We start from the raw sequence: 72,089 nt of genomic DNA on the forward strand, positions 1-72,089 counted from the left end.
TACAGCCTTCCAACCTGCTGAGCCACCCACCACCCCTTCTGACCTTCTCTAAACCAACCAGACTGATGGGCTAACACCACCCACACCGTCTCAGCCCACAGCAGGTGGGCTGCACCTTCCACACCGCCCAGAATCATCAGCTTGTCAGGCTGGTTGGTGGTTGCAGGCCACGGAGAGCCTTAACAGTGGAGGGAGGGGCCTTGGCCCCCAGGCAGATACCTCACTGACAAGCTTCCGGGACAACGCACAAACATGCTGGCTTTGGCTGCATTCAGAGGAGTGTTTTGAAATTGTTTTGAGGTACTTTTGAGAGTGGGGCCACGGGAAAGGGGGGCTCTTTCCACCGTGCTGACGTTCTGCGGTGTGGTTTTTGGCGAGGTCTGCACATGCCACGTTCCAGAGTGTGATTCACGGTGCTGTTGCTATGCTGCCCTTGTTTCTGGTTCAGCTTGTTTTCTTGTAGATCCTTGGCCAGCAATTCACATCTTGATAAAAAGTCCTTCGTTTACTATTTGAAACTGCCATTTCTATCACCTCTTGAAGTTAAAGGCATCTGTGGGAGGGTGAAGGTACGATCCTTATCCTCTGTTTCTCAAGGGCACATCCTATGAGATGGGACTGGCTTCTTAAACTCCAAGGAGCATCATCTCCTTGCATGAGAATAACAAGATATCTTGGGATGAAAACCACCTTTCAAGCAGCCAAGACGTAATAATAAAAAGCAGATTATGGTGCAGTGGCTTTTTGGTACAGGGTGCCAGTGTTAGCGATAGACTGTGGTTAAGAAATGCTACTTACGTTCGCTTATGTTGCCTCTGGCTTTTCAGCTCCTAAGGGTCATTCATATTTACAGGGCATAGTACAATGTGCGGATTTCTCTTTCCTGAATGCAAAAAGGAAACAGAGCTTCCTCTTCAGGGCACTTCAGATATTCTCCGCTCTGACACAGCTAGTTAAACATTCACAGACACGGTGCAATTTCAGAAAAATCTGTATTACATTTGTGGCCATAATCTTGGTGAGGCTGACACACACAAACCCACACAGGCACGTAAGTGGGCAAACAGTAACACTGCAGTCAGTGATCTCTAACTCCATCCCAGCAAAATCCAAATAAATTAAAACTCATAACAAAAGTTTCTTAAAATGTTTGGTTTGTTAAATATGTGTTTATTTTGTAGAAGTTCTGAGAAGGGAAATTGTTATACATACTTTTTCTTCAAATGTGTCCTTGGAATGAACCAAAAAAAAGAACAGATATGATATCTTAAAGGCGAGAACACAGTTTTTATTGAGTACTATAAAAGTGAGATGCTTCTTCAAGATAAGGAAAGGTTAGATGTTACACAGCTTTATATAAAGATTTACTTCTCCCTCTTTATGTGAAAATGTTATCTATCTTTTGGATCTGGGCTCACACAAATCAGAGTGGAAGGTGCTTCCAAAGCATGCTATTCAGAGGGAGGGCGTATTCACATGTAGTATGTGGTCCACTTTCATATGAACCTGCAGTTCAAGTTCAATGACAAAGAGAAAAGTGATTCCATGAGACATGGCACTCACCTTACAACAAGGCAAGAGCGACCTGCTTGTGTAAGCCATTACTATGGAATGTTCTGGCAAGTAAAATAAAACACTGTGCTTCTTTAACTAAAAAAATGACCCATCCCTTCATTTGAGTTCTATCCTCCTGAGACCCCACCCATTAATTTATGTCCATTGTAGTGGACATTTTATTTTTACATCTATCTTTTCACTGATGTAAGGAAACATATTTATTCCTGTTGTACACTAAAGAGGACATGCTGTGAAATTAAAAATAAAAATAAATTTGAAAAAATCTAAATTGTAAGATGTCTTATTTCCTTCAAAGGCAAATAACCTAAAATTGAAGGACACTTTTTTCCTTGGGTCTCAGGAGGATATAATAATTAACATACCTCTTTCCGTGTGGTTTAATAGTAACCCAGTTCATTATCACATAAGAAGGTGATCAATGAATGAAAGGTACCTTTAATGGACTATGAGACCCTTGTGTATAAATACTTTTCACTTTCTCAGGCTGTCTCAAACATGACTGTCCTATTTTATCTTGTCTCAGATCATCTTTCTGAATTCTTGCTAGATGGAGAGTTCCAGACACTGAAGGACACACTGACTGCACATGTCAGAATTCCGCTGTGTCCTTGTCCCACCTCTGCATTTGTACCCCACTTCCCCTCTGTGTTTGTGCTGCCCAACTACATTCCCTGTTAATCAGATTATACTCAATGACCACCTGGCTGGTACCGGGAAGGACCCACTTTAGATACATCTACGCAGTACCAGGTAGGACCCACTTTATTAGCTATCCATACTAAATACCAGGTAGAACCCACTTTATTAGCTATCCTTACTAAATACCAGGTAGGATCCACTTTATTAGCTATCCTTACTAAATACCAGGTAGGACCCACTTAATTTGGTATCCCTGTATAGTACCAGATAGGACCTACTTTATTAGATACACATGGATTTACTGGGCAGGAGCCATCTTATTGGGCATCCCTGCTCCAGGTTGGACCCACTGTATTAGGTGTGTTAGGTACAACGTACTCAGTAGCTTCCCCTTTTGCCTCAGAACTGCTTCACTGCTTAAGCTGTATTTCCAAAGGAGACTTTGTGTATGCCCCAGTTGTACTGAACTGTTTTTTTTTTTACTTTTTGTACTTGTGGCCTTTGTTAGCTTTAACAAATCTGAATATTCTCCCTCAGATGTTTTTTTTTTTGCTCATGAACTTCTGCTGCCTGGACACTGTAGTAGGGCTGCCACTAACGACTATTTTTCTATATATTAATCTACCAACTATTTTATCGATCAATCGAGTAATCTAAACAATTAATTTTCCTAAGTTAATTTTAACAACAAATGTATGCCATTGCAAGGCTTTAAATAATGTATGCTGGCACTATATGAACATACGAGGAAAGGTTATTTGAGCTAAATCTGTTCAGCCTCAAGCAAAGGAGACTGAGGGGGGACATGATCCAGGTCTATAAGATTCTAACAGGTTTGGATACTGTTCAACCGAATAGTTACTTCAGCATTAGTTCAAATACAAGAACTCGTGGCCATAGGTGGAAATTAGCGGGAGAACATTTCAAACTGGATTTAAGGAAGCACTTCTTTACACAGCGTGTAGTCAGAGTATGGAATAGTCTTCCTGATAACGTAGTGCAAGCTGAATCCTTGGGTTCCTTTAAATCAGAGCTAGATAAGATTTTAACAACTCTGAGCTATTAATTAAGTTCTCCCCAAGCGAGCTCGATGGGCCGAATGGCCTCCTCTCGTTTGTATAGTTCTTATGTTCTTATTATTTTCGCCCACAATTCGATAAGCAGATTAGTAATATGCCTAAAATATTAATGAGTTGCGTATTGTGATGCCCAAAAGTTAGTAATCTGTATAAATTTGCCGTATCCTCATGCTTAATATATTAAATAAGCGGAATACGCCACTTGCGACACAAGCGAAAAGCAGTTAAGTCGCGATGAAGGAAGGCAGAAATTATCAGCCACAACATCTTTAAAAGTAGGACATTCTGTGTTTAAGCAAGGTAAAAAGATGTTGGTGTGTGGCGGTACTTTTTGCAGTTTAACGTTTTCATTTATATTTCAGTTCACGAATTATTTTCTGTTATTCAGTGTCAGTTTTCGATTCAGTTTTAGTTTACGATAACGACACTGGTCCCTGCAAGTCCAACGCGTACAAACGCACACAATGGCACCGTCAATCAACGTAGAATTAATAAACCCAGATTTTAATCTAAACATTTCAAATTCATGGCTTTAATAATGAGTGTATTTAGCAGCTACAAGTACAAAAAAGCTCTCCGTACTGATGGTAATTTAATAAACATGAATAGACGACACCGTGGTTTTGCCTTTTCTGGCGATCTAGAACAGCGCCTATTGTTTTCTCTTTCGGTGCTCACGCATACAGCTAGTACTGCTGTATATACCATCGCACTTTGTACCGGGTAAAACCACCTTCTTCTGTGATAATTTGAGCTAATCCCATATTTACGTAGTGATATTAAAGGATAGCATCTGTTATAATGAATCAATTGAAGCGTTTAAGAAATCATAAAAGTAATTTTATTAAAATCATTAAAAAACGATGCGTCGATTTAAAATATTGATATCGACGCATTTTCAGCGTTGTCGTCGACTAATCGCGGCAGTCCTATGCTGTAGTGCATTAAAATCCATGGAATGTGGCTGTTTTGAGATGCTGGAACCATCATACTTGGCACCAGTCGACCATCTTTAATATCAGTATACTGTATGTTCAGGTGGAGCCACATGATTCTCTTTGTTAAAGAGTATGTGAACCTGGTGTTACGATCCAGTCTAGGGTTGGACCGCAACAAAGTGAAAGGGAAGGAGGGATTGGGGAGGACAGGACAACTAGGGCTAGGAGAAGGGAACACGGGACACAGAGGGAGTCTTTTTTTATAGTTTTTTTTTTATAGTTTTTCACAAACACAGTACAAACACTAGGTGTAACGAACGTCAGGAGTGACAAAGGCCAAAGAAACAAACAAAAGCACATCTACCGAGTATCCCAAGCTGAGCTACCTAAGTGAACACAAAGAAAATGGTGAAATGAAACAACAATGCCTAAATCTATCTCCCTGACCAAACAAACAATAATCCCCACGTTAACGAATAAACCAAAAAAGGCAGACACTCCCTACACACCTAGTGAAACACGAAACACCAAGCCGAGGCAAAGGTATCAAAAGGGAAAACCGAGAGGCGAAGTCGAAACACAGGCGAAAGTCCAAAACCAATCAAGCAATCAGAAACAAAGGCGAAAGTACAAATAAGGGCGAGGCGAGAATCGGAAGTCAAGGGCAAAACAGTCATACACGATCAATCAAACAAAGCAAAAGCGAACAGAGAGCGAGCTAGCAGGCGAGAAGCAAGTAGCGGGCCTCGAAGGGACGAAGCGGCGAACTCTTCAGCCGGTGAACCGGAAACAGCTCCGAGGGCAAGGGAGGCGGGGGCAGGTCCTGAGGGCGGAGTCGAGGGGGCGGGCGACCAATCGGCGAGTGGGCAGGACGTCCGAAGGACCTGCAGGCATCCTCCTAAACTTACGGCACGTAACACTTACGGCACGTACCCGAAACTTACGGCACAAATTCCTTACGGCACGTAACCCGAACTTACGGCACGTAACACCCCCCCACACAAGAGTGAACCCACACGGGTCACCAAAATACACAGATCCCAAACAAAAAACAACAAAAACCACAAAATAAACATAAGAAAACAAACAGAACGGAACTTCAGGGGAGGTAACAGAGTGATTAGGATCCGGGGTCACAGACTCAATCTTCGAAGGTTTATCCAGCAACGGCACAGACATGAACGTGTCCTCGAGGTCAATGTCGGCAAGCTGGCGCCGCTGTGCACGAGTAAGCACACACGCAGGAAACACCGTCGGGTGTTCCACCGCTACATCATTTTCACACAGCACAGGGTCCAGAACGACTTCGGGTAGAGGAACGATTCTCTTCCCCGCTATGTCATTCCCAAGAATAAACGTAATGCCTGGGACAGGTAACTGGGGCTGGACAGCTACTCGCACGTATCCCGAGAAATCGGGAGTACACAAATAAACGGTGTGCAGGGGAACTCCAGCCACACACAAATCAATTCCCTGCACTAACACATCCGTACCACAGTACGTATTGACAGACAGGGGAATAACCCCTTCCACCAAGAAGGACTGAGCGGCTCCCGTATCCCGCAGGATGGTCACAGGGTGCCGAGCATCCATCTCACTGAGCGAAACCGAACCAGTAAATACAAATGGTTCGAAAGCAGCATCAACGCGAGAGGAGGAGGACGAAGAACTGTCGGGGCAGGCAGCAACATTTACTTTCCTAGCTGCTGATCGAGCTTCCTTGCGCTTTAACACAGGACAAACAGATATAATATGGCCCACTTCGTGGCAATAGAAACACTCGCGTTTCTCCACGGGTGGTGGAGACGCTTGCGAAGGGGAGGTTACAATCGGACGAGTTTTACGAGGCAAAGGAATCGGAGCAAACACAGTTTTGTGGGTCAAAACGAACTCGTCAGCGAGGGTGGCAGCTTCAGTTAGCGAAGTGACCTTTTGCTCATTCAAGTACACTACCACTCGATCAGGAACACAGTTCTTAAATTCTTCTAACAGGACCAGTTCCTTAAGCTGGTCGTGGTTAAACACACCACTAGCGCCGCACCACTTATCAAATAAGACGGCTTTCTCGCGTGCGAACTCCACGTATGTTTGGCTGGCGGATTTGGGAAGATTTCGAAAGTTCTGCCGATAAGCTTCCGGCACTAACTCATAAGCGCGAAGCACAGTAGCCTTCACAATGTCGTAATCCAGGCTCTGCTCTAACGCAAGAGCCGAACAAACTTCCTGTGCCTTACCCACAAGCTTACATTGCAGTAACAGTGACCAAAGGTGTTTGGGCCAGTTCAATGTCATAGCAATGCGCTCAAAAATGGAAAAGTAGGCGTCTACCTCATTTTCCCGAAACACAGGAACAAGACCGATGTGTCGGCTCACATCAAAGCTCGATCTACCAATTTCCGGGGAGACAGGCGAGCTCAAGGGAGACCGGGGACGGGGTCTAGGAGCGTCTTGGGCGTCAGCCTGGTCTCGGGCGGAGCGAGCTGCGGGTGGAGGTGTACCTGGTGTGGGTACCTTACGCGGAAGAGGCATTGGTTTTTGGTCGCCCATGCTCATCCGACGTAACTCCAGCTCCTTCTCAGCCTCCATCTCCATAGCCCGGACACGGAGTAGCTGAGCCTGGTACTCCTGTCTCTTAATCTCAAGCTCGAGCTCCCGTAGCTTAATCGTCAGCAGTAGGTCCTCCCTGGTTGAGCGGGGATCTCCAAGATCCATGCGGTGTCCACTCCCTGGATCGTCGCTGCTGACCACAATATTTTGCATCTCTGAAATGTGTAAAGAATCCTGACTCATGTAATAGTTTTTCTGCATCTTGTATGATGGGCACTTGAACCAAAGGCACCCCATTTTTCCTATTCATTCAAAGCCCCAGATGTACCCCGGCATCTCGCATTTTCCCATTGTCTGGGATGTTCTTCTTTCTAAAATAATTTGTAACTTAAACATAATCATAAAAAGACTATACAAGTAATTGATGGGTGATTACAGTGGGATGGTGCACTCTGGATTTTGTCATTAGTGCAGGTCCAGGACCTAATGGAGGGGGCTCAGACGGAGGTACCTACCATAAAGAGGCCACCCAAGGACAGTCCATGGGGGGGGGCCAAGAAGGCTGCGATGTGGCTGCACAGGCAGGAAATGAAGAGCAAAATGAAACTGAGCAAGGTGGATGATGGCAAATCACCTTGCCTGAAGCCAGTAAGTGATCATTGCTGGTCATAGGTTGTAACCAGCCTGTCTGGGGCTGGCTCCTTTTTCAAAAATAAATTGTTTCTAGCCTCCTGACACACTGGCCTGTTTGTAGCCTAGCTCTTTCCTCACATGGCACAACACTTTCCTCTTGTGGTGTATACTGCATGTATCAGGTTACTACTTGCAAAGTGTGTATGTGTTGGGAGGACAAGCAGAACACAAGGGGGAATCCAGCTGGTCCTAACTCCTTTATCTGGGTTTGTTTGGGCCGGGCAGACCCAGTGTCAGCAGGAATTGGACCAGGCTCTGGAACGGATCTCCAAGATGCCCTTCAGTGAGACCCGAGGGCCTCTGGAGGACCTCTATGCAGTGCACATCCCAAACTGTGACAAAAAGGGGCAGTACAACATGAAGCAGGTGAGCTTATGACATCATGGAAGGCAGAGGGCTGGGATGGTGAGGAAGCACACCATAGAAACAGTTTTTGGTACATTCTCAAATTATATCCCCCGTGCATGTCTGGATCCTCTAAGCTGTCGTGTGGCAAGGGTTTAGCTAATATTGTGTCTCATTATATGTTTAATACTTTTTTGATCAATTTTTGTACTCAGTCTGACAGTTCACTTTATTAACCTACATCAGCAGAGCACCCCCTCCAGGAGTCAGTTTACCACGTTCTCTGTCCTAAGGCCTGTTTTCCCCCCTCCCCATCTGCCTCCAGTGTAAGATGTCAGTAGCTGGACAGAGAGGCGAGTGCTGGTGTGTGAACCCCTACACGGGTCGGCAGATCCCGGATTCCCCTATGGTGAGGGGCAACCCCAACTGCAGCCAGTACCTTGGTGGTCTGGAAATAGAGCCACCGACACCCCTGAGAAAATAGCTCAATACCTTCATCCACTTCCAGGAGCCCAGAAACTGGGGCCTTGGCATGTCCAAATGGATGTGGAAGAAGAATGGATGTATGTGTGTCTATTTCTTTGTGGGTGTAGCTGTGACTGTATGCTGCTCTGTCTTGTCATCCCCATGTTCCTGTGTTCTTCTACGTACGAGTGGTGATGAGTGGAAAGGAGAAGCTGGTATACTTGGAGTCCGCATCCTGATCACACTGAAGACGTGTGCTCGTTACCCTCCGTCTTGCTCCTTTTTATAACTGCATCCTGTTGTCTTGGTAACTCAGGCATCCCAAGGTCTATTTGTTCAGCTGTCCTAGTTCAAGCCTTGGGCCTTTCATGTTTGTTCTGCCGCAGTAAAGCTTGGGGGTAATTATATCCTACATACTGCACAGGCCAGCTTGGTCCTATATATTCGCAAATGTATACCTCCAACCAGCCATACACCAACCAGTCCATCTGTTTTGAATGATTGCCCGTCCAGGTTTTGCAGGCAAAGTGTCTGTCCATCACAGAATAAAAGGGTACGTTCATTTAACAGTTATACTGTAATTAATCATAATTGAAGAAAGTTTAACCACAAAAAGAAAGTTGAATGCAGTTTTAGGTCTGGAGCTCCAGGCAGGATGGGCTGGACATTGCAGCCAAGTGATCTATGTATCCCCACAAGTAAACTCTGTAACAGACGCACAAAATACAAGGCTAACAGAGAAGTATTATTACAGCAGATTGTCTACCATTGACTATCCCCTGTTCTGTCTGTCAGTACCAGTATGTTACCTTTGACTATCCCCAATCATGTCGGTCAATACCGGTAGGTTACCATTAACTATCCCCATTCATGTCTTTCAGTACTGATGTGTTACTATTGACTATCTCCAATTGTTTCAGTCCCTACTAGTATGCTGTTGTTGTCTATCCCCAATCATGTCCATCAGTACCAGTATGTTACTATTGACTATGCCCAGTCGTGTTCATCATTGCTGGTGTCTTACCAATGATTGTCCTCAAACATGTCCATCAGTACTGGTATGTTATCCTTGACTGTCACCAATCATGTCTGTCACTACCGGTATGTTTACTGTCGACATTCTCCAGTAGTGTCTATAAGTATCAGTATGTTATCATTGATTTTCCCTACTACATTGTATATTCCTACTACCAGTATGATTATTGTTGACCATCCCCTTTCATGTATGTCAGTATGAGTATGTGTCCATTGATTATCTCTAGTCATTTCTGTCGGTACCAGTATGTTACACTTGACTGTCTCCAGTCTCGTCTTTCAGTACCAGTATTTTACCATTAACTATTCACAATCATGTCTGTCAGTTCCAGTATTTTACTGTTGACTTCTCTCTGCACCTGTTACTATTGACTTCTCTGTTCCAGTGTAGCTTCAGCTTATGATCAGCAGATATTTCACCTGAGGGTTTTGACTGTTACAATGGTGTGGCCTTATTGACGCGACCTCTTAGTTGGAGAAATCCCACTGCAGGCGTACATTATGAACCATAAGCTAAGACCCACTTGGGCATGGGCAAACTCTCCTATCCGTCTGCGTGACACTAGGAAACTGCAGGATGATGAGAGACTTGTTTGCCCCACATGTGTCCTGCAGGGGCCTCTGTGTTCTCTAGAAAGCTGTTCTGTACATAGTACTAAGGCTGAATGAAAATGGGTAAAATGCTTTTTATGTATGAAAGACCAAGTGATTTATTAATGTATTAGATCACGTTTAGTTATACAGCATTACAGATACCTGTGTTTAATACAGTCTCTCATTAAATACACCCAGTCTTTACTCAGTGTCCTGCGTGTTTTTAATTACGATGACCAGATAATCCATGTCAGAGAAGACACTTTGAGCTAGGACAGGATTTGTAAATTACCATTTCAATTAAAAGGGCCTGGATTTCACTTAATAAGTTCTTGCTGTGTGCTGATTGGTCAGTCTCCTATATTCATGCATGTGCCACTAATATTAATGTGAAACAGCTGGGTGAGTCTTTCAACTAAGGAAACAAACTAGTCATAGCATAAGAAGAACTGAACTATTGAGCCAAGCACAGAAGTGTTTCAGTTTTAAGGTAATTTGTAAAACTTTATGTAGCTCAAAGTGTCCTCCCTGACATGGATTACCTGGTGTGCCTGTTTTAATCCCCAGTGATTAACTGTATTTGATGTGATGCTACACTAGTATGCTGTTTAAAGGTGGGTAATTTAAGGCAGCCAGTGATCTGGACGCCTCACCAGCTGGGCTAATGGATTACTAATGTCTGTTTGGGGTCCTAGTCATCCCATGTTAAACTTTTAGGATTATACAGATGAAGAGTGGTAATTATATTTATTGTATTCTGTTGAACCACCTAATAGGGGAATTTCACCAGATGTCCTTCTTCTGCTTAGTATGGGATCACATCAGTGTCAAAAATACAGAGTGCCCATTATGTCTCCCATTATGTGTGGATTGCAATATTTTATGTATAGCTGTGCTATTACTCTTCTAATTCAGCCTGTACATAAAAACAACATTCTGTTCTGGAGCCAACATACATTTGGTGGATGTCCTCGAACCCAGGTCCTTTCCTTCACTCAATCAAATTTAACCTATTCAAAGTCAATGACAGCCCCCAACAGCCAATCAGATTTCACTCATTGACTTTAATGTTTAAGTTAACCAATTAACACATAAAAATGTACATCCATTCATCCTTCCATAAGTTTTCTGTAACCACCTGTCCTGTTCAGGGTCACGTGGAGTCCAGAGCCTATCCTGGAGGCTACAGCCACAAGTCAGGGATATACAAAATGTGTGATATACAGGGTTGGACAATGAAACTGAAACACTTGGCTAATAGTGTTTGAGGTTTCATACCTATATATGCATGGCCTGGTGGCCAGTCTTCACTTACTGCACATTCCATCAGTAAGAGCAGAATGTGAAGACTGAATTAGAAGACACAGCTGTACATAAAATATTGCAATCCACACAACATAATGGGAGACATCAGAGTGCAAAAGAGGACAAATTGTTGGTGCGTGTCTCACTGGTGCATCTGTGACCAGGACAGCAGGTCTTTGTGGTGTTAAGAAAGGTATGATATCCAGGGTAATGTCGGCATACCACTACAAAGGATGGACCACATCCAACAGAAGTAACTGTGGATACAAGAGGAAGCTGTCTGAAAGGGATGTCAGGGTACTAACCTGGATCGTGTCTGAAAAACATAAAACCACAGCTGCCCAATTCATTCCTGTTTCCATCAAAACTGTTCATTGAGAGCTCCACAGGGTTAATATTCATGGTCAGGCTGCTATAAGCCAAACCCTTGGTCACTCTAATGCCCAATGTCGGTTTTAGTGGTGCCAGCAGCACAAATCTTGGGTTGTGAACAATGTGAAATGTATTGTTCTCTGATGAGTCCACCTTCACTGTCTTTCCTACATCCAGGACAGTTACAGCATGGAGAAGCACCAAGGAGGCTTACCACTCGGACGGTTGGATACACAGAGTACAACAAGGGGGTGGATCAATGATGGTTTGGGCTGCGATATCATTTGGGTCTTAGTAAATCTTCTGGATCCTCATTCTCAGCCATGCTGTATTGATGTTGATCACCATTATTCATAACTGCTTTTGTCCATAAAATGACCATTGCACAGGATAGTAAGGGACTTATAATTGATAACGAAATTGATATAGTAAATGAGTTTAATGATTATTTTTCACGGGTGTTCACAATAGAGAACACAAGTAACTTACCACCAATTAATACGAATACAGCATCGTCTATGACCAATATATGTATAACTGAGGTTGATGTGATACTAAGCCTAGCTAAACTCAAAATGAATAAATCGCAGGGGCCTGATGGCATCTTACCTATAGTATTAAAAGAGATGAGGGATATTATTAGCCAACCTTTAACTTTAATATTCCAGAAATCATTATCTGCGGGTGTGGTACTATCAGATTGGAAGCATGCTAATATAACACCCATATTCAAAAGAGGGGATAGAAGTAATCCAGCAAACTATAGGCCAATCAGTTTAACTAGCATTATTGGAAAAATAATGGAAGCTATAATTCAAGTGAAAATGGTAGATTACCTAGATGCAAATAACATCATAAAGGATAGCCAACATGGATTTAGGAGAGGTAGATCCTGCTTAACGAATCTACTTCAGTTCTTTGAGGAAGCTACAAGTGAAATTGATCACAAAAAGGCCTATGATGTGATTTACTTAGATTTCCAGAAGGCCTTTGATGTTGTCCCCCACAAACGGCTCTTGCTAAAACTTAAAGCTGCAGGGATTTTAGGAACTGTGGCAGCTTGGATCAAAAACTGGCTAACTGACAGGAAGCAGCGAGTAGTTATTAGAGGCACAATGTCACAGTGGGCCTCCGTTCATAGTGGGGTACCGCAGGGTTCAATTTTAGGACCACTATTGTTCCTTATTTACATTGATGATATTGACACAAATACATACAGTAAACTGGTTAAATTTGCAGACGACACCAAGGTGGGTGGTGTAGCAGATACTAATCTAGCAGCAGAGAGGCTTCAACGGGATCTGGATTTAATTAGCGAATGGGCTGATACTTGGCAGATGAAATTTAACACAGATAAATGTAAGATAATCCATGCAGGGAGCAGAAATATAAAGTACAGATATTTTATGGGTTCCACTGAAATAAAGGTAGCTGATTACGAGAAAGATCTCGGTATGTATGTTGATGCTTCCATGTCCCACTCTCGCCAGTGTGGGGAAGCAATAAGAAAGGCGAACAGAATGTTGGGTTATATCTCTAGGTGTGTGGAGTTTAAGTCAAGGGAGGTGATGTTACACTTATATAATTCCTTGGTAAGACCCCACCTAGAATACTGTGTGCAGGTTTGGTCACCATACCTCAAGAAGGACATTACTTCCTTAGAAAAGGTGCAACGAAGAGCTACGAGAATGATTCCTGGTCTTAGAGGAATGTCTTATGAGGAGAGGTTAGCAGAACTGAATCTGTTTAGCCTTGAGCAAAGGAGACTAAGGGGGGATATGATTCAGGTCTATAAGATTCTAACGGGTCTGGACAGCTGGGATACAACACCCACCTTTGTTCAGCCAAATGACTATTTCAATATTAGTCTAAATACTAGAACTCGTGGCCATAAGTGGAAATTAGTGGTAGAACATTTTAAAACAAATTTGAGGAAGCACTTCTTTACACAGCGTGTAGTTAGAGTATGGAATAGTCTTCCTGCTAGTGTAGTGGAAGCTAAAACCATGGGTTCCTTTAAATCAGAGCTAGATAAGATTTTAACAACTCTGAGCTATTAGTTAAGTTCTCCCCAAACGAGTTTGATGGGCCGAATGGCCTCCTCTCGTTTGTAAATTTCTTATGTTCTTATGTCAATGAACCCCCTGAGAGTGTTCAAAAAGGACACAAGATAAAACAACCAGTAAATGAATACATAACTTTATTTAAATAAATGCTTTGTCATAGAAAAAAGACAAAGATTGAGAGTACATAAATTATGAGTTAAATGAATAAATATTACACAGTGATATTCACTTTCTTAATAATTAGATTTTTTCCATAATAGTTTATTAGAAGTTTCCAAAAGCTGGATTTTATCATGGTCGTGATTTTTTTATTTCCACAGAGTTTACGTCCGGTGCTGATATAACAAGCAGTTCTTCACTGCTGTACTGAGATTGTACTGCTATAGTAAAAGTTGTGAACATTGCACTAACATAACAAGGTGGAACGCTCAGAATGAGCCAGATAACAAGGACTGCAATATGGAGAATATAATGGTGCAACTTTGAGGTTCGGTTTTGACATGACATTTGACAGGGCAGAAAGTGCAAATGAGGTTACCTGATATTTCCTTTTTGAATCTGATTTGTACCAAGATGGGATTTTTACATGAAAGTTGACTTTCTGTCCTTTGTCCCCTTCTCCCGTCAGTAAAAATGGAATAGGTCACACAGTTCAGGACCAGAGCATTTTCCTTGGTTAATAGGGACACATTTTCAGGATGTCTCCACTAGTTTGTTACAGCTATAGGAGCTTAAATCAAGGCCCAATAGATAGCTCAGCCTTGGAGGTACGTCGGATGTCATGTCCAGTGAGAAAGAGAGAGTGAGCGAGCGGGGGTCTGAGTGAGGTGTCTCAGATTGCAGTTTGGTCCCCGCCTAGCAGTCCCTGGCTCCCAGCTTCCAGTCGCTCCTTTGTGTGTCTATGATAGTAGTATTTAAATCATATGTGTGATGTGCCTGGGTAGGGCCTCCTGGCCTTAGAGATGACTCTCTGTCACAGGGGAGACCTTTGGAGCTGTCCCCAAGTCACGGCCTGTTCCAGGTACTGCATGTGTCTGTGCCATGCTAATCAAAGCCCGTTTTGAATATAGTTATATTAAATCATTTACGAGCTAGCTTCTGTCAGTGGGCTGAGAAAATGAGGTGGTGTATTTCCATTGCAGAATCTGACCTTTTCCTGCTCATTCACTGTAACCCAATAATATATCCTGCGTAGACCTCCTGAGGCCTGTCACAATTCTGGATTTTGGGCTACTTTGGAAACACAGTACTTTATAGTAGCGTTCACATCTTGTGGTTGATTAGACACAAACAGGGAAGATTCCTTTTACAGAGAAGGGAGTTGAAAAGCTAAATAAAATATGTAACCAAGAGCATGGGGGTGGCTTGAGTGCTGGGGGGGCGGGGGCATTTCTGCTGGTAATGTTTCTCAAACCTTGAAGGTTCATCACTGCTGTCACTGACGGCAATGTGCTTCCATGAGGGGAAAACTCACATCTCTCCACACAGCTGCAGGTAATGGTTTAGCATCACTATTTTCATTTATTTTTTTGTTTAAATTTTAAATCCTCATTTTCTATGCAAATTCACATTGAAATGTTTTTGTGTGTAGGGAAGGCACTGAAATTTACATATGGGACAGCACCAAAGGCCCAACAGGGGTTTGCTGGTATGCAGGTGAACCTCGCAGTGGAGGAACATGTGGAGAGTGGGAAGAGGGTCCAGCACAGTGCCATCTTGTGGCAAAGTGGCAGGAACATGCAGAGAGCAGGCAAAGGGTCCAGCACAATGCCATCAAGTGGCAAAGTGGCAGGAACATGTGGAGAGTGGACAGAAGGCCCTGCACAGTGCCATCTTGTGGCAAAAAGGCAGGAACACATGGAGAGCAGACAGAGGGCCCCACACAGGGCCATGTCGTGGAAAAGTTCAGGAACAGGTGGGGAGCAGGTAGAGGGCCCGACACAGTGCCATCTTGTGGCAAGATGGCAGGAATAATGCAGATCTTCTTATTTATTTATTTGTGCTGAAATCCACCCCAGTAAGTGCTATGAGCGAGAGCAAGAGCAGGGCCTCTCCAAGCCACCAATTTGAATGTAGGGTTTGCAGGAGTGGAAACTTGTAAAACAAAGGATGCAAATCAGTTACAGGGGTGTAAGTGTAACAGGAAGCACAACTGGTGCCTGCACATAAACCCCCCCCCCTCCCACATCACTAAGAGTAGGGTGCCCTCAAGCTCACACAGCCACGGCCCCTGCACCCACACCCCTGCATTACTATCTCTAAAATATATCTAGCATTTGCAGACCTGAACGGTCTCATCAAGCGTTGTCCTGAAAATGAGGTTTCCTGCAAAGCAACCAAGTGACGATCAGACATGAGAGAGTAAGAACTGTATCTGTACTGTATGCGTGAGTCAGTATGTATCTGCTTGCGTGTGTGCATGTGTGTGTGTTGAGATAACAAATCATTCTTATGTACAGAACTGCTATGATCTCAAACATAACGGTATCATCAGTGAGACAGACAGACATTATCTCTTAGTGCCTTGTGTTCTGTTAGCTTAGTTTGCAAAGAAAAAGTCCGGTGCTGAAACCCCAGCTGCTATAAAAATAAATGAATATTTCTACATATTTCGACAAATTGTTTGTACGGACCCGCATCCAGCAGTGAGAGTCGGGGAGCCACCCAGCTGGCATTCCATGCCGGCGCTCGTTTTTCATTTTCATTCTTGCTCTCCTTGTCTCTCTTGCATCTCAAATGTCAAAGTGTTGCATGGGAGGAGGGGGCGGAGCAAGACAAGGTGGGGAAGGGGCAGTGATTGTGCTGGGCGGGGCCGGGAATCCTCACTCATTGGTGTTTCCGGTGTTTTCTAGATCCTTGCACTGCACATCGCCCCCGTTGTAGTCTGTGCCGGGCAGCTGCGCCCCGTACTTGTCGACACACCAGCAGATCCCTCGCTTGCGTCCACGGGAAGGCTTACACTGTGGGGGAAGGAAGGGGTTAGTGAAATGCTGATGGGCATGGAGCACCCATGAGAGGTAGCACAACCTGATGGGAAACAGAACCGCTTTACTTGGAGAGCGATCACATAGCCTAATGGGACACGCAGCCGCTTCATGGGGAGAGTGATCAGACAGCTTAATGGGAAATGAAGCCGTTTTATGCGGAGAGCGATCACACGGTCTAATAGGTAATGGAGCCGCTTTACAGAGAGAGTGATCACATGGTCTAATAGGTAACAAAGTCACTTTACAGAGAGAGGGATCGCATCGCACGGCCTGATGGGAAATGGAGCCACTTTACAGGGAGAGCGATCTCACAGCCTGATAGGAAATGGAGCTGCTTTAGGGGGAGAGTGATTGCATGGTCTAATAGGTAATGGAGCCGCTTTATTGGGAGAACAATCTAATGGCCTAATAAGAAATAAAGCAGCTTTAGGGGGAGAGTGATTGCATGGAATGATGGGTACCGGTTTTATGGAGAGAACTATCACAAAATGGGGTCACTTTATGGAGAGAACGATCACATGCCCTGATGGGATAAGGGGCCGCTTTATAGGATGAGACAAAGATATATATTTACTAGACATGACAAGCAAGTCTCCAGCTACAGGCCAAGGGGCGATGAGTGTGGTGCCATCTTAGACCAGTCCATTGTTTGCATGTAAAACAATGTGAGTGATATACACTCTGCAAAAAATAAATTAAGAATTAAAAATAAATTTAAAAAGTAATAAAACATAACATGTTCAGCAGTCCAAATAATGGCTGGTATACTGTGGCTAATCCATTATCTTTTCAAAATAAAATTATGCATGTCACTGCAACTTTCCAAACACAAACATTTATAAATATTAATACTATGTCGTAAACGACATACCCAGCACTTGACTCATGATTAACTATTTCATTATTTCAAAATATTTTTATATATTATACACAGAATCACAGCTATCATTTCAGCTATGCTACAGTATGGTGGTGTATTAATAATTCATACCATACAGGAAATTATAATGAGTATACCGGATGAATGGGTATACCGCCCAGCGCTACTCAAAAGATTGCAAAATGTATGTTTCAAAGGGAATATCGCATGACTGTCAATACAAAAATATACAAGACCAGTAAACACACTAACTGATGGACGGTTATTTCACTGGAGCAGGATCCACACCTGTTTCTGTAGCCAAAAACTACACAGGATTGCTTTGTGTGAAGGATTGCTATGATTTGGAGGTCAAATCATTGTACTTGCAGTCACATGAGAATGGGAAGAGCGGTCGTATGGCCTGATGGGTAACAGAGCCGCCTTATGGGGAGAGTGATAGAACATCCTGATGGGTAATGGAGTTGCTTGGTTCAGATCCTTGCACTCCAGCCCTTGATCGCAGCCTTAACGACAGCATGCTGTAGTATGTAGCGTGCAATGCATGGGTGCATACCTGCTTGCGCTTAAAGAAGCCCTTTTTGTCGCAGTTCGGGAGGTATAGGGATAGGGCCATCACTTGTGATGTGTCCTTCATCCTCTGGATGATCCCATCCAGTTTCCTCCTGCAGGGGCCCTGAGGAGCAGAATGGGGACAGGCCTCATCACTCTGCAGGGTGTGGGCAGTGGGCCACGCCCCCTCACTTCCACGCAGCCTGGCCAGCACTTACCAGCTCACTCACAAGCTTGTCGCCACCCAGCAGGGAGTAGTCCGCGTGCCCCACCGACCGTGACTTGCCCTGCTGCCGCTTGCGGTCATTCTGCACGGCCTGTGCCTTCTTTCTGGTCATGTGGTCTTTAGGGAGCAGTGGCATCTTTGCGAGGAGGTATGAGTTCTCCGGTGCTTCAGCATGGCCCGTGTTCTCATGCTCACGTGACTCGTGGTCTGCGGGGAGGAGTCGGACACAGCCTGTGTCACCATACTCACAGCTATGCATATCTGAGTATACACAGCAAACGAGTGTGAAGAATCTTTTTCTAGTATTAGGATTTAGTATCAGGGTAAGTACACTTCAATAAAAAATCAAATACCTGTTTGACTGTCCTACAAAACGAGGCATTAGAACTGGTAGAAATACTAATCCAATTAAGTTAATTAGCATGCTGACACATGGAGGGGCAGGACACCCTCTGGTGTAAATGGAGGGCATTTCTCACCAGCAGGGGGTGCCTTGGCATTTATTTATCCTTAACAGCTTTGAAACCCAAACAATCTGCCATCATTTACAAACCTATACTGTACACAGACTCACATTCTCTCTGTCATTTGGAAGGGGGGGAGGGGGTTCTTTCTAATGATTTTTTATATACTATAAAAACAATAATACAGAACTACCAACAGACTAAATTACCAAGAAAAAGAGGAAAAATGGAACATAAATTCATTGTTTGGTCTTCTAGTGCAAGCCTGACCTCCTACAGAGATATCTAACAGCTCTCAGCCCTGTGACGGCACAGAAGTATGACGCCATGGCAACGGCAGGTTCCGGTAGGTCCCAGACTGGAAGGTAACTTTATCCAGGTGAAGGAGGACATCAGAGACAGTGGGGCTGGGCAGCTGCTGATTTAGCAGAATGAGGGACGCGGGTGACTCTGTGAACTGTCTCTACAAGTGCGTCTACGGGGGGCGGGGGGCTGGACTTTGAAATGAATCCGGCGTCGCATGACTTTGTCCCCTTCTGCCGTCTGGGTCACCGCGTCATGCAGCACAGCCCTGATGTTATAAATAACAAGTGCTACAGGCCCGACATGCCGCTCCGCTGCAGGCAGGACCCTGAGCATTCAGGGGAAGGTGCTGTGGGCTTCATGCGTGTGTCAGTGTGGGTGTATGTGTCAATCTGGGAGTGTGTGAGGGTCAGTGCAGGCATGTACGTCAGGCTGGGAGTGTGTGTGGGTCAGTACGGGTGTGCGCGCGTGTGTGTATCAGTGCAAGGATATGTGTCAATATGGGAGTGTGTGTGTCAGTGTCGGCATGTGTGTATGGGTCAGTGCCTATATGTGAATCAGTGCCTATGCATGTGTCAGTGCCTACATGTGTGTCAGTGCCTATGTGTGAATCAATGCCTACCCATGTCAGTGCCTTTGCATATGTTGGTACCTACGTGTGTGTCAGTGCCTAGGTGTGAGTCAGTGCATACCCACGTCTTCTGCTCCTTCTGAAGTTTCCATCAAGCCATTGCTGGATGGTGGAGGAGAAGCGTACCTGATCCCCTCTTTAAATATTAACTCTCACGCTGGGCAATTAAACTTCATGAATATCTTAAAGTTCCTTACTTCCTAAGCCGGGTCAAGAAAACTGATCCAGCCTCCTTTTTGTAATCTGTGCCGGATCTTTCGTACAGCAGCCGTTAAAAACTGCTCCGATGGCCATCGACATCTGAGCCACACTGCAAACCCCTCAGACGGTTTGGTTTCAGCATCACCAGATACAACTTTTGGCAAAAATGCATATCTAGCATTACCATGGTGTGAGAAGCTATGCTCGGCATGTCCTAGAGCATGCACAGCACTCGTTTACGCCCCCTGGCCCCTCCCTCACCCAAGGGATGCATGGCTTAAAAGCTTCACACTTCACTCACACCGAGAGGCACACTGGGGCGGAGGCACAGCACGGATTTCCAAACAGTGAGCTGATGATGTTTATGGAGTGTTCCAGCTGTACATGACTTAGAACTCTACCAGCCCATGAAGGATTTTAAATGTCAAACACTAGGACTTCCTGACGTGAGTAGGCAGGAAGCTCTACTAGATAAATTGCCACCAACCTCAGCTGTGAGCAGGTCCTGACCATCTCCTCCACACTGCTCTGGACCTCTAAAGTAGGAACACCCCTTTCCTCACCAGCAGAGTGCTCTCATAAAGTCATTGCTTGATTGATTGGCATTTCTTTTGCAACAGTAAAGCATCCTGAGAAAAAATCTGCATGCCAGCATCAAGCAAACACTGGCCTCAGTGTTGTGAAAACCACATACCACAGTGCTGTCCCTGGCTCTGGGCCCTCAGCGCACAGTGCCTGTTGGACAGCCCTGGACTATGCGGTTCACAGGCATAGCATGGGGGCCGCCTGCAGGCGCCCCGGATCAGGCTCATCTTTCCTACCTTAAGCCCTACTTCCATATGCTTTTAGCTCCCCAGGTTACCAAAGTCCGACTGGCTCTCTGCTCATTACTGCCACCTGGAGCTGGCAGTCCATGTCTTTTGGGAAAAAGGTTGTAAGGGATGCCGACCAGGCTGGCTCTCCAGCTCAGTGTGGTGGGGTGCAGAGCTCAAAACGAACTCCCTTCATGGTATCAATTGTTTGGACCATCAGATGCTCATAAAAATTCTTTTTGGCTTTTCATATCCCTCACAGAGACTGCCTCTACTGGGACCTCCAACAGGTCCATCCCAGATCTACTCCTAGATCTCCTACCCAGGTCAAACTTGCAATGGAAAAAGCGGCCAGAGCTAAATCAGAGTAGTGGAGTGCAGATTCACCCTGCTTGGTCCTGACCAGGGAGACAGCTGCACTTCAGAATCCTCGCTGAACAACCACTGTGGTTTCTCCCACAATGCATTTCCTTGGCCCAGTGGTACGCCATGCACCTGCTGATATCCGGAGCTGGCAGAAGCGCCAAGGTGACCATCTGTGAGCCCACTCAAAGCTCAGCAGCAGGCAGGCGCTCCGTGCTGAGAGCGTGCTGCGATGTGAGCCATTACCCGCGATGCCCTGGGTGTCCAAGCAGGCACACATCCCATTTGCAACTGTGTTTACTGCATTCCCCCATATAGGTAGGGCATCTCCAGACCTACTTCTCTCTATCGGATATGATGTGACAGGTGAAAACATGAGGCACTCTTCTCCGTGACAAGCCGAACTGCAGCTTTGATGCCACTGCTCAAGCTGTTTGTAGGCACAAGAAAGGGCCTTCAGACCAATCACTGATAGCAGGTTTGGCCTCCCGAGTGCCCTCCCAGAACATCCTTTCCCAGGGCCTGTATTTGCAAAGCATTTTATCTTACCACTAAGAGCACTCCTTTATCACACTAAAAATTTTTAACTAAGAGCTTTTTCCCAAAATCTATTCACGATGTGGCTGAGAGCAACTTTTAGTTAGGAAAAGAGCCAATTCCTAAGCTAAGAGTAAGACTCTGTCACTATGGATGACGTCAGTTCTCATGCACGAGCTTGCCTGCAATAACCATGGGGTTCTCGCAACATCCCGTTTATATGATCCACTTATATGGATCAAAAAGCTTGGGACAGAATCATTCCTGTACAAATACTGCTTAAATAATTTGCTTATAGTAACCAAGTAATCTGTTACAGTGATCATTTTTGGTCTTTTGAAACATGAGAACATGTGGGAAAAATTAAAACTATGTTTTTTTTTTTTACTTTATTTTGATCACCCTACTTTGCCTTGCGGTAACCCGTCTGCTTCTAGTTAGCTACCTGGGGCTAATGCTGCGTTCATATAAAACATGACGGGAAAAAGAAAGTAATTTTCTCTCAATGACTAATATAGACTCAGCAAAGCTTATGATAAACTGCCAAAACCAAGCCAAAGAGATGCAGCAGCGAAACCACAATAACATATATTTTATGTACAATAATGTATTATAGCATATTTGAATTATACATTGTTCAGTAATGAAAAGTTCAGCTTGAAAAGGGTTTAAAACAGCTGTATTGTATTAAAATTCAGTCGATAAAATTCAGTACATAGCGACGCTGTCTATTTTATTTCCTATTTTTCAGCTTGAGACATAAAGAAAAAGAAAAAAAATGGTTATACAGATCATCCACTTATAGAGATCAATTTCACCCAGAGAGATGTGATCACTATAAGCGGTTTCCACTGTATATTATTAGGTTGGTTCGGTTTCTTGGAGATGTTATTGCATCCCTCACAAGCTCCACAACAATCCCTCCTGACTGAAGCAGTATCCTTTAAGTAATTCAGCATTCGTTTAATGTTGCCAAGACATTGCAACGTGGATTAACAGCAGCCATTTTGCGACTGTTTATGAATTGGTCTTAGTGATTTAAGAGTTCTCTTGACTACTTTTTAGTTCTCCCAAACTTAGGTTTTACTTTTAGCTCTAAGGGGCTTTTTAAATTGCTCTTAGTCAAAAAAAAGTCTCAAATTTAGAACTGCCTATTTAGGAGTTTCTCCTAAATAGGCAACTTAAGAGCTACTTTTAGCTTTAAGATACTTTGTGAATATAGGCCCAGGTGTCTACAGGAAAAAGACATCAGCACCATGCTCTGTCTACAGAGTTCCCTGGAGCCAGCGCACAGTCACTGTTGGTGCTGAGAGCAGAGGGGTGAGCTGCCGCACAGCTGCAACTTCAGATCATAATCCGAGATGGCAGACAGGAAGCAAGCAGGCAAGGAGAAGGCATGTAAAGCAATCTTTCCTGATTTGCTGAGGTTTCCTGACGTGTTGGGCTCCTTCTGTCTGTTTCTGCCACCATCTTGAATAAATTCTGAAAAACACCTGGACTGGGTCTATCTTAATCCTGACCTGGTTACCCATCCCCCCACCCTGAAGCTCATGGCTGACTATGCCCTGTCTTTCTTCATGCAGCTGGTACATCTGGGTTGAAACAGTAGCCCACAGGAAATGAGAGGCACTGATCTAAATTCACCCATGGCCTGATGGACAGCTCTTCACAGAAGACCTGCAGAGCTATTCTGTTGAGTCACTATAGCACGACTCTGTGCCCACCAATCTGGCAACAGGGGGTGCCTTAGACCAGAATACTCCCTTACCAGGGGGGTTACCGTGGAGGTACCAGCGCTGGCAGCGGCTTGGTGTGGGGGGCCCCGGCGTGACATGCAGCTGTGCGCAGTTGTCTGTGCCCCGCAGGTGGGAAGCAACCCTTCCCACAACCTCAATTGCACACACCACAGTGCACGTGAAACACTGGTCTCACATTATGGACCCACCCCACTCCTACCCATGGGGGGGAGGGGGCAGGAATCTTCAGCAAGTGGCCTGTTTGGGCCTGATAACCATTCAACTAACTACTCTAACTATAGTAACATGTAAAGGATATAAATCAGGCAGTAATCCCAGTGGGAAAAAAACACATACACACATGTATTCATTTGGAAATAATGAGGAAAAAAGACACTTGTCACATGATCAGATCTTTACATGTAGCCTACTTACACAGTACCATTTATGCTTTTTAATTTGACAGTCCTCTTACCCCCTATACCCCCACACACAACCTCCAAACCGATAATCTTACTCCCAAAAGGACACCTTTGATATGCCACTAAAAAGCACTGAAAAGTATCCAGCTGCGAAATACAGACTGATGTGTACAGGGCAGCTGCCGAACCTAATCCCAGTAATGCCAGTCTCCGAGAAATTAAGCCAGTTAACAGGTGGGGAAGATAGTGTCATTTTTTATTTTTATTTATTTATTTTTATTTTTAAAAAAGGAAACCGCAATCACAGTTCACCAATTTGTCTCTCTCGTTTCCCTAAGACAACGCTGGTATGAAAGGGAGACGCACGATGGTTTTCACATCACGATCCCTGACTGTGACAAAATCTACAGTCTCTAAGTCTCACAAAAGGCCGGCAACATCTGGATGCCTGGTGTGTGTGTATCGTGAGGAAATTCGGTAAACCTGAGTAGACAATTGCAGAGCGGTGCTACTGTGAGCAGTACGGACAGCGTCCGCTTTATGCCATGCTCATCGGTCCACCGTCTACACACCTTTAGACAGTCTACACAGCTTTACATCTTGGTCTGTATGCCCTGTGCTGCACATCTTTATACGCTGACCACACAGCTATACTATCCCGTCTTTAAACAGTTTTATACCTCGCAATTCTCCCGTTTGTTGCTTCGCGAATCTGCGGGACCCAAAACTCTGGGTTATATGTTCATTATGCGTCCATTTTTCCTTAAAATCGCTGTCAATTCGTTAATTCGATCTCATTTTTCAACCAATTGGGGCTTGGAGGGAAATCGTTGATAAATATTTTACGGGAGGAAATTCAGTGGGAAAAGAATCGTCACTGCACGAATTTCCGCAAAAAAGACACATGCAAAGTAGCCTACATTTGCAAAAGGCGGGCATGTAAAATACCCTGAAGAGCGGCTGTCTGGGGTGAACCTGCTCCCCGAATAAGTGCAATCGCAGCGGCTCATTTTGAGTTTGCGCATTTAACCTCAAGCAGCACCCAAACCTCTCGCTCCGCACCCACCTACGGGGTTGTCTCCCTTCTCGTTGGCGCACAGACCCCCTGCTCCGCACCCACCTATAGGCTTGTATCCCTTCTCGTTGGTGCACAGTCCCCTGCCGTGTAGCAGGGCGTGTAGCGGCTTCTCCTCGCCGCTGCGGGGCAGGCAGCGCAGCCCATGGGCACACGTCCCGGTGTAGACGCCGCAAGCCTGTCCCTCCGCGAGGGCGCAGGTCAGGCAGCAGCCGCAGCCCGGTTCCTTGACGAGCTGGCAGCCCAGCGGCACCGGGGGGCACATGGACAGCGCCTTCGGGTCGCACGGCTCACAGGGCACGTATGAGCCCAGGCACCGAGATAGTGCTGATAGGAAAGCCAGCAGCAGACAAAACCCGACTGTCATGATGTCCTTCGGCAAAAAGAAAGGAAATGAAATGTTCCGCTGTAGCCTATTAGTAGATCAAAGGACTGAGAAGAAGACTGCTGGCCGAGCTATCTCCGGGAATCAGAGCTGGAGTTTCTGTGAGAGATACGGCATCCAACAGCACCGGCTGTCCACCTGGTAGATTCACCCAGCTGGGCTGATTACTCAATGCAACGGAGAGATAACTCGCACGCGATAATGTCCTTTAGCGTTTCTGCTGGGTTATCAGAGCTGATGTCCCTGCCGCTCTGTAAGCAGCTCCCGGTTGATGACACAGTCCCCTCTGGATAAGTTTTGCAGACAGTCTGATCCTCTCCAGAGTAGGCTTGCCTTTTTAAAACCTGCCAGATGAATACACCAAGCATGGGTGCAGGGAGGCGCACTTGTCCTCCTCGTAAGGTGGCGGCTCCAGGGCGGGTCCTGGCTCACTTCCAGCCCCCCCTCCATCCCCTCGCTGTGGGATCGTTCATATACGTTTGGAGGTTAGACGTGATGCCGAGGGTTGTTCGCTGTGAGAAACCAGGGAAGCCGTTTTAACACACGGACGATCGGTATGTTTTACATGCTGCTGTTAGATGACGGCGAAGCAACTACATCTGCTGATGACACCAGCTTAGATCTTTATAAACTCTTACGGGAAAAGGCAACAATATAGTCTCACTTTGGCTGTTGAGGATCGTTTTAAGCATGATATCCTGCTTATTATATTGCATAAAGAAACGCAGAAAACACGCTTCCTTAGGCATGACCCTTAAAAAAGTAGCTGTTTTTAAATCTTGGCCAAGACATTAATGTGCGCAGCGTCCTAAATGGGATGTTTAGGCATCTTCATATTTTCACAACAAATTACATACAAACGATATTAATCATTTCCCACGCACTGCGCAAGTTATTCGAGCACACTACAGCGAAACGGCTCGTATATCTTTCAATTTTCTGTTGTGGTCTGAGAATGAAAGGTGGACATAAGTAGAGCAACCTTTGTGTGGCACACTACCTCACCTCCACCGACAATTTAAAAATGAATATTGCTGGACTGACTGACCCCTCTGCACTATTACTGCATTTTGAGTTTCTCAATAAACTGCAGTGCAATACATTCATATATCGCCTATGCACTTTATGTTTATATGGCTACTTACATCAGCAGTCCGATATGTGACAGGCTTATTTATAATATTGTCTCGGTGAAATATATATTTCTAATGTTTATAGTTTCTACATTTATTCAATACTATATTGATTACTATGTATGTATGTATGTATGTATGCATGTGTGTATGCACATTGCTAGTACATTTCGTTGTGCGCGCCAGGCGCTCGGTGCACTATAAAGTCATCCGTTTTTACGTGTCAGTGAGGCCGTAGTCCTTTTGTAGCGCCTTCTTACAGTAAGTGCGGCTTTTCATTTCACATCAGTTCGTGGTGTCTGTTATGCAAGACCCCGTTTCTAATGCCGAAGCAGACAGTCGATCATTTAAATTGATAAAAGGCGTTCATATACTTAAGTAAACGGAAAATTGCATATAGCAGATCTGACCTATTTCATGCTCCGTATGTGACACAGTTTGATTTTAAGCACAGTAGTATTAATTCTTTAAGAGACTTGTGCGGCGTCCTTTTAAAAACTCTGACTTTATAAGCGCACAGCCACTAGAAGGTGCTGTTACCAGCTGGGATTCGCTAGAAAGTAGGGGATGTGTGATATGCACACAATTCATCCAACTTTTTACTCTGAAAATTCATAGCGATGTTCATAACTTACAGAAACTGTAAATAATTTAGCTGATAATTGATATCTGCTAAATCTATTTTGCAGTACAACTGCTTATGATGGTCTGTTGAGGAAATAATAAAATGAAGACTCTACCATCCCCCCAGCTTCCCAGTGAGAAGTAGCTGGTCTTCCAGCCCCCCCACGAGAGAAACAGATAGAAGATGGATGGACACAAGAAGGTAATAATGTACAGCTAAACAGAGAAATATGGGAAACACAGACCACGAGCAGTTTATATGTCACCTTCAGAAAGCTCAGGAATGAGGGGCCAGCAGGTATGGTGCATTGGATTAGATGGGATCGTTTTCCTCAGTCAGTCATTCAAAGCTCACTTACTGAATCCACATCCTGACACAGAGCAGTCTGAATCCTGTTACATGTTGGTGCTTGGATTGGGCCCCATCTGTTCAAAGCCTTGGAATGTTCCCATTTGGCATGTTGGACTTTACCGTGGACAGGAGATAAACATGCCGTGGAAATTACTTGAATCACACTGGAGAAACCATGCGGGTGATTGCAGCTCAGAGCTGCACTTCCCACATCAGGGGGCCACTTGCTGGTCTGTTAAGCAGAAGCCTTATGCAGACACATCCTGTGACCTCTTTAATTTCCTGCCACTCCACCTAATTTATACATCCCTCTCTTCCGGGTTACTTTTATTCCCTTAGTGGAATCCTGCTGAGGTTAGAGAGTCGCTTCTACGTCAGGGACTCACACAGAAGGTGAAGCCTAAGACTTCAAACCAAACACATTAATGTAATCTGGACGTGAATGAACTCCACGCAACATGTTTTGTGTTTTGGTTTTGTCTTCCTCACAGGAACATTATTCCTAACACCAGAGACCTTGGAGCCTCTGCCTCCCCCCACCTCAAACAGACTTCAAAACACCATATCTCTGACTTCTTCATGTTCCCTGCCATGCATTTGTGTAGTGCGTTCATGCTGAAGCCTGAAAAGTAGCCGTCTCCTCTGGATGGCTTCCTTCTCTCATACATGGATCTCCTTGGCCATGTTTTGGCTTTTATCTGCACTATGAGGAACTGTTGTCTTTGTGTCAAAGCACGGCATCTATCACTTATTAAATCTGCCGTAATCGAGCACTGCCTTGTTGTACAGTGAGCTACTCTGCTCTTCAGAAAGCTAAAATCCACAAAGACAAATATACAAATAAAAGACATAAATCAAATAAAACCGGGACCATTCCCGCTTCAGAAACACCAGCCTCCAGCTCGCCAAGTCTGGTTACACTGTTGTCCGAAGCATTTACTCCATTTATAAATATTTATCCGTCTTTCCCCTCTCTCTCTATACAGACACCCACACAAATAGATGACTCCTATTCCTCATCGTCAGAAAGTGCCCCTGAGCTGTCCTGCAATGTGGGCCATATTATCAGGAACTGGGAGGTGAAGCTACTCTCCACTGTCTTATAATAGTATAAACACAACCAGTGTGTGCTTATAAGAAAGCGTGTTTTCTGTTTGCGTTACTGTGATTGCATACATGTGCTCAGCCAGTCATGCATCAATTGTTAAATAAATATGTGGGTGTTTTGTGTACAGCGGCTGTACATCTGCATCTCATTTTACTGAAATAAATAACTACAATCATGACCTTCGGGCAGTTTATGGAATTACTAAACTAATGATTCAATTTTCTGAATCGATGCTGTAATCAGAAATTATTCTATACACACTTAGATATATGCCTCACTGTTATGGACATCAGTCTTTAGGGGGATTAGAGCTCATATAGACTGAAACGAAACCCCAGAAAAAAGGAGGGGAGGGAGGGGGTTGCATACAGTTAAAATCTAGCCCACTCCACTTCAAGGTGTCCTCTGCTATAACTGGCAGAGCTCCATGCTTGAGACAGGGTCAGGCAACAAATGAAAGCAATGCCAAGGACGATAATGTGGGACCTTATGAATGCCCTGGGCTCGCAGATGGAGAGGGACAGAAAGTGGGCTCATTTTCCTGGGATTAGGTCCCAAGCTGCATCTCTGCAGCATATGAGGGTCGGCCTGACACCTCCCCATGTGTCAAGAAATTGAAACAAAACACTCTATGGTTTTGTAGACAGAGTCTTCTCCCCAAGGAATGGCTTCAAATGCCCTGGCTTGGTTTTAATTAGCCAGTATTAGTCAGGCAGTTGGTTTGATTTATTCTGTTGAATCTGTTTCTATTGTTCACCTCCTTCTTTATTGTAGAAACACTGTGATTCAAATTAGTGCAGCACTAACAGGACCTAATGGCACAGCTACAAAGAATGGCCTTGTCAGGGTCAGCTCCTGTTGTCCCACTCTGTGTCCCTTCCCCATTTGGCCAGCAGGCATTGCTGGTCATCCTGTCCCTCGTGTTGTCAGTCTTTGTGTTTTCCCCTATTACCTGTCAGCTGCATAGCTCAACTCATTGAGCATATGGTTGCCTGTACACCCCTCTGTCTTGTGTTTGAATCCTGCCTCTATTTTTGTATTTTGTTCCCTAGTGTTTCATTTGTATGAGTTTTCTTGTTCCTTTGTCTTTTGTATTTAGTTCTGGTTTCATGTTTTGTGTCCATGCTTGTGTTTTTACCTGTCTGTTATTCCCTTAGTGTAGATTCTGTTTCTTAGTTTCATTGTTAGAGCTCCCTGAGTTTAATTATTAGTTTCAGCTGTTGCCTGTTTTTGTGCCTGCCCTTGTGTGTTTACCTGATTGCTCGTTGCCCTGCCCCTCCCGGATTGGTTAATTGTCTATGTCTCACTCCTTTTGTGTCGTTACCCTGATTAGTTTTTGTATTTAAGTTCCTGATCCAGTTCTGTTCTTGCTGAAGTCATTGATGTTTTTTTTTTTTATGTTGTTTGAGGTCTTTTGTTGCCTGCCCACCTGCCCGCCCCTTGTTGCCTTAACTTTTTTTGTTTATCCCGTTTACTTTTGACCCCTCGTGTTTGTGTTTTTCTATTTAATAAATCCCCATTTGTCGTCTGAGCTGCAAGTGGGTCATCCACATTCTCTTCCCTGCCTGCACCATGCCTCGTCCTCGTGCCTGAACCACCCGAGTTCATGACAGGCCTTTTACAGAGTTCGATGAGTACAGTTCAGTAGGGCTGTGCAGAGACTTTTTGATGGACAGGTGCTTAAAGGTCAAAAAAGGGACACTGTACCATTGAAGCTCATGCACAAGTTCACATTAAATTGTTTGGGCAAAACAGGCAGGAGCTCAGGCACCCTCAGCATCCTCTTTTGCACGTACCTGCAGTTCAGCTTGCTGTAGCCTCATTGGCAAACAGCCTTTTCTATGTTTCTTAGTTTCTAGCCCAATTAAAGTACCCAGGATTCCTACCACAAACTGATGTGATACCTTGTGATATGTTACAGCCTCTACTAATTGCCTACTAAAATGTTAAATTTTTAATTCACTATGTACGGTATATGCTTTTATGTTAAAGCATATACTGTACGTGTTTACATCTATGTGTATAAGACTAAATTTCACTTAACTTTATTCATGAGTCTGTTGCGGAGAATATTGACTTGAAGGTATAATTCTGGAAAAATCCTCCTATGCATCAGTGACCATGTTCCCACCACGATCTGTGCCACGTGTCCTGGATGGCGGTGCCTCTGGGGCTGACTCGCAAACCTGTTTTTGTCTGTTTCTGGAATTGTGGTCAAAGTGGATTTGCTCCATGTTTCACCTCAGGGTGACACTAATCGAAAGCTTGCTGAACACCTCTCATGCACCAGGGGCCACACCGAATAAATGCAGGTGGTACTAATGATCTAGCTCCTCTATAGACTAGGCTTATTTCAGCCAATTACTATTGTCCTTGGTTCACCCCTGAGCTCAGAATAATGAAGGTCACTGGCCGGTGTCTTGAATACCTTTATGAGAAAACTGGTCTCACCATGCACATGCTTTTATACACCAAGCACATCCAGAAGTATAGGGATGCCCTAAATATTGCTTGCTCAAACTTCTACTCCTCCATCATAAGTGGTGCTAAGTCTAGGTCATGAACACTCTTTAGGACTGATAACTAACTCCTCAGACCTCCTGTACCAGCATTCCCCAAGAATGGTGGCAAAATTAACCGAATCATAATTTTCGTCATGCTTCTCAGTCTTTCTCCCTGTTAACTTTGACTGTACTACTCCAATTACTAAACTCTCTTGTTTTACTCTTGTTGTCTCTATCGCTTTCTCCAAATGTATCCTTAAGTCTAATCCTTCCTCCTGTCAGCTTGATCCGGCCCCTACACCTAAACTTATAGCATGTTCTTCTATAATCATTTCTGCAGTTGCATCAGTGACAAACACTGTCTCTCTTTCGGCTCTATCCTTTCTGCCCTCAAAACTGCTGCAGTTACTCCTATCCTCAGAAAACCTGAGTTGGATCCATCATCTCTCTCTAGCTACAGACCTATCTCAAATCTTCCTTGTCCGACTAAAGTGATTGAAAGAGTTGTAGCTACTCACAACTGCATATCTTTCTTAATGGTGAGGCACCGTATGAGCCACTCCAGTCTGGCTTCCGTAAACAGCATAGCACTGATACAGCTCTTCTGCGTGGTGGGAATGATCTCCTCTGGTTTTCCAATTGCGGTTTTCTCAATATTCTCATCTTTCTTGACTTAAGCTCAGCATTTGACACGGTAAACCATGATGTACTCATTTCTCGCCTGTCTTCTGTTGGCATCACAGACATATGTCCTTCAATGGTTTATGTCATATCTTACTAACAGACAACTGTTTATCACACTAGGTCCACATAAGTCCTCCACCTCTCCTGTTGTGAGGGATCAGGCCCCTCCTCTTTCTAATTTACATCCTACCCCTTGGTCAAATCATTCACAGATATGGCCTTAACTTTCACTATGCAGATGATATTCAATTTTATCTTAGTACACACTCCTCCATTGATTCCCTTCCCAATACACTGACTGATTGCATCTCTGATTTAAAACTTGCAGGTAAACGTCTTACTGGTCGGTCCAAAATCATTAGTATCTAAATTCCCTAGATTCTCTGTTTTGATACTGTCCCTATAAAACCTGCAGCAATAATAAGAAATCTTAGCGTACTATTTGACTCTACACTCAACTTTGACCTACATATAAAATCCCTCTCCAAAATTGTATTCTTTCACCTCCACCCATTTTATCTACACCCATTTCTGTCCAGTATTGATGCCCAAATTCTGATTCATGCTTTTATTATGTCCCGTATTGACTACTACAGCTCCCTTTTCATTGGCCTTCCTGCAAAATTTATACAAAAGTTTCAGTATATTCAGGACTCAGCAGCTAGAGTTCTCACTCACGCTAAATGATCCACTCACATCACACCCATCTTGTATCAAATTCAGAATATTGCTTCTTACTTATAAAGCTCTGCATAACCTTGCTCCTTGCTACGTCAGAATGGCAACTCTTGACTCCTTACTCACCCTCTTGCCCTCTCTGATCCTCGAATAGTAATCTCCTTGCCATTATGCACTAGACTTTCCACCATGGGCGGTAGGTGCTTCAGTGTCATGGCCCCAAAACTATGGAACTCTCTTCCACAATCACTCTGTAACTGTTCTTCTTTTTCTTCCTTCAAATCCGAATTAAAGAGATTTCTTTTCCTTGAGTATTTCTCTTCCGTCTCTTCCTCCTGTACTTTTTTTTTGTATAACACGACCTTGGGATTGTGAAAGGTGCTATATAAATGGAACTGAATTATTATTATTATTATTATTATTATTATTATTATTGATGACCTTTCAAGAACGTGGAGTTCTGACTGAGGCTTACTTTAGGTTTGTGAAGATCTTGCTAAGAAAAACCATTGCCTCTGTAAAATAGTTGGGGGCTTGCCTGATGTCAGTGCATTGGCCAGGTTTGGCCACAAACTGATACACTCTGTCAGTCCTTTGACTTGGGATAGTAGTTCTCTATCTGGGTTGCTAGACGGACCCGAGCATTACTCATTTTTAACTAGTTCTGCATGAGAGTCATCACCATAAGGCTTCTATGTGCAGTGAGTGTCAGGGCAGCTCCCTCATGTGTGAGATATGAGTTTTGTTTCAACTGTTTTCAGTGGTGCCTGTGAGCTTAAACACTCAATTGAATGCTATTGTTTTGCCTGATGTAGCATCCCAGGAGAGTTGGGGACCCTGTGGCATCATGGGAAGTGAAAGCCCAGTGAAACACGCATTCAGGGTTTGATGCTGTTGGAGGCTCTCTTCTTTGTTTCATGTTGGTCATGCTCTACAGCTAACCTGATACTGTATTCAACCTATAATTCGATCAATAATTAAGGATAATTTGAGCCTGACAGGTCAAAGAAATCCTGGACCTCCTCTGCTTTGTCCAATAGTAAACATGGCCACACGATACAGTCCACATAGATTTGAAAATGAATTGCTTCGCTTTCTTTTTTTATTAAATGTGTTTTTCACCTTGGATCATGTTCTGTGTATTGTTCCTTTAACCGTCACTTTGCATGGAGCTCCGTGGGTCAGCCTCTGAACACTGGATGGGGGACAAAAAAATGAGAAGAAAAGCTGTTTATGCTCCATGTGGAGAGGAAGGTCTTGGCTCTGTGGCTAGCGTGGGGACAGCGCAGCTCAGCACTACTGTGAAAACTGTTTGTTTTTGCTGCAAGTTGTGTAATGTGGGCTGTATATTAACATTTCATCCCCATCCTTGGACAAAAGAGCGGGCAGATCAGGCCTCTTTTCCTGTGCCTTGCTCTCTCCCTACTCATTTGCTAATTTGCTGTGAGACCCCCCACCCCAGAGGAGCCTGTTACTGTCAGAAAAACATGGAATTGATGGGTTTTGCGCCCAAGAAGGGCATCTCTGTACTTCCCTTCACCAATGTGCATAACCTGAATCAGTCCGGTAAGACATCCATTTATATCAATTGGTAAACATTTGCTTTACATAAAAGCATCAGTTAAATGTAGTTAGGGTTAGGTTTCTCAAGTGTGGCTCTGAACTGTGTGAGTGAAGATCATAATATTTTCAAAAATTTGTAGTAAATACATCACTCAAAGGCTTAAGAGCATCACTCCTTCCTGGATTTGGGCCAGAAACCTAGCAGATGCCTTGTTCGAAGGTTCGCAACTTGGCTTGCAACCTCCAACAGTTCAGTATAACCATCATCATCATGCTCCCACAGAGCCCGACCCCCAATCCATCTGCGGCACACTAATTGAGCTATACATTTGTTTAATTTCACCCACCATAAAGCAAACTGATTATTTCGCCCCATGTTTGAATTTCACAGTGGAAAGTCACAGAGTATATCTTTCCTCACAGTTGTAGCCCGTGGTAATATATTTTAATCGATTTTTGTTGTTGCTTTACCGCTTAGTTTAAGTTTGTTCAGCTTCATTTGAAGCTTGCCCGTAAATCATTTGCAGACACTCGCTGAGGTTTACTCTGTATTGTCAGTCAGAGGATGGCTGCAATATGATTGGCACTCTGTGTTAGAACCCCAATCAGACGGAGAGATGGGGCGGGATGTGTGGAAAAAAGCGGGGATGTGGTAAAAAAAAGGCGCGAGAGAGGCAGGGAGAAGACGGCTGGAGGGTAGAGAGATCGCTGTTTTTTGGGCAGAGTACAGAAGGAAAAGTATTGTGTCAATTTATTTAGTTAGGCAATAACTAAATAAATATATTAAACAAATATATTGAGTTGGGGTGAGATTATAAGGTTGTGAACCCTGTGTAAAGCGCTGGGTAGACTGGCTGATCTGAAACGGGCCAGTTTCGGCTGATTGCGCCGTCCCGGACAGACGAGATCCCGATAGCGCTTTGTGTTACCGGAGACACACAAAGTTCATCGGGCTTCGTTGGAGTTCCTGTATCGTGGAGGACGCTTGGTGGATAATCCTGCCAGAGCCAGCTGGAAACCCAGTGGAGGTAACGAGCGGGTTTTTTTCCCCCCCCTCTCCGAGCGAAGCGGCCATTACCGTTTTGGCCTCAACGCACCCAAGCCTCGTCCAGGCCTGCACCATAAGAGCATTCATATTAGAATACTCCGGAGTATTGCGCTTATGTTTACAGAATGCTGTCGATAAATGTCTGTCATTTATTTTAGCTTAAGCTGTTCTTGTCGGTTGAATTGAAACTTGTATCGAGGGGACGTGGACATTATATGTTGAAAGTGTGCTATATATCGTTGCGAGTTGTGTGTGCGTGGGTCCATTTGTGATACGGATTGCTATATGGGGTTTGATGTATATTACAGCTAATGGTATACTGGGTTGGTTATCGCCGGATAATACTAGTTAAGGTATTTTGTTTTGTAAGGTTTTAGCGCTCGCGATTTCTTATGATCACTATCGCAAGGGTGTGGTGCGATAGACACAGGCATTTGCTTTTCTGTTGTGAGCCCTTTTTGTTTTCCTGTTTTTGTAATTAATAAACGTTGTGTTAGTAAAGCTCTGAAGGCACTGCATTGTGAGATTCAGCCAGACCACAGAGCCGAACCTAGGGCACCCCTTTTATGCTCCCGGGGAGGCAGGAAGGGGGTGCTACACAGTCAACATCTCCAACATGGCCCTTCACTGAGGCAATCAAAAGAAAAAAAACAAAAACAAAAAACAGTTCTTCAAATTTTTATACACATGTGCATCTTATAAATTGTACTTATAAATCTTATACATTAACAACTAAACAGAAGGCCACTTTACAATTACATAGATTTTACTGTATGTGAAAAGTCAAGATGAATCACCAAACAGTTCCAGGTTTGAGGAAGACAACAACTGCAGTTGCAGCCTTGAGTGATGCAGGAAAGCTCCAGTGAAATGCTGAGCTCATCAGATGTAAAACCATGAAGGAGTGAGTGAGTATGTTTTGCTGAAAGCACATTAAACAAAGGAGCTCATTATGTCTGGATCATCCTGGAGTATTTACAGCGGCTCTCCTGGTGGCTGATCCCCTCAGGCCTAATTCAATAGAAAGTCAATAGAACCTTATTAGGCTGAAGGATTTTCAAAGATGTCTATATATTCTCATATTGTTAAGTTTCACATTACAAACTGTTTTATTTTGACTCTTTAATTGACCTTCCATGTTTTATGAAAAATAGGTGCCACAGTGTATTTGTTATTTAATGTTAAGATACATCCCATCCAAGAATGGTCTGTACAGAATAGCACTTATCGACTCATTAACACATACATGTTACAGGCATCAACACACACTCGAAGCTTTCTGCCTCACTGATCCTGCCCTTCTAGGATTTCAACAGTCAACCTACTGGCTACATCATGGGATGCATTTCTTTTCAAATTGTTTTCTGATGACTACATAGAAGGTATGTGAACTTGGTTTAGTCAAAAATGTCCAGAAGTGGTTTTACAGGTCCATTTACAACCCTATAATTTGGCCTTAGAATGAAACAGGTTGTTTTCCCTTATTTTGTGGGCTCATTGATATGTTGATGAGCTCTGCTCTGATTGGCTGGTTTATAGTGAGGCACTGTGATGGCTCACACAGAACTAACTTGCTGCTTGTAACTTTAATACTCCCACTTCATCTTAGGCACAATGTTAGCATAATCATAACTTTGTCTTTATCTTTAGAACAGCATTATGACAGGAACATTAAAATTATTTTCCATCTCACTCAACAAATAATTTTACAATGCTTACTTCGTCATGCGAGTTTTATCAAGAACTCCGAACAGCAAGCTCAGCAGCTTGTAAATGTGTTATTTGTAATGAATTTGGAGTTATGCTTTCACCTTTTACCTCAGTATCGAATAGATGTTTGTTTAGCTGACCAAAAGCAGGCTACGGGAAATACAGAAGCCTTTTGTCAAAGTCAGTATCACAGACTTCGTAATGTTGTTTACTACTCCCCTAGTAAACTGGGGTACAATTTCCCAAAAGCATAGTTCCTAGCAATGTAATTAGTAACTTACTGTACATCGAACCATGCAACTGGACAGTTCCAACTATGCTTGTTGTTAACAGGAGCTTTTAGGAAGTGTACCCCTGACTTAGCTCTTAAAGACGAATATCAACCATGCATGTTGACAGTTCAGTTTTTCTGGAAGGGAATGAAAAGTGTCAACTTTCCCCATCACAGCCTCAAACAGCACACTTATGCATCCAGCCTGCCATTTTCACTGTTGTCCTCTGCTTCATTCTTCACAATACCTGCACAGCTGTTGAAGTCTGAATGCACATGTCCTTAGAGCTTGAAAGTGGGCTGGCATATGTAGATTTCCAGGGTGTGGTTTTGACTGTTATGTAACAGTTTAGGAATTTTGATGCTGTTTCAATTCCTCCTTTTACATATCCAGGAAGTATATTTGAAAGAGGGAACAACAGTGTTTGAGATTCATGGTATGTCATTTCCATGTACTGAGCTCTCCTTTTTCAACTATGCTGAGGTAAAGTCAGAGTTTCATTCTATGGCACCTTTAACTAATTAGAGGAGACTTTGGCTATTGAAATGAAAATGCTGTAACTGATTTCCTTCAGTTTTGAATGTTTCTGCTCAAATACCAATGTAAAGTCATTTTAATAACCTAAGGTGCCTCCCAAGTATGACAGATGCCTGATTAAGGGCTGAGAATGACCCACTGAGAACAGAGGGGCTAGAAATAGCTCAGATGTCTGCTGTATTTCACCAATTCCATCCTGATGATGGCCACAGAAGGTGATAATCAGACAATGGGCCATTCTTGTAGATGCCTTGCCTCTGCTGGATGCCTCACCGTGGCCTCATACTGTGTGTAACCACATTCATCTCCCTCCATGTCACTTCTCCATTGACTGATATTTACTTTGGCTGTTAAATCCCCCTTCTCGCATATCTCATCGAGAGATGGCCTCTGCTTCCTGGCAGGTGTCATGCTCTGCCCATGTGACCCTCCTGTTTCCATCCTAGTGTGTCCCTAATGAGCCATGCCTGTTACTCGCGGTCCTAAACTTTGTGTGAGTCACTCCCAGCTGCCTCTTGTTTGCTCCTTTGTCAGTCATGAATTTAAGTGCTTCCCAGTCCTGTGTTCCCCAGTCTAAACATTGACATCGAACCCTTGTGTTGACTGAGCCTTTCCATGGTCCCTTAGTGGTTCCCCATAAACCCGTTTGTTTCCAGCTTATGTTATTCAGTTAAATAAAACCCCTTTTTTCTCACCAACACACATGCTCTCGAGTACTTCGTCCCTCACCTCATGACAACAGGTGTAGTGAAAATGTGCCAAGCCATCCGGTTCTCTGGCACAGCCGCAGATGCCTTTGCTTAAAACGAAAGGGGCCTGCTCAGCTCAGCCATGGCCTTCCTTATCTGCTCAGGGACAGCCACACTTTTGAGATTTGAACTTGCAAAGTTCTCCCTAATGAGTTATGGTTTAAGAAAAATATAGTTACCCCCCTCCCCACCTTTCCTTTCAAACCCCTAGAAAAAAGCTGTATGGAGCCAAAACCACAAATTATGAGTGTACGCACAATAAAAAGGCCTTTTAAAAAGTGACTCGAACTGCAGAGCAGCGTCTGAGAGCTGCTGACTCACCCTGCAGACTGAGTGACTCTCAGAAGGAGGAGGAGGCGGCAGCTGGGGGCCTCAGCACTTTTTCAGTGATTCACCCAGCCATGTAGCTGTGAGTGGGGGTAGGGGTCATTATTCATACCCCCTACCAGACAGTCAGCCAAGCAAGGAGAGCTTCCAGCACATATACATACACACCCACACACATACTGTACACACACACACACACACACATACATGTACGCACACAGATAAATATGCCCAGAGGTGTAGACTGTAATTCCATCCCCACCTCCTCCCCTCCCCTATCCTTGCAGCCCAGAGTGGTGTAACATGGTTCCAGGGGCTGGGGCAGCATTGTAACTTCTCACTTTCCAGCACCCCCCTCACTATGAGGACCCCCACCCCCCACCATGGTGTATGACTGCACAGGCACTCAGACATGTTTATTTCTTTATTAATTACTGCCACTAAAACTAAGTGACTTTTTCACCCATAATGCAACACTCTGACCCTTTGTTTTTACCCTATAATGCAGCACTCCATTACTCTGTCTTCCTTCCATAATGTAGCACTCTCATCCTGTCTTCCTCCCATAATGCAGCACTTTGATCTGCTGTCTTTCTCCCATAATGCAGCACTCCCATCCTCTGTCTTCCTTCCATAATGTAGTACTGCCATCCACTGTCTTCCTCCCATAATGTAGCACTTTGATCCTCTGTCTACTGTCCACTTCCCGCTCTGTCATCCCCCATTGGCTCTTTAGAGACATCACAGCCTGTTCCTGTGCATCCTGGGCATTTTTGCTAAACCTGGAGCATGGAATCTTGGAAGAGAGGAAGACTAAGAGGGAGAAGAGTAGGGTAAAAGTCTCCGACATTTGGTAGGGCCCACAGGTGCCATCGTGGAGCCAAAACATGCAGTGATAAGACCGCCATGGACCACAGACGGAGTTGAGATAAGAAAACAGTAGCCAGGGCCTCCATCATCACCATCTCTCACAGTCTGCTGAGTGTGCGCTTCATGAAGTGGGAGCATAGCCATACCACCACTGATATCCTTGGGATAACCTTGTTTGGGGTCACTTTTCGTGAAGGCAAACAGGCTGCGGTCACAGATCGCTTTCTGAGGTTGAATCATATCTTGATCTCCTCAAACAAGCCTCTCAGCTGCCTGGGGCTCACATGGTTACTTGAACCCCAAAAGGCTGTGGGGTTTATTCCAGTAGCAGAACTGAAGTGTTATATTAAAGCTGTCAACCTGTGTCAAAAGGTAACCTGAATAAAACACCTTAGATAGAGATGTGTGTCATATTGTTTTCCATTAAGGAAACCTGTAGGCATCAGAATGAAAGTCAGTTACAGGACAGCCTTGGGGGCTGCATGTTTTTGTCACTGCCCTGGGGCTGGATGTTTGGTCCCAAGCCTGAACCCTGGGGAGTGTTTGGTTACTCTCCTACATCACAGGACACCCCTGGGGGTGGTTCTGGACTTTATCTGGTCACACTTCTACATCAGCAGTTTGTCTTCTGAAAACAACAATAAATGTCCATATGCCTTTGAAACACTCATACGTTGCCCAGGGTAGCTGGGCTTTTACTGTGGGCATATATGCCCTTTACTGAAGTGTTTATATTTGTTCCTGTTTGTTTTCAAACATTCCAGTGCGCCAGGTCTTCTGATTCAGGAGAAACACTGACACGTGATACTACCCAAGCTGGAAAGAGGACCCGAGCCAGTCCCAGTGCAGCAAGACCTGTGCAAAATCCAGGGTCTTGGCTGGGTCTCAGGGCTGGCACAGAGTGTGATAAGATATCTGTCACCAAAGAAATGATGAATACCTCCACTCTCAGCGTATTTGAGTCATGTTTGGTACTGGAAGACATATTGGAAATATCAGAAGGAGACAGGATCAGGCCTAAAGGGATCAGGTCTGAGGGGATCAGGCCAAGATGATCTGGCTGGAGGGAATCAGGCCAAGGCAATCAGACCGAGGGGATCCGGCCAAGGCTATCAGGCTGAGGGGATCAGGCCTGAAGGGATCAGGTCAAGGCTATCAAGCCTGAGGGGATCAGGCCAAGGCTATCAGTCCTGAGGGGATCAGGCTGAGGGGATCAGGCCTGAAGGGATCACGCCGAAGCAATTAGGCCTGAGGGGATTAGGCCATTGCTCCATTTATCCCCCTGAGCTAGAGCTGGGAGGTATGACCAAAAATCACGGTATTTTTATATATAATGTATATGTAATATATTTAAGCTATATCGGTTTCACGGTATACAATGGTATTTTTTTTAGGTATTACTGGGCGTTTACCACATTTTATAGGATTTTACAGGACACAATTTTGTTTTACGTTTTTGTATTGTTCCCACATTAACTATATTATTTTATTATTAGCCATTGCACCTATCTGATACCTTAGGGCGCTTTTCCACTGCACAAAGTATGGTACTTTCGGTATGGTACTTTCGGTACTTTCGCTTTTCCATTGACTTCCGGTCGAGTACCCTACATAAACTTTCAGTTCCGAAAGTGCCAAACCAGCTGGGGTACTTCTTTGGTACTTCGGTACTTTGGGTTGGGACTTGCAAGCGTATTTGCTGTCGATTGGTTATGCAAATAGCCTGCTGCTGAAACACAAAATACAACCGCCATCTTTTGAAACACACAGCGAACAGCGAGAAACAAAATAAAAAGCAGTAGAAACAAAAATATTTAAAAAGTAAAATGGAAGGATGGACAAACGAGGAAACACAGACTTGAAACAATGCCGCTTGAAAATCAAAAAACTTAAGCAGGACTATAGGAAAGTCCATCCATCCATTATCTATACCGCATCTGGGTCACGGGGAAGCTGGAGCCAATCCCAGCATCTTCAGGCGAGAGGCGGGGTAGGCCTACACCCGGGCAGGTCGCCAGTCCACCACAGGGCCACTACAAGAAAGTGAAGGATCATAATAACATGTTTGAATTCAGCGAAAGAAATACCGCGCCGCGCTTTGTGATGATGTAAGTCAGGGGCGGTCCCTGATGATGTCATTGGCATTGGTACCAGTTTTTACGCCAGTGGAAAACCGACACAAAAGAAGTACCATACTTTCGGTACTTTATGGAAGTACCGAAAGTACGGTACCTGGTGCAGTGGAAAAGCGCCCTTAATGATTACAGACAGCTAACGTGTTTGTTGGCTAACTGCTTATAGATTTCATTTTCTTAGAAGGAAAATGCATGGCCTACATTGCTTTAATGGGCAAATTACCTCAGTAAATATGTAGTTTGCTGACATTCCACACTAATACATACAGTACCCGTTCATCAGTTACACTTCTCCTTCAGCCTCCCACCACACACACAGAACTGAGGAAATACGCCTTTTGTTCTTATGCACCAAGAGTGGAATATATTACAAAGACTTGCCTTCTCTGAGTGCTTTAAAAGTGCTCGCTTAAATTCTGAGCTTAAAGAACAGTGTCATTGTTTCATATAAATTAATGTTATTTTAGATATTTTTAGAGAGTTTGAGTATTTGTATATGTTTTAGTTTGTGCTTATATTATATCATCTCATTGTGTATGTATATGAAACTTTTCCCTTATTTTTCTTATTTGTTGCCATCTTCGTCCTGGAAGAAGAGATAGTGTATTGTATCTCAATGGAACCTTCCTGGTAAAATAAATGATAAATAAAATAAAATAAATGGCTAATGTTAAGGTGTGCGCCGGCTAATTTAACATTTTTGATGTTTAATAGGTGAGATGAAGTGTCTAAAAGTTTAGTGAAATTTCTCATAAACTTTAAGACCGGGATGTCGGTCTTTAAGATGGTTCGCCAGGTTTGACGTGCTACTTGACTTCGTCGCCACAACTTTGTATCACTATTTGCATAGAGGCTTATCGACATCCTTAGCCTTTCCATGCTCGTCTGCAAAATACTTCCAAACGGCACTTTTGCGTTTTTTTTTTTAAACTAAAGCAGCTTGCGAAGTGCCTTCAGTTGCAGCATATGCCATGTTCAGCCAACTCGGTATGTGTGTGCTAACTAGAGTTGTGACGTTCGCGAACGAACCGATTCTTTTGAACGGCTCATAAACATGAACGATGGGAGCCGAGTCGCGGCTGGAGGGGAGCCGTTCTTTCTGTCGTTCTTTTTTTCCTATGCGTGTTTCACACAGATGCACACAAATTAGCTCCTCCGCGAGACAGAACAGTTATAGGGGGAGGGGCGCACCCAGCGCAGGGGTGCTACTGCCTAACAGCATGATGATAGTTGTGCACGCATCCTTCACTTCCACATTGTGTGGAAGTGTTTGTAGTAAAAGCTGTTTTGCACAGAAATTCATTGCAGCCGGCTTTGTTTTTGATGTTTATTTGTGAGTAGGTATTGTATGAATAACATAAGTCAACGTAGCTTTACACATACACACACTTTGTACTAAAGGTAAATCCAAAATAGTGATGTCACTGTCTAAGCAGAGGGATGTTGTGCAACCATATGGAATATAGTACACACATGACAAATGAGGTAATAATCAATATTTCAGAATAATTCAAACTCAGATATTGGTGTGTGATATCTGAGTTTTAATTATTTGACTACAAATCTCACCTCATCATTCCTCCCAGTGATTATTTCCAGGATAAACTGAGATGCCCCCAAGCTGGCTTCTTAAAACTGACTAAATATTTAAAAAGAGCCAAAAGAGCCGTTCTTTTGAACGGCTCTTTGAAAGGAACGGATCGCCAAGATCCGGATCCCCTCAAAGAGCCATAAATCCCATCACTAGTGCTAACCAGCACGAATGAATTCAACGGCTATTGAGAGGAGAGGAGGGTCTGCGCGAGTGTGTGCGTGTGCGTGCGTGTACGCGCGCCTGCGCTGTAGTGGTGCTGTGTGAAGTGGCGAAAATCGCGCTGTTGGTATCAATAACGGCGAAAATGAGTATCTAATCAGATACTATTTTTTAATATCCATAAGTATCTGAGAACCGATTTTTTACAACCCCAGTGTCTCGTTATTTTCAACTCCAGCGTCAGCTATATCTTCCGTTTCTGATCTTTCGTGGTACATTTTTAGCGGTGCAGCAGTGAAAAAGGTCACCACTTAAAGTTAAACAGTTTCCAGTTGCGCCACTTTCCGAACGTTGTGTAGGATATCTAAACCGGTATTGCGGTATAAGAAAAATTCATATCATAACAATAATAAAAAACGGTTTTCGGTATGAACCGGTATACCGCCCAGCACTACCCTGAGCTAACTGAGGGCCAAGCGGAGTGCGGTGCCCATTAGATCACTGGGTGTGCAGCGCAGCAGATTTCTCTCAGCCAGGTCAGGCGGTTTGAGGAGGTGGACAATGCATTTTTTCTGCAGCAATGCTGTGACATTTGTTTTCATTCAGGCCACTTCAAAGTAAAAAAAAAACCCAATTTCTGTGTACATGAAATCCAGAGATAAAAGGCTTTAGCTCAGATAATCTGAAATTTCAAATGTCATGAAAACATGGCAGGGTATCATGATATGCTAATCATATAGAAACTCTCCGAAGAAATCATACATATGGAACCTTGTAAACCCATCTTTCAGACCCAATGAAAAACTTTCACTGGTAAAAATGAAACTTTCCAAGTTAAACAAAGGTTGCAGCAAGCCATGTAGCCTTGGAAAGCCCCCCCATCTAGAAGGCTGTACGCGGTGTGTCTCCAGTCTCTTGGGAGAGACACTGACATAGCAAAGCCATTGGTTTTTCTTTGTTGTTTTTGACTAATGTGTCTTCAAGAATGAAATAAAAGATTCACAAGGTTAGACAAATAAAATATATTTTAAAAACTGGGGCAAAAAGGAAATGTCTCCTGTTAATGTGATGCACGCTCTTTTATGTACAGACATGGGAATTATGTGTGAAATTTTATTATCAGCACATAATAAGTTCCTTTTGTGTGATGATACAGATTTGGGAGGATGATATCAAAGGCAGATGTTAACCGATTCCACCAGACATGCTTCTGCCGAAAGATGCGGGTGTGAAGATGTATGGGGGTGCATTGCATCTTGACAGCCCCACCCTAGTTTTATATGGTCTCATGGCCTACATTTAAAGGGTGCACTAGTACCGGGGCAGTTAGTAAAAGTCAGTAAAATTGTACATTTCATTTATATAGCAGACGCTGTCATCCTGAGTAAACTACACTACTGTTGAGACTTGCAAATATGTCATTCTTTTAAAACCATCGTCATATATCACATGTAACACCCAGAGAGCAAGAATTGATGTGTGTGTTTGTGTGTGTGTGAGAGAGAGTAGTCCAGATATACCTTACCAGTGGGTACCAAATGTCTCCACAAGGTGATGAATGCCCGTTTTTTTTTTTTTACGAGGACCATTTTCCTGGTCCATGTAAAGGTAAACTAATTTTTCTAAAAGTGTGTGACTGCAATCATCCATCCATCCATTTTCTGAAACCGCTGATCCTGTTCAGGGTCATGGGAGTCCAGAGCCCAGGATGGGGCGCCAACCCATCGCAGGGCACACTCACACACATGCAATTTGTCAACCCCAAATAGCCTTAGCATGTTTTTGGACTGTGGGGGGAAACTAGAGTACCCAGAAGAAACGCCATGATAACACAGGGAAAAACTTATAAACTCCACACACATTTAACCTTGATGGAGACTCAAAGGCTTTTGTCAGAGGTGTGAGGCAGCAGTGCTAACCACTCTATCACCATGCCACCCCTGACTGTAATCAAAAACTAAAAATCTAAAAACCCTTATATTTTGTTTGTTTACTTATGATTCCGGTTAGGGCTGGGTAGGGGTTAAAGTTGTCATAGCATTATTAATTTTCCTATAGAAATGAATGAGCGGTCCCTACAAAGATATGATTACAGGTCTGTGTATCTGTCTGTCTGTCTGTGTTTTTGTGTGGAATACATTTAAATAACTTGTAATATATGTGATAAAATTTGATTTAAAACAAACCTGTTATTTTGACATTTTGAACAACATTTTTCAGGTCCCCACAAAGAAAAGTGGTCCCCTCAATGCAATCAAAAAACTGAGAATGCCAAAAGTCCCATATTTAATTTGGTTACTTATAGTTAAGGTAAAGGCTGGGTAGGTGTAGAGAGAGAGAGAGAGCGCTTTCCCACCGCAGGAACTTTTTTTCCAGAACCAGGAGACGAGTAGAGGAGGAAAAATTGAGCAGATGGAAAATTTACATTAATGAATACCTTTTTGCTTGCGTCTCCATATATTGCCGGTGCCAGCGGTGAAACTTCCCAGCACTTCTTAGTGGAATAATGTTACATCGTTTTTTATTTTGTAGAAAATGAAGGATCGATCTGCAGGCCAAATTTAATAATGAATTATTAACATGTTCTGAGTTAGAATAGAATATAAATTAAAGGCAATGTCCCATTATAATCGTGCTCGATCTCCCCAATAACTAACACAAGTTGCCAAATCTCACACATCTAGCGTGACACTCACATTTTCAGACTCACACAAGAAATCTTACGGCAAATCAATATTATTTCATTATAAACCTATGATTAGCTACATCAATAGTGTTGATGAACTAAGTGTGGTTCAAATGCCTATGAGGGTTGATATGAAGGATCATGTTACCCCGCCTAGATTGGGGAGACCCGGGCCTTGCCCTGGAGCCAGGCCTGGGGCGGGAGCTCGAGGGCAAGCACCGGGTATGCCGTTTAATTGTTCTCAAAACCCCCTCACATAAAAAACATGCATGCGTATGCGCTTGTGAGAGAAAACCCATCCTTCTTTACGCACTCCTACATGCTTGTGTCTGCACAACATTCACTCGCTAGACAGGTTGATTTTTGAGACTTTGGAGGCAGGAACAGTGGCTGATTTCTCCACTTTGTTAACTGGTCACTTTGAGTCCTATGATTGGCTGTTTGCTGTCGAAGAAGAAGGAGATGATCACTGGCCAGTTGATGAGAGAACAAGAAGTTTCATGCTCTGTCATGATGTTGGAGCAAGGAAGTCTTACACTCTTTCAAAGATCCTATTTTAATACTGCATGTTTGAGGTGGTAATCGGATTCATACATATGTCATTCAGAATGTAATACTTGATGATTTGTTGGTACCGGCCAATAAACACACCGGCGTGAATAAGGGGGGTACTGGCACTATTTTTTCTGCTTCAAGCATTGTATACATACAAATACATTTAAATAAATAAATAGCCTTTCAAAACAAACACCTCACAAAAGAAAAACATGAGGAGATATTGCTGATGTTCACAACTAAAATTTATTGACTGAAAGGGAAAACCATTTACCATTACAACATATAATAATCATATAGTTTAATAATGTAATATCTGTATGATAATATATATTATATGTGTGTATTGTGCATGTACATCGCCCTCCACAATTACCCTTGTAAAGATTTGTAAAAAGGGTTAGAAAAAATCCACCTTTTGTTGAAGCAGCTTCATGTCACACTGAAGAACTGAGAAAAACTTTGTCTGATGAAACAAAAATGGAGCTTTTTGGCAATAAACATAAGGTGGGTTTGGCATTAGGCATTAAAAGAAGAATATAATGAAATGAACCTTATCCCAAATATGAAATATGGTGGAGGTTCTGTGATGTTGTGGGTGGCATGCCCTGCTCGAGGCGATCCTTTGTGGAGGGTCTCCTCTCCCGCCACTCGGGCAGCCTGAACCTTCTGCTAGCCCCACTGTGTCGGCATGCAGAAAAAAGAAGCGAAAGGTTCACAAGGGAGAGGGCATGCTTGAAATCCCTCTGGGACCCGTCATGATCCCCGTCTTCTCCCCAGGAGCGAATCGCGGGGTTCCCCTGCCGATTCTCGACCTGGCGGTGTTTGCCTCACTGGGATTCCCAGCTGCTTCGCCTGTGCCCGAGGCTCATCTGCCTGCTGCTTCGCCTGCGCCCGAGGCTCGTCTGCCTGCTGCTTTGCCTGCGCTGAGGCTCGTCTGCCTGCTGCTTCGCCTGCGCCCAAGGCTCGTCTGCCTGCTGCTTCACTTGCGCCTTAAACCCTGGCCAGGCAATTCTTTGCCCTTCAGGGTCTATACTGGCGGGTGATGGGGGATCCGGCGGTGCAGGACTCCCCAGAGGCTGCCCCACTCCATAGACGGTTTCAAGGGGAGTTTGTTGCCTTCACCCTAATTTCCCTGCCTCATGCGCTGGAGAAGATGCTGGAGAGCCTAAGAAAGCTGTTCCATTTGAGGACGGAGAAGGCTTCCTCAGCAGGAGACATCACTTCCCCCGAGGCCGCCCACACCCGAGGCACAACCCCCAGCCGCCCCCATGGTTCTGGATCCAGCCCCAGTGGTTCCTGTCCTGGCGGTTCCTGCTTCAGCCCCTGTGGTTCCTGTCCTGGCAGTTCCTGCTTCCGTGCCCCCGGCTACCATCCCAGAGGAGGTCCCCGATTCCCCAGTCCCTGCTCCCACCCCCAGCTCCCGTCACCGAGAAGGTCCCGGATTGTCGGACCATCGCTCCTCCCCCCTCGGTGGAGATGGAGGAGGAACTCGAGTGGGACCCCTCGGGGATTTCCCCGATGACTGCCCCAATGAACCCCTCCGGTGAGTCACCCCAACCACCACCCCAGCATGGCAGATCCCGGCCGGGTCCCCATCTCTCGGTCTCCCAGAGAGGAAGAGGACACCTGCGGCGGAGTCGGGTCCCACCTGCCCTGCTCCCCAGCTCACCTTCGGTCCCCCTTCCTTCGGCTCACCGGTCGCCTGTGGTTCCCCCAGCTCCAACTCGTCAGTCACCTGTGCCTTCGCCGGCTGTGGCTATGCCTTTGCCTTCCTCGGTTTCTGCTCCTTCCTCCCCTCCTCTGGTGTCCCCTTCACCTCCGTCCTCGCCTCCTCCGGCAGTCCCTCTGCCTTCTTCCTCGCCCCCCTTCAGTGTCCCCTCCGGCTCCTGCCTTGTGGTCGCTGAGGGTCCCTGCGGCTCCCGCCTTCCACCCGCTGCTGTTCCCTCTGGCTCCCTGGTTTCCCCCGCCCTTTTCCTCCTTGCCCTCTGGTGTAGTACCCCCTGTGTTTGCTCCCTGTCCCTCTCTTCTGCCTTTGTTCCCTCCTGGTCCCTTTGCTTCTCTTGTCGGTGTCCCTCCTGTTGCTTTTGTGGCCCCTGGTGTTGTCCCTTCGTTGTTCTCCTCCTTGGGTTCTGTGTTCCCGTTCTTGATGTCCCTGTTTGTGTCTGCATTCGTTCAGATGTTGTTCGGGTTCTTGTCTTGCCTGACCCTTGTGCCATTGCTGTTTCCCATGGTGCGTTGATATTGTTGCTTTTGTTTCCCCAGGTGCTGTCCTGTTCTGCCCTGTGTCCTGTGGTGTCCCTGGTTTCATCTCTCCTGTCCTTTTAGGCGCGCTAATCTAGGGGGGGCGGGCAATCTGTCATTCCCTGCTCGTGCCGATCCTCCTGTGTGCCACGCTTCCCTCGCTACCTCGTGTGGAATCACAATGCCTGTTTCTAGTCTTGATAATAGCTGTTGTGTATTTAAGTCCGTGTTAGAGTATGTTTCCCGAGTCCGATCATTAACATTGAGAAAGTCGTTGTTTGTTCCTGCCTGTCTTTACCCTGAGTAAACCTCGCATTCACCTGATTCCTCAAGTCTTGCTCCTATTTCCCCAGTCCGTGCCCGTACTTCATGATAGTGGGGCTGTTTTTCCTCCAAAGGCCCTGGATACCTTATTAGGGTTCCTGGCATTATAGACTCCATGAAATACCAAGACATTTTAAATTAAAATTTGGATGCCTCTGCCAGGAAACAAAAACTGGGCCGTCACTGGATCTTCCAGCTGCACAGTGATCCTAAACACATGTCTAAATCAACACAAAAATGGTTAGCTGACCACAGAATCAAGGTTCTGCCATGGCCATCTCAATCCCCTGACCTGAACCCCATTGACCTGTGGGCTGAGCTGACGAGGAGAGTGCACAAGTGTGGCTTAGGACCCTGGATGATCTGGATAGATTTTCTAAAGAGGAATGGACACAAAAGCTCTGCTTGGTACTCTCAAACTTTATAAAATGATATTGGAGAAGAATCAGTTCTGTTATACTGGCAAAGGGAGGTTGTACAAAGTACAGTGGTACCTCGGTTCTCGAACTCACTAGAACTCGAATTTCTTGAAAGTCGAACAAACCAGTTTGACCTAGAACTCGATCTGAATGTCAGAAGTCGAACCATGAACGCTGACCTAATATAAATTGTACGCGCCAGGAAATGAGTCATACTACAATGCAATTCTTACTTGAATGCCTTCTTCACAAACTGGACGATTAACCAAATAAAGCAGCGCAACATTACAGTAACTAACAATAAATAAACCACTAACTTACGTGTACTATTAGAGCATTTATGTCATTTATTTAAACTTTATTTTATCAGGTAAATTAACTGAAAACCAGTTCTCACTGCTTTACGTGATATTCGGGAGAAATAGCAGATTACGCATCGGAACTGCCTGGGATACAAATGTCATGCGTGTAACTAAACTCTTCAGCCAATAAGGGCAAAGGTGTGTCGTCACGGAGGAGGTTCCAGTTTGTGCAGCTGGGTGAGAGGTCGCAATGCATCTAACCATAATGCATTACTTCAGAATCAGAATGCGTTGCTTTAAACCAGCGCTGTAAGCAAGTCGAACGCACCCAATGACCGGACTGGAGAAACAAACTGAAACACGGACTTAATACAGAGGACTAAACAGCTGATCACATGGGGATCCCACACGATGTTAAAGAGGAAGGAGCGGACGATCAGGGCAGGACAGGGGTAATGTTGGGATAAAATCTTTATCGTTTTGGAAGCCATTAAGAAATAAATGCTCTTCTTGTTTTATCCTGTTCATTTTGTGTTTAAATGCTAAAAAAACAAAAACAAAACATATTTAGGTGTAATTTTGGGGGGCCGGGAACCAATTAATTGGTTTTCCATTATTTCTTATGGGAAAAATTTGATCAGAACTCGAACTTTTTAGGATTTGATCCGGAGTCCGGAACGGATTAAGTTCGAGAACCTAGGTACCACTGTATTAAAAGCAGGGTTGCCAATAATTGTGGCACATGTGTTTTTGTTGACAGTAATTATTTCTTGATGAAGGATTTGTTTTTCTGTCAATAAATTTATTTTAAGTAAAGGTTGGATTTTTCTCATTTTTTCAGTGTGATATGAAACTACTTCACCAAAAGGTGGATTTTTACTAACCTTTTTTTACAAATCTTTAGAAGGGGTGCCAATAATTGTGCAGGGCACTGTATATTTTGCATTTTTATACTTCTAATTACTGTCTCTTTAAGTATGTCTGCAGCATTTAGATGTAAACAAGCTAAGAATGTCATTGTGTTGTCACTGCATATACAATAAAGTACTTGATTTCATTTATTAGAGTAATAGAAGGCGTCAGGCCTGCAATAGAGGACTGTACAAGGGGTGATGAAAAATGCTGGAAAACTATCACCTATCTATGAATACTTTGCATGTTACAACATGCTTAATCCTATGAATATTCCATTTGCATGTTTTGTACATATGGTCTGTACTTCAAACAAAAAAATGATGCATATTAATGCTACAGACTTTAACATTATCTTGTCAATGTGACCTGAAGGTGCGATATTAACCCAACTCCTTGTCAGTTAAAACACTAGCCCAAAATATAACTAGTATCAGGGAAGAGCTGCTGCCAGGATTTAAACTGGTTCAGTGATGTTGTAGTAAGAAAGATGCCTTGTTTTTCATTATGCAATTTACTGCACAGTCGGCCATTCTGTAGTGACTCATATACATTAAGACGAAGCGGGAAATTCTAGTAATCCTGCGTTGAATTTCAAGAACTTTTTATTAAGTACACACAGACATGTCTGATTGCGATTACCACCTGGAATGTGCAGACATCCCAAGTCTCCCGGAAGTTCCGGAAGTCTCCCGCATATTGATAGTGGCTCCCTGATGCCCGCAAATTGAATAAAATGTCCCGGAAACTAGAGCAAGCACACAAGAGCATGCGCGCGACACAGTAACGTGTCCATCGCGCACTTGAGAAAATCGCGCGCACGACGGAATGAGAGAGAGAGAGAGAGCGTGCGTATGTACTGTATGGGTCCCTGCGTGTGTGCCTGTTCATGTAGCCCGTGCTAGACAGACAGCATCCTGATTGGTCTACTTAGCAAAATAAGCCAATCAGATTTCAGTGCGGGAGGGCTTTTATTTAACTTCTCGAGGACCAAAGTTATCGGTTCAGTGGAGCCTTCGAAATTTAGTGTGCTGACTAGAAAAAAATAATTAACAAAAAATTATACATATGGCCAATGTAGAAATTCTCTTGTGTGAAATAAAGTAATTTCCCTTCTTGGCGGGGGGGGGGGGGGGACCTCCCTGAAATTAGTTTTTGCAGGTTGGGATGTCTGAATGTGCAATATTAAAATAGCATCTCTGAAAGATGTTAATTTAGTGTAAGACTTCCTTGCTCTGATATCATGACAGAGCGTGAAACTATAATGTGAACTCTGATCAATTGGCTAGTGATCATCTTCTTCTTCTTCCAAAGCAAATAGCCAATCAAAGCATTCAAAATGAGTAATCAACGAAGTGGAGAAATCAGCCACTGTTCCCGCCTCCAAAATCTCAATACTCAACCTGTTGTGTAGATGTGAACGCATAGAGAGGGTCCAGCAAGCACAAGTGCATAGAGTATGGGTTTTCTGCTCGCGGACATATACGCGCACATGATTCAGGTTTTGAGACTTATTTAACGCTGAGCAAACAAGCGAGCAAGTGTTGTGCAGACGCGAGCACATAGAGAGGATGGGTTCTGCTTGTGAGCGCATACATGCTCGTGGTTTTTATGTGCATGAGTATAGAGACTAATTAAATGCCATAGCCAGGCCTCCACCCATGGGGCCTTGCTGGGCATAGCCCAAAGAAATAACATGGATCTACCCTCCTGTGGGCTGACCACCTGCAGGGGGAGCCATGGGGGTTGGGGGCAATGTAGATCGGGTGGCAGTTGAAGGCAGGAGCCTCGACCACAACTGGCATTAGGTACATGGAATGTAACCTCTCTGGTAAGAAAGGAGCCTGAGCTGGTGCGGGAGTTAGAGAGATACCGATTAGATATAGTCGGGCTCTCCTCGACGCATGACTCGGACTCTGGAACCAAACTCCTGGAATGGGGTTGGACTCTATTCCACTCATGGTGCCCATGGTGGGAGGCAGGGGTAGAGGTAGGGGTACTTATAGCCCCCTAGTTCGATGACAGTGCATTTTGAGTTTGCCCCAGTGGATAAGAGGGTCTCCTCCCTACGACTTTGTGCCGTAGGACATACTCTGACAGTTGTTTTGGCATATGCACCGAACACCAGTCCAAAGTATCTGGCCCTCTTGGAGGCCTTGGAGGGGGTGCCGGAAGGTGCTCTGTCTGGGGTCTCCATTATTATGCTGGGTAACTTTAATGCTCATGTGGGTAATGATAGTGAAACCTGAAAGGGTGTGATTGGGAGGAATGGCCTGCCTGATCGTAATCTGAGTGGTGATCTGTTATTGGACTTCTGTGCTAATCACAGTTTCTCCATAACAAACTCCATGTTAGAGCTTAAGGGTGTTCATAAGTGCACCTGGCACCTTGGTACCCAAGGCCACAGTTCGATGATCGATTTTGTAATTTTATCGTCGGATTTGCGTCCATATGCTTTGAACACTCGGGTGAAGAGAGGAGCAGAGCTGTCAACTGATCACCACCTGGTGGTGAATTGGATCCAATGGCGAGGGAAGATGTTGGATAAACCTGGTAGACCCAAACGCATGGTGAGGGTGTGCTGGGAGCGTCTGGCAAAGGCCTCTATCCGGGAAATTTTCAAATCGCACCTCTAACAGAACTTCTCTTCTCTCTTGAAGGAGTCAGGGGACATGGAGCCTGAATGGGCCATATTCCAGGACTTCATTGCTGAGATGGTAGTGTGGAGCGATGGCCGTAAGGTTGTTGTTGCCAGTCATGGCGGCAATCTCCGAACCCGGTGGTGGACACCAGCAGTAAAGGGAGCCATCAGGGCTTGGCTAGCTTGTGGGACTCTGGAAGCAGCAGAGAGGTACCGACAGGCCAAGCGGGAAATCTTGCAGTTTACCGGTCGATCTACTGTATGTTCCCACCCTCATCTATGGTCATGAGCTCCGAGTAGTGACTGAAAGAATGAAATTGCGGATGCAAGCAGCCGAAATGAGTTTCCTCCGCTGGATGGCTGGGCTCAGCCTTAGAGATAGGGTGAAGAGCTCAGACATTCGGGAGGGGCTCAAAATAGAGCCGCTGCTCCTTCACATCGAAGGGAGCTAGTTGAGGTGGTTTAGGCATCTGTCTAGGATGCCTCCTGAACAACTCCCTGGGGAGGTGTTTCTGAGATGTCAAACTGGGAGGAGACCCCAGGGCAGACCAAGGACACGCTGGAGAGATTACATCTCTCAGCTGGCCTGAGAACACCTTGGTATTCACCCAGTGAAGCTGGAGGACGTGGCTGATGAGAGGGAGGTCTGGTCACCCCTGCTTAGACTGTTGCCATCGTGACCTTACCTCAGATAAGCGGTGGAAAATGGATGGATGGATGGCCTGTTTAATGTACAAACTATTTTCCTCTACCCATCTTCACAAACCAGTCGTATCACTGAACATAAGTTATTTCCGGGGTGCTCGTCCTCGTATCACTGCGTAGTGTATGGAAAATTATTTGTGCATTAAACTGCTCACTACAGAGTGTGTGGATTACCTTCAATAACCGGGTCATAATTTCTGGTCAGAGACATTGCTGTTGAATTTTTCAAATGTATTTTTCTGCCGCTTTAACCACCACAGAAAGTATGCCATTCACTCCCGACATTTCTGCAGCTGATATCTCCAAAACTAGACATCTCCAAGCAGATGGATAGAAATCAGTGAAGACTCTCTAAAGCATTTTTTTTCTTTTTCCAGCTTTAGAGTGTAATGTATTGCATGTCAATTGCATTGAATGTCAATTTAAGTAGGGTGCCTAAATTTTGTGCTGGTGCTCCTCACATTTTCAATAAGGAGCACTAGTACTACTAGTGGGAAAAGTTATTCTGGAGCCCTGAAGAGGAATCAGACAGAAATCTCTTGGAGGCCTTACTCAGAGGTCCAATGGTGACATCACTCTGCTGATCCTGGGATACGAACCAGGGACCTTCCGATCACAGGCACAATGTTCTAATCTACTGAGCCACACACCAGCAAAATGTTTCAGCCATTATTGCAATCAGATGTTAATGTATCCTATCTTTGCCTCTGAATAGACTACAGCTTCTCTGGGAGATGCCATATACCCAGAGACCATCCCCGGGAGAGGAGTCCCGCCCAAACCTGGCTTAGGCTTGTTTTCCCAAAGCAGAGTCCCCTTGCCCAGGAGTGTGTGCCCCAGGCCTCTTTCCACCTGTCGGTACCGTCTAGATCGAGCCTGATCAGGTACTCTAAAGCACCCCATTAGGGGGGTAGGGGGGGTGATATAGTCCGAGAGCTGTCTCAGTGCAGGAACTGTGAGATGCCATGCCAACTGAAAGACAAGAACATCAACTGAAGCATCATCACAGAGAGCTAAAGCCCTGTTAACCTGCATTAGTTAGGCATTAACCAGCAAGCCAATTAACTGGGGTACTGCTAGACGCTGCTAGAAGCTTTCCTAGAATGAAACAAAAAAACAAGAGAGGGGTCAGCTTCATGTCACATGGTGTCTCCTAGGTCAGGAGGAGAAGAAGAGGCAGAGCCTGCCTCACCCCTGGAAAGATATAGCCTTTATTGTGTAAGGTTAAGCAAGTGGACCGGAAGACTAGAATTCCTCATCTTTTATTTTTTTTAAATGAAAGACCGCTCCATTTAGTGACCTCTTCGTGTTTTGGCCCATTACCATTGCCAGCCAGTCACATTGGGGTGACCTGCAGTGGCACAGCAAAACTCAGCTGAAGGATCCCCCTCACTGTGATTGGCCAACACCTTCATCATGGAGTCAGCATGTTTGGGTGAACTGATAGTGCCTATTTTCAGCCAGGGACTAAACATGACCACGTGATTCCAAGAGTGTGAGGCGCGATATCTACGGTGACGTACGTCAGGTGTGGGATTCTCAGAGGGTGTCACATGTCACCATGTTCCTGTCCAGTCATGGACGCCCAGGAGGGCGTTCAGAATGGACGGACAGCTTGGCATTGGGTTCATGCCATATCTGCCTCTTTGGGAATCTCGTTTCTGTCTGAGGTCACGCTGACATTTTGGTAATCCTCTGAGTACTTGGCTCTGTCACCAATACCTCCGAAACAACGGGGCAGATCCATCTGCAAGCTGGCATCAGCGTTCCTGCCATGGCCTGAGGGCTCAGTGAGGAGGAGTGACACAGGCACCTCAAGAAAATGGGTGGATTCTCCTGTGAGTGGCAAACGGCACCCAGCTGGGAGTGGCCCAGGGAGATAGCCCTGGTCCCACTGCTGCCACCACCAACCACCCTGACATAAACACAACCTCCCTACCATGTTGCATCAGCTGCCAGTCTACACTAAAAATACAGCCAGGGGCATTCTGTGCACTCTGGTTACAGAACAGAGGGGGCTTCCAGGAAGCCACTGCTGGACCTCTGGTACCGCCCAGAGTGGAGGCGCTAATGGACCCATCAGCAGAACATTGACAGCTGGTCCAAGCCCAGCCCGGACTGTTATTATTAGTCTGGTTGCCTTTGAAACACTTTTACATAAAAGAGCATGCAGGGCTTAGTACTGACCCCTAGTCACTACTTCACCTAGTGGTGGATTGAAGTCTCAAAGGGTACATAAACTTCAGGGGCTTTTAATAGCAAACCACGTGTATGTGACAGGATAAAGTGCTATCAGTCACTTGACATATTTATCAAATAAAAAAAAAAAACCACTGGGAGTTTTGAATCATAACAGGATATGGCCTGTTCTCATTTTTTATTGACATCACAAGCAAAAAAAGAGGCAGGATATAAACCACTTGATTAATGGTATGGTAAAGTCACTTGGGGTATGGTGTGGTAAGTTCCATGTAAAGGTTTCCATGCAGACGAGATGGCTTGGGCACCCTGCGGATGGTGAGTGGGCAACATTTATGCTCATCTTAAAAGTAGATCACAAATCACAACAAAAGCCTTGCAATCCTCATCTTAAGACTGTTAAACCCAAGCTCCAGGGCTGCTGCATGCTGGCTGACCCTGCGATGTGAGCCCCCAAGCTTGGTCTCACCTGTATATATATCTGTGTGCCTCATTGAGAGCAAGATGCAGTAGATGAAAAGAGAACAAAGAATCAATACACTACATTATACTATGCTGTGCTATGCTGCACTATACTATATTTCATTATACTGTACTATTTTATTTATTTATTTATATCCTTTATTTAACCAGGAGAAGCCCATTGAGATTAAAAATCTCTTTTGCAAGGGAACTTAGGCAGTAAAGTGTGGAAAGTCTGGACTGATAAGGGCTGATATACTATACTATACTATACTATGATACGCTATGTTATACTATGCTGTGCCGTGCTTTGCTGCACTACACCAATGTTTCCCAATTATCGCAGGACACACCATTGATTAACACATACTACTAATTGGCTCTTAACCTGTAATCAAGTACATTTCCTGATTTAAAAAAAATATATATTCCTTGATCTTGTCTTTTCACTACAGGGCAGGTTGCAAATTGTCAGGCATAATGTACATGAACAGGTGTCAATTGTAGGGTAGTCTTTAATTCTCGGCTGTATTTGATTATGTGATTTTATGTGTTATTATGCGTATTTGACAATTAAGTGAATAAAAAGTTGCTTATACACAAAACTTGTTTCTTTGTCTAAGCCACTTAACGTACATTCATAATGTAATTTAACTATTAATACCAGGGTTGCCAACTGATGCATCTGGCGTTACACTCACACTTTCAGACTCATGTTCACGCAAGAAATTTTATGGAAAATTTATGTTATTCCATTATAAACCTAAAATTAGCTACATCAAAAGTGTTGGGGTAGTTGCAAACCTTACAAACTATTTACTGGGGCAATAAAACTGTTAAATACATGGAAATGAGTGTGCATGTGTGTGCAGACTTGTCTTGAATTGAAAATCTCACTCCAGCCAGCTAACCGAAGTTGACAACCTTGATTAATATGTACATTAATACATAAGCTTATTTTATTTAGGTTCTGTATACAAGACACATTTGTTCAGTTCCAATGGCACACCAATTGAAATACGCCGCACTAGACTATTCTGTACTATATTGTCTTATGCTATCTTATGCTATGCTATGATATGCTGTGCTATACTATGCTATGCTAGGCTATGTTTTGCTATCACACTCTGCTATCACACCTCCAGCATCTTCTTCCTGGTGAAATGGCTGAAGTCATCTTTCGGAAGGCCTTATTTGCCCTGGGAAGTGATCAGCATTATCAGATGGGGTACATTCGTCAAGCCCCCCCCCCCCCCTTTGTCTAGATAGACCCGTTTTACTCTGGCCTTCAGACAGAGTTCTAGTGCCGGTCACCATGCAAACTAGGTGCTTAGCTTCACAACGGGCCGTTCTGGTGTCATAATGTGGGGTGTTTATTTGTGGAGCAGAACATCTGCCTATGTGAGCTGATTGGTGCTGAGTGTGGATAAACATATCTGCTGTGGGCTCTGTAAAGTGCAGCGATACACTCACATGATAAAGAGACAGACTGTCCTGAAGGAGGAGGTCAGCGAGTTTACAGTGAGCTGCGTGGGTCCGATCCAACTTGAAATGATTAAGGAACCCGCAGCAAGACACTGAGTTGTGAAATAAGCTAGCTAAACAAACAGGGCCTGAGTGTAAGAGCTGTGAAAGCCCATTGCATCATTCAGCAGCGATTTTTAAAATGTACCATAATATTGTTTTTATTTTCACATTTCTTTGGGGTGATAATGAAGGGTGTTTACCATGAATCTGTCTGTTTGAGGTCTAGAAGGGCCTCTTCCAGGAAAGTCCCAATGTTACGAGACACTCTGTCAGAAATGTGTGTGTGTGTGTGTGTGCGTGTGTGTTTGAGTGGAGCCCCCAGTACAGAAAGTGAAGCCACCAGTCCAGCGAGTGAAGCTCCCTGGTAGAGTGAGTGGAGCCCCTAGTGGATACTGAGTGCACAAAGCAGACATTGAACTTCAGTTTGAATATATTGGTGCATATACCCTGATGGAGATATGCACAACAAGAACACCATCTGATTGGGTCATGTGACTCTTTGCTCTACTTGCACTCCCAGGCCCCAGTAAAGTGTGGAAAGTCTCCTGATAAGAATCCCCATGGTAAAGCAGATCAGCATGGACCGCTTACTCCAGACCAGCACGAAATGGGCAAGTGGGCTGATAAGACGCTTACGGGCAGGCTGGAGCCTGGTTGCACCCCCCTGCCCCACCTTCCTGCTCACATCTCAAGTTAGAGGCTCTGCTCATGCTCTCATTGCTGCAGGCCGCACACAGCTTCCTGCTTACAAAATGTTTCTGGCTCAGTATCACCCAGTCACCAAATACACCAGCTTTAGTCTTTCTCATCCCTCCTTTTTCTAACTTCTCCCAGTCTCGTTCTTACCCACTTCCCTCTTTTCACACACTCTGCCTATCTCTCTCATTAGTCACCCCTGACCCTCAATCACTGATGGTTTTGATAAGGTCAGGGTTTTCCTCGAAAGCAGCTAGAGAGGCAGCTCGGATGAGTTTCATGACATCCCGTGTGGATGTGTCCCCGATATGGCCAAAGGATGGCATCCTCCACAGGGACTGACCTACAGATGGCACAGTGATATGCTCTCTCTCTCTGTCTCTCTCTTAGATGGACCTGAGATTGCCAGACCAGCCACAAGGGCAATTAGCACTGGGCCCTCTGACTCCAGTTGCTCCGGGTAAGAGACTGATAGGATTCAGTTGGTTCAAGAGAAGCAATAGATCAAAGCAGCCAGTCACATACAGATGATACATATGACCAATATTTCAAATCCTGTGCCTGAATTGCAGGTTTCCAAAATCTTCCTCAGTGGGACAGCAGTGCATTCTGGTATGTGACGCACCTGACACATGGAACCTTCATCCATCTGAATGTCTGAGATGTTTAAATTGTGGGCTGCTGTCCTTTAAATGTGCCAAATGTGGGAGAGCAGCTCAAACAGCATGTGAGGCTCTTCAATGTAGCTGTAGAGCATCCGATGATCATAAGAGCGGAGCATGATGACAGCTCACCATAACCTCAGCAGACAGTGTGGCAGTCAGAGAACCATCCGTACTGAGGCTTTGTGACCTTAAGCAAACTTCCCACATGTGAAAATGTGAGCAGTAGTTGCAGAGGGGGCAATTAAAACCCCAAAAAATCCCATCAGGACACGGAGGGGTGACAGTTCATAACAAGTCTACAGTTTTAATAGGAAAGAACAATTTACCGATGCCATTGTGCCAAAGTAATACCATTCGCCATCCTGCCAAGGACTGAATCCCGCACAGGTGATGTCATGTGTAGAGATACAGGGGTGACCTTTCATGTGTGTGGTTGCATGGCGAGTTGGCCAGGGCTTAGGCAGAGGAGCGGGCCATGAAGGAGAGGTGCCACTGACACTGCAGATCTTTATCGCATGTGCTCACTAAGCAAATTCCATTTTTTTTTTGCCTTGCTTTTGTTTTCTCACTGCAGGCAAGGTCATGTGACAGACCTGCTTGTCAAAATACCAGCACATGGGTCATATGCTGCCTTGCTGATGGGAGACTTGCATTTATGTAAACCTGTTAGGGGCCTGTAAACATGCAGGGGAGATGGGCACATGTGAGTCTGTTTAGTTACCGTGTGTTTATTAAACCCACATAACGCATCTCCCCTATGTTTCACTACGCCCCTGTGGCATCCCTGGCTCCCACAAAGCCCCATACTAAGCATGCATGTCCCATCAGCACAGCAGAAACGTCGTCCCCTGGAGCAATTAGAGTGTCCCCCTCAGCCTGGATGATGGATTTGGATGCTGGTGAAGGTCGCAGCTGCTGGTAATCTGTGGGAGATCCAGGCAAGTTTACTGATCCCCTGCATGACAGTGAGGTCTGGCCCCCCTCAGCTTTGCCTCCACTGAAAGCTGTCTGAAAAGGTCCATCAACAATACCGGCTCCAGCACTGTTGATCAGCACCATGTTCTGGATCTAAACATACATCCCATAGCAAACGGTCGCTGGTCCTGAGCTGCCATGCCAACTGTTGGTTCCCAGAATCTCTAATATGGTCTTTCTTTGGGGGTCTGGGTGTCCATCACAGGTCTGTGGAAACACAATCTGACCTCTTATTCATTTACTGCTTTCAGAAGGTCTGGTTTTCAGCTGAAGGCAATAAGAAACCAGCAGCTTCAACCATTAATTGTAGCCTTGCTCATTAGCTATGGCTGAGAAATTTGACTTCAGTAAACATGCATTTATCTTTTTAACTGACCTCCAAAGGAAGGAGCTTGTGTGTAATGCTTAACACTAATGATGCTTTAATGAGTGCTACCTTTCCAGTCATCCAGGTCGTTAATATCCCATGACAGATGGGAGTTTCCGTGCTCCTCCACTGGCTCTGCTCATCACTCGCCTGTGGATCAAGGAACCAGCTCTTTCCTGCTTTCTGAAAGGAAACATCTTTCCCTCCCCTTAACTCTGCAGGTACTTCAACACGCAGTGACTGCTTAACTTAGCATAGCTTAGCTTGCCAAGTTTCCCACATTATCTGTTCATAGCTAGATGGTACTGGAGGGTCTGTGTGTTGGTATTTTTGCTTTGCTTTGTTGTTAGTAGTTGCAAACCTTTCCTGCCTGGTGTCAGTGATTTAGCCGCTACGCTAACGGCTCTCCCCTTAATTGGCTGAGGTCTGCACTCCCTCCGGTCTCTCATGCCATGTGCTTTAAATCTGAGCACTCCATGTCTTTCCATGAACATCATCCCATTTCATCTACACAATGTTCAGTTAGCTGACAACCTGCAAGTGACAGATTGCTTTAATGTTGACTTAACTGTAGTATGTTTTTCACAGACCAGACAACTTCATACCTTGGCAAACAATCTGACCCAATGCTTTATCTTATGAAAGAGGCATTCAGATGTGGTGGGCCTGGCTTATGGTGCAGCCCATTGGCTTGGTGAACTCACACGGCCTGGTTGCAGATGCTCTTCACCCTTATGAAAATTCACTATGGTTTCCTAAGGTTTTTATGCAGTAACCATAGTTTTACTATGGTACCTCATGGTACTTTCGTACAACCCATAGTACTACCATGGTTTATCCATAGCACTTCATGGTAGCTGTAGTACTACCATAGTTTTCAGGGTAAAGACCATGGTAAAACAAAAACCATGGTTTATGACCAAGATTATACCAGGGTTTAACTGTAGCAAAACCATGATAAAACCATAGTCATGGTTTCCATAGTTACCCAAAAAACCATGAAAAGCAGCAAACCATTGTAAACCATGGTTATTTAATCATAGTAAAACCATGGTTAATTTTCGTAAGGGCATGCCTTTACTAGGTCACAAAGTGACTCTGCCTACCCCTAGTTACACAGTGTACACACTCCATGGATTGCGCCCACATCTCATTTTTTACAGGCCTACCGTAAGCAACACCTGAATGGGAGATAATCTCGATGTTCCCTAGGGAACAGTTTGTTATTCTGTTCACTTCAGTGAATTTCCAACCATACAGTATGTTCTTTTTTGGCTGAGGTGAGCTGAAAACCCTGAATAAATGACTGAGTTAATGTGAGTTATCATTCTGCATAAACACCAGCCCCTGTGACAGACTCCTCCTGTTAGTGTGTCGATTTGCGCCACCCTATCGAGCTTCCCAGGAGATTCAGCTGATCTGGGATGAACTTGAATTGCCAGCAGGACCCTGGTGGGGTTGAGATGGCAGGGCTAATGGTTAGACAGTAATGATGGAAGTTTGGTTTGAAGAATTGTATGCAGAAGACCTTTTACAGATGTGGTATTCTGCTATATATGTGACATTTAGATGTCACAGCTCTACTGCGTGGGTGTATCGAAGCTGGGGGTTTGCAGCTTTCAGCAGTCAATTGCTCAGTTGCTAATGGATTGATCTCAAAAACATCTTACAACATTCATCTGTTTATACAGTGGGGAGTTTTAGTGAAGCACTTTGGTTATGAACCTCCACAGTGGTCCAACAGCAGATTTCTCCTGAAGGTCTGACTTGTTGTCCAAAATCTCAAGCCCTTACCTACCTCACACTACCTGCTGATTTTCCATCATGCGGAGCTGATTTGTGAAGCATCCCAAAATGTTAGAAACATTTAATTCTTTAAGCAGATGAAGATTGTTTTCATTTTTAAAGCACAAATGACTACAGCTTTGCCTCATGTATTTGGCTGGGACATCACCTACACTGCCATCCACCCTGAAGCCTCCAGGACCGCACTCCCCCGCACAGCAGCACACAACTCGTGTGAGACTGCTGTCCGTGGAAAGTATTGCATTTTTCGTTGCATCATGGGCGTCGTTAGGCCTATTTAGGGTGGGCTTCAGTCCCCCCAAAATGATCCCAAGCCTAAAAATATAGTAATTATCATACTATTTTTAAATTATATATCCATACATTTCATACAAGATATCACTGAGCGCAGGTACGCACTTAACAAATAGAAGCAAGACTATTATTAAAAATAATGCTGTAAGTCTAGCTATCATTATTTAATTAAAATTATGTACTGGCTGTTTAAGTTGCTATACACTCACCTAAAGGATTATTAGGAACACCTGTTCAATTTCTCATTAAACTGAATGTCAGAATGGGAAAGAAAGGTGATTTAAGCAATTTTGAGCGTGGCATGGTTGTTGGTGCCAGACGGGCCGGTCTGAGTATTTCACAATCTGCTCAGTTACTGGGATTTTCATGCACAACCATTTCTAGGGTTTACAAAGAATGGTGTGCAAAGGGAAAAACATCCAGTATGCGGCAGTCCTGTGGGCGAAAATGCCTTGTTGATGCTAGAGGTCGGAAGAGAATGGGCCGACTGATTCAAGCTGATAGAAGAGCAACTTTGACTGAAATAACCACTCGTTACAACCGAGGTATGCAGCAAAGCATTTGTGAAGCCACAACACGCACAACCTTGAGGCGGATGGGCTACAACAGCAGAAGACCCCACCGGGTACCACTCATCTCCACTACAAATAGGAAAAAGAGGCTACAATTTGCACGAGCTCACCAAAATTGGACAGTTGAAGACTGGAAAAATGTTGCCTGGTCTGATGAGTCTCGATTTCTGTTGAGACGTTCAAATGGTAGAGTCAGAATTTGGCGTAAACAGAATGAGAACATGGATCTATCATGCCTTGTTACCACTGTGCAGGCTGGTGGTTGTGGTGTAATGGTGTGGGGGATGTTTTCTTGGCACACTTTAGGCCCCTTAGTGCCAATTGGGCATCGTTTAAATGCCACGGCCTACCTGAGCATTGTTTCTGACCATGTCCATCCCTTTATGACCACCATGTACCCATCCTCTGATGGCTACTTCCAGCAGGATAATGCACCATGTGACAAAGCTTGAATCATTTCAAATTGGTTTCTTGAACATGACAATGAGTTCACTGTACTACAATGGCCCCCACAGTCACCAGATCTCAACCCAATAGAGCATCTTTGGGATGTGGTGGAACGGGAGCTTCGTGCCCTGGATGTGCATCCCACAAATCCCCATCAACTGCAAGATGCTATCCTATCAATATGGGCCAACATTTCTAAAGAATGCTTTCAGCACCTTGTTGAATCAATGCCACGTAGAATTAAGGCAGTTCTGAAGGCGAAAGGGGGTCAAACACCGTATTAGTATGGTGTTCCTAATAATCCTTTAGGTGAGTGTAGGTAGAGGCGGACATTAGGACCCAGGCGGAAGCTACATGTCGCTGCTTGTTAGCGAGTAGCAATGTTCAACAGAAAGAAGCGGCCAGATAATTTCATTGTCAGAGATTGTGAGTAGGTGTCAATAACTGTTAATTGCTTAACTTTACATAGGTTTCCGTAAGTGAAAGGAAAGTGACGTTGTTGGCTATTTAAAAACTAATTTAGACTAACATAATGCTGCTGTCATAATTAGTTATTGTGATCAAAAACTTAATGGTAAGTGTCCCTGTTTTTGCTGTTGTACAACTGTTTTTGCTGTTGTACAACAGCAAAAACAGGGACACTTACCATTAAGTGGATATATTTTTAAAACAGCAAAAACAGGGACACTGAAGTTCAGTTTATATACCAGATTGATATACTAAAGTATTTTGAAAGATTGAGGGAGAAGCAGGAGAGCAGCAGGGGAGCTGATGCTGAGGGAGCGTGCATGATTAAGACTGGTGGAGCTTTACAGGTAAAGAGATTATTTGTTTTGTTGTTGTTGTTTTCTTCAGGGTGGAGCCTTCTAGATTAATGAGATAATAAAATTAAAGAAGCCTGTTTAGGTTTGTTGAAAAATTTTCAGCCCTCTATACGCGCTAATTCATTCCTACAACCCTGGGGGCTAAGCCCCCCTTGTCTTTCAATCCTAGTGACGTCCCTGCGTTGCATGCATTACCCACAAATTGCAAAGTGTATATTTTCTTACAAAGATTTTGATTACATTGGTTCTGTTTCTTATTTTGCCAAAAACATTTAAGATATCTCACAGTTTTTTCATGTTAGTAAATGAAAGAAAATCTATTTTCACATGTCATGCACATGTGCTGCTCCTCCAGTGCAGCCACGTGTGATTGTAATAGAAGCAACAACAAACTGAGGACTATTTTGAAATGTACATCACCCACATATAAAATACACCCCCTAAATCATGCCAGGCTAATAAAAGGATATAACGATTTTAATGTTATAATGGCACGTAAAAACACTGCAGTATGCACTGCCTTTTGTTTTCTTGTTGCATGCCGTTCTGTGCACCTCCAGAATAAACAGTTGTTCGCACTCTGTGCAGCATTCTGGTTTAGATCATCTTGAAAGTCATCTGTCTGCTGCAAGAGCCCCCCCCCCCAGCCCTGCTCTCCTTCACCACTTTCTATTGCATAGCAGATTTTATCCAAATCTGCAACTCAAGCAGTTTTGGGTTTCACCTAGTTACGCCTAGTTACACCTTTGGTTTTCCTAGAACCATCTATCCACTTCATGGTGACCTGGGGATGAATGGCACATCAGCACCCCGTGAGTACATGCTGATCTAGTCACACGCATGTGATTCTCTGTTCACTATCTGCATCCATCTGTATCTGTGTTCTGCATCCAAGCTGTCCCACAATCCTCTGGTGAAGTCAGGCGAAAAAGACTCATTCAATTTTGATGCTATATGAGGATATCTGAGATTACAGGTGGATCTAAGGGGGGCAGGACTGGCCTTGGCCACCCCTGTTTAATAATGAAAATAAAATATGGATAATTAAAAAAATAATAATTAGTTGAGGAGGTGGGTGAGGTAGAGGGGCAGGGGGGCCCACTGCAAAATTAATCCAGGGAACCCCCCCAGGCAGTCCCCTTTGCTGTGAGACCCGTCCTCTATGCCTGGTGGCCACCCCCATAAATATAAGTCTCACCAGATGGCCACCCCAATCAAACTTTTCTGGCACTGCAGTGTGATAGACCATTTTGTTACACAAAGATATTGTACTATAAATTTACTGGAAGCTGACTGCTACCCACAGGAGCACAGAATGTGGTTAGGCTTAGGGGTAGGGCGAGGGTCAGCTTGGCCGAACGTGATTTTGAGGAAGCAGGTTGATGGTTGTCAGGATAGGCCAGCCACTGGTAAAGCAATTCTGCATTAGCCATGGTAAAGACGTGATAAAAACAAGGCGGGTGATACGATAAGACTGAGACCATCAACACAGGCTGGGCATAGTGACCCTTTTCAAAGCGCAACACATTCAGGGGCTCAATGGGGGCAGCTTCCTCTGCTACCCTGGCTACCGGTAAGCAAAGTTATCTAGCATTTCAGTGAGAAACTCCTTGTTTTGCTTCCTGATTAGCTGGATACATTGTTATATGGAAAGGTCTGGTCTTAGTCTTGTCTGCACATAAAACTAGACATCCTCTCAGTCCTGAATGCTTGCATCTGCTTTATGTGCACTACTGGCTACCAGTTACTATACAACACTGGACTATATCATAGTCCTATTCCAGGTCACTTTGCTGGGGGTGTGGAACGGGTGTTTCTTGATTCAGTGAAGGAGACTCAGAATTGTGTTTTAACAGGATGTGCTCACAGGCTAACATGCACAGCTAACTCAGAGAACTAATTGTCAGGCTATCATGCACAGCTAACTCGCAGGTTAACTCACACAGCTTGCTCACAGGCTAACACGGGTTAACTCACAGGCTAACACACAGCTCGCTGACAGGCTAACTTGCACAGCTAACTCACAGGCTAACACACATAGCTAACTCAAAGGCTAAGTTGCAGAGCTAACTTGCAGGCTAACTGCACAGCTTGTTCACAGGCAAACACAGGTTAACTCGCAGACTAACATGCACAGCTCACTCACGGGTAGGATTACCATATTTGAAAAAGAAGACGTGTCTGGGGATCAGAATATTGATGTGTTTTCATGTTCACCAACCAATCAAGTAGCTTTTGTCTCATGAATACTAATGAGTTTCCCCTAACCATCCAATAAAATGAAAATTCGCATCTGGTATGGTGACCCTACAGTTAACTCTCATTTTACAATCTACAGACAACTGACACAATATATGTGTATACAAGTCTTTTTCAACAAAATTCTACAAAACACTAAGCTAAATATTGTTAAACTTCAAGCAAATTACATGATTCACACAATTTCCAATGGTTTCCGGGAAGTTAGCTTCACTCGTTAGCAGCATTACTCATAGAGATGTGCATATTGTTTAATTTTTAAAGTAAAGTGTGCATGAGCCTTGCAAATGCTGTGTGATGATACTGAGTGGTTGCCATATATTGAAAATACCTTTTCCTTCACTTGGTACTCCACACTAACTTGCAACATTGAGTCATATGGGTTGCAGTGCTAAACCTGGACAAAACCGCCTGGATACCCAGACTGGGTCCCAAAAAGAGGATTGTCTAGGGGAACCTGGACATATGGTAACCCTACTCATAGGCAAACATGAAAAGCATGCACAGTTTACTGACAAGCTAACACAGGCTAACATGCACAGCTAGCTAACAGGGTAAGATAGGCTAACTCAAAGGCTAACCTGTAGAGCTTGCTCATAGTCTAACATGCACAACTAACTGAGAGACTATCATGCATAGCTCGCTCACAGGCTAATGCTGCATTCCAGTCAAGTCTACTGTACGTTTCCAAGTTGACTCAACCCAAGTTCTGAGCTAGAGCCATTCCATGAGCCACAATGCCAATTGTTTACAATCAACATGGCTGACATCGTAATATAATTTCATAATATAATGAATTCATCATTGTAGATAGATAGATAGATAGATACTTCATTATTCCCAAAGAAAATTTAGGAAATTTTATTATTTTATAGGTATATTAACTGTAAATTAGTATTTTTTTTGCATTTTTGTAAGATATTAGCTAGAGCTAGCTATGGACTGCTTAAGCTACCCATATAGCTAATTTGTTAGCTAAATTTGTGATTCATTTTGTCATCAGTCTACATATGTAATCGGTTTTGTTTTACTCATAGTGTTTGTACTACAATGTAGGACAGGAATATAATAATCACGTGATTATTTATCTTTCATGGTAATTGTCTCTGTGCAGGTTGCCATATTGTTTGATGTCACAGCACCTGCTTCTTGGTAAAGTAAGGGAATGTGAAATTGTCCTGAGTTTCTTAGCTGGAGCGTTGACTTTGACAGCTGTACCATACAACTTTTTCAAGTAGATAATTGGACATTTTTGAGTTCTGAGTTGTCTGGAATGCAGTATAACTTGCACCACTTGCTCACAGGCTAACAAGCAAAGCTCGCTCACAGGCTAATGCGGGCTAACTTGCACAGTTAACTCGCAGGCTAATATGCACAGCTTATTTACAGGTTAACACAAACAGCTAGCAGCCTGCACAAAGAGGATGCCAAGAAAATGGCAATCAAGGAGGAGCAGTATGACCCTGGATATGATGCTGTCAATGACAGTTTGGGCCAAGCTATGCTCTTGGTGGTTCTAACACAGCTGTCACCGCAAGCCACTACCAAGAACCTGCGAGTAATGAGGTTCCAGCTGTCCTGGGCCACAATGTCGGCAGTCAGTGGGACATGGTGCCATTTCCACGTCGCCTGTAAGGACGGTCTCACCAGTCGGTGTCTTTCAGGACACACCACTAGTTTGTGACAGAAAAGGGGGGGTCACTCATATTTTTGTCCACTTGATTAGTTGTTGAAAGTGGCTTTTCTCCTTTGACAACCTGCTGTGTACCTCAATATGCAAACCTATGAATCAAACGCACAATAATGAACTCTTACATCTGGACTCTGAATAGTTATGAATACTGAGTACTATTACCATACTTTTTTTCATAATATTTATTTATAGGTGCTGGACAATTTGTGTGTGCATTTTCTTTTTAATGTAATGTTAATGCATTTTATACGTTCTTTTGTATGCCATTTTAAAATAATGAAAACTTTTGCAATAATGAAAACTTTTGTCCAGTCTTGACGTGACTAATTGGAGACTAATCGGCACATGACGGTCCCCACACTAATATAACCCCAGTTTGACGTCCTCACCTCTGGAGCCGGCAGCTCTACTGTGTAAGCAATTCTAAATCAGCAGGCATCATTTCCTGCCAACCCAAGATAAATTACCAAATCCTGAGGTAAGTCATTAGGAATATAAGTTCATAGCTATTGGCAATACATAGCATTCCTAGTATGATTGCTCTTTCATTTAAGAAATTACTCCTTTGATCATTTTGAAAGCAAGAAACAGTAAAATATATTCAAACCTATTGCTTTGTAATGCTTTCTAACTCCAAATAAAGGCAACAAACTTTTCCATAATAGTGGAAATAAGACATTAGAAATTGAATGAATGTGTTGAGATAACACATTCATCTTAATGGTCAGAGATTGCTGTTTGACCCCATGAAGACAATAACTCTATGTTGACTTTATTTGCAGTGCCTGAATGTGCTTTTACACTGCACTGCATTCTCCAATGTCCAGTACAGTGGGATCCCATGTGATCCGGTGTAGCACTGAGTCACTCACACACTGTGGAATCAGGCCCCTGGGGCCTGTACCCTCCAGCTCATGCGGCCCTGGACCTGATGGGCTGGTGGTGATGTCACACAGCGCTCATCCCAGTTGACCATTATAATGCTTGTCTGCATGTGTAGGAGAGGCTACCGTCTGATTTTTGTTTGGGCAGTTTGTTTTAAAATTATGAGAGTTGCAGCGATGTTAGCTGTCTGTGGGCAGAATGTTCCGGAGGTGGCACCCTGTGCCCTCCGGTGTATGAACCCGAATCCCAGAATCAGAGGGACTTCTTGGCACGAGCCACAGTCCATGTCACGTCTCCTTAATCTTCCGGATGTCGGCGATGGTCACTAAGGAACTATGGGCAACAGGGCATTCATACTTAGGGAAATGGAATGAGCTTTAAAAGGGCCTTTTCTCAGTTAAAGCTTGTACTTTTTGGTTTAAATGAGCGATTCTCTCGACCCTCCGCCTGATGTCCATTATTTATATTAGGTAATTGTTTCCCACCCTACTCCAACTGCTGGTGACTGATCTGCCTGAATCCCACACACCCTGACAGGGGTCAGTTTGGTCATTACCGTCCTCATTTTGATCCCATAAAGTATCTCATCAGCCCAAAGGAGGGACAATTGTTGTTTTGACAGCATCTTTGGGCCCATCCTGTGATGTAAACCGGCTTGGGCCGGTCCAACAGGATGCCAGTGACATGGCGCCTCACAACCTTTAACCTGGGTGAGGTTGAGCACCACTACACCCAGCACATCTGAGAAACACATTATGTCGATTCGCTCTCTTTATCTCTTTGTATTTGTAAAATGCCTGAGCATTTTCTGAATTCTGATTCCAGATGGAATTCGAACCTGCAACCTGAGGGTCATTTATTATCTTGAGCAATGTTCCAACAGCTGAACCAAATCCTGCCAGAGTTGAGCGATCTGAGCAGGCTACAGAAATTGGCCATTATATGGGCCCAGGATGCCATCATGAAGGCCTGGTAAATCAAAGGTTCTGCTTCTAACCTGCGGATTACTACATACTTCCAGCTGCGTTTGGGTTTTGGTGCTTTTCCCTGTTACCTTGGCTATTAATCACCAGCTTTGTCTCTACAGATGCTGGAGTCAATGACATCCATCTGATTCTGATCAGGCTAATTGCATCACAGTGTAAATGGGGGTCATCCAGGCACGTTTAGGTCACTAAGCGTCAAACAGTATGGGAGGTATAACACACTTGTGTCACATACTGTACATGTACAGAAGTATGTGTCCCACCATGTTTCAAGATGATCCATTTGGGTCCTGGCTTGTGTGAAGTAAAATCATGCCCTGGAAAGATTGGCCAAAAGCAATAAATCCTTCCCACCTTAATTACTTTCTCTAATTGAACTAATTTTCCAGTTTTCCCAGTTCTGAGAAAGACAGCCCAAACACTGTGTAAGCCCAGGATTTTTTTTAATGTAAATACTGAAGTAAACTTCTGGATGGCAGCTACACATCCAAGGCCTTGCACCTGTGACCAGCAGCAGTCACTCCATCACTCAGCACGGGGGTGCTGGCTGTCTGTGGGAAGTGTTTCATACAGCCTATACCCTCGGCTGTGTTGTGCTGCCAGTGTGTAGGGCATCTTGAGGCTTCCCCTCTGTCAGAGCAATTGGTTCTGGCTGGCCACCCGCTCTGAATCAGCCGTAAGCTATGATTTTGACCCTTTCTCGTGATTACAGCATATTTGCTTCAAAATTTGTGTACAGAGACACGCCTTCAGAGTGGACAAGGTGCCATTCTGCAAGGAGATGGAACAGGCAGGCATGTGGGCGAGGCAGGCTGTTGGCCTGGAGGCCCTGCCAGTATGTGGTCTATGTTCATGACCGTGGATTGAACAGCATTGGTGAGAGTCAGCAGGGAAGTGTGTGCGGGATGGAGCAGCACCCTGCATACGCAGTCATGCGCCACTGACTCGACATTCCAGTCACAGGGACACCTGGCCTACACAAGGAGGGGGTGGGGCAGCGTAGGGGGGGGGGGGCTGCAGACTGTGATAAATCAGAGATTGTTCAAGGAGGCTCAGGTATTGTCCAGGACAAGCAGGAACTTGCAGGGGTCTGTTCTGTCAGGGCGAGATGATTCACAGCAAAGGCAGCCAGTTTGAAGGAGCTCGTGGCTGACAGTACAGAGAAGACGGAAGGTCTGCCACGATGGGGGGGGGAGGGGTACAGGTATAATGTGTCACCACTGGCAGATGCCCGCCTGTCAGTAAATCAGCTGCCTGCTCGTCACATGTACTGAGATGGACTGCAGCTTGCTGCACTGGAGGGAAACCCGGAACGGGGGGTTAGGCAAGGTAAAAACAGCATGCAGCCCGGAATGCTAGACTTCCAT

At 44.4% G+C, this 72,089-nt stretch overlaps 2 protein-coding genes and 2 long non-coding RNA genes across 7 annotated transcripts in view; 3 read left to right on the forward strand and 1 right to left on the reverse strand.

Annotated features, from left to right (window-relative positions):
* LOC111842899 (insulin-like growth factor-binding protein 2-A) overlaps window positions 1-10,117 on the forward strand; it is an 11,876-nt gene extending 1,759 nt beyond the window's left edge. Inside the window, exons 2-4 of one of the 2 annotated variants that reach the window (XM_023809990.2) lie at window positions 7,251-7,429; window positions 7,691-7,840; window positions 8,145-10,117. In XM_023809990.2, the coding sequence (XP_023665758.1) occupies window positions 7,251-7,429; window positions 7,691-7,840; window positions 8,145-8,303 (488 nt within the window). In that variant the 3' untranslated portion in view covers window positions 8,304-10,117. The remainder of the gene's footprint in view (window positions 1-7,250; window positions 7,430-7,690; window positions 7,841-8,144) is intronic. The other variant, XM_023809991.2, reaches the window with a different exon arrangement.
* Window positions 10,118-13,773: 3,656 nt separating this feature from the next.
* On the reverse strand, window positions 13,774-25,622 carry LOC111842900 (insulin-like growth factor-binding protein 5). 2 transcript variants are annotated; one of them, XM_023809993.2, is made up of 4 exons: window positions 24,891-25,622; window positions 18,294-18,508; window positions 18,080-18,199; window positions 13,774-16,616 (listed from the first exon to the last, which is right to left on the reverse strand). In XM_023809993.2, exons 1-4 carry the CDS (start codon window positions 25,210-25,212, stop codon window positions 16,479-16,481), a joined length of 795 nt encoding a protein of 264 aa, XP_023665761.1. In that variant the 5' UTR covers window positions 25,213-25,622; the 3' UTR covers window positions 13,774-16,478. The 2 variants fall into 2 exon arrangements, with proteins under 2 accessions (XP_023665761.1, XP_023665760.1); XM_023809992.2 differs by having other exon boundaries at window positions 24,837-25,622.
* LOC111842901 (uncharacterized) lies at window positions 25,623-28,418 on the forward strand. 2 transcript variants are annotated; one of them, XR_011993429.1, is made up of 4 exons: window positions 25,709-25,784; window positions 27,115-27,189; window positions 27,679-27,732; window positions 27,831-27,898. It is a non-coding gene; the product is annotated as an uncharacterized lncRNA (long non-coding RNA). The 2 variants fall into 2 exon arrangements; XR_002838018.2 differs by lacking the exons at window positions 27,679-27,732; window positions 27,831-27,898 and adding an exon at window positions 28,326-28,418 and having other exon boundaries at window positions 25,623-25,784.
* Window positions 28,419-34,559: 6,141 nt separating this feature from the next.
* Window positions 34,560-38,141, forward strand: LOC111842898 (uncharacterized). The gene is made up of 2 exons (XR_011993432.1): window positions 34,560-34,904; window positions 35,729-38,141. It is a non-coding gene; the product is annotated as an uncharacterized lncRNA (long non-coding RNA).
* The last annotated feature ends 33,948 nt before the right edge of the window (window positions 38,142-72,089 follow it).

Source organism: Paramormyrops kingsleyae, chromosome 1, assembly GCF_048594095.1.
Source record: "Paramormyrops kingsleyae isolate MSU_618 chromosome 1, PKINGS_0.4, whole genome shotgun sequence".
NCBI lineage: Eukaryota > Metazoa > Chordata > Actinopteri > Osteoglossiformes > Mormyridae > Paramormyrops > Paramormyrops kingsleyae.

Excerpts from the sequence above, each read along its gene's own strand:
- LOC111842900 (XM_023809992.2), bottom strand. The coding sequence starts at position 25,212 with ATGACAGTCGGGTTTTGTCTGCTGCTGGCTTTCCTATCAGCACTATCT. Across the intron at positions 18,509-24,836 it reads GAAGGGAGACAACCCCGTAG|ACCACGAGTCACGTGAGCAT; the intron begins GTGGGTGCGGAG and ends TCCTCCCCGCAG. Across the intron at positions 18,200-18,293 it reads ACAAGCTTGTGAGTGAGCTG|GGCCCCTGCAGGAGGAAACT; the intron begins GTAAGTGCTGGC and ends TCTGCTCCTCAG.